The sequence below is a fragment of the Anopheles cruzii genome, chromosome 3 (genome assembly GCF_943734635.1).
Source record: "Anopheles cruzii chromosome 3, idAnoCruzAS_RS32_06, whole genome shotgun sequence".
In the NCBI taxonomy this organism is placed as follows: Eukaryota; Metazoa; Arthropoda; class Insecta; order Diptera; family Culicidae; genus Anopheles; species Anopheles cruzii.
Window position 1 is genome coordinate 7405988 of NC_069145.1, and position 70533 is coordinate 7476520.

The 70533-nt window shown below is 50.8% G+C and overlaps 4 protein-coding genes and 2 non-coding genes across 6 annotated transcripts; 2 read left to right on the forward strand and 4 right to left on the reverse strand.

Moving 5' to 3' along the window:
• Positions 1-12487: 12487 nt before the first annotated feature.
• On the reverse strand, positions 12488-15271 carry LOC128272182 (putative sodium-coupled neutral amino acid transporter 10). The gene is made up of 4 exons (XM_053009936.1): positions 15061-15271; positions 14879-14996; positions 14418-14820; positions 12488-14352 (listed from the first exon to the last, which is right to left on the reverse strand). Exons 1-4 carry the CDS (start codon positions 15145-15147, stop codon positions 12522-12524), a joined length of 2439 nt encoding a protein of 812 aa, XP_052865896.1. The 5' UTR covers positions 15148-15271; the 3' UTR covers positions 12488-12521.
• A 2684-nt stretch (positions 15272-17955) lies between these two features.
• On the forward strand, positions 17956-18027 carry Trnad-guc (transfer RNA aspartic acid (anticodon GUC)). The gene has a single exon. It is a non-coding gene; the product is annotated as a tRNA-Asp (tRNA).
• A 390-nt stretch (positions 18028-18417) lies between these two features.
• Trnad-guc (transfer RNA aspartic acid (anticodon GUC)) lies at positions 18418-18489 on the forward strand. Its single transcript has one exon. It is a non-coding gene; the product is annotated as a tRNA-Asp (tRNA).
• A 1068-nt stretch (positions 18490-19557) lies between these two features.
• On the reverse strand, positions 19558-21424 carry LOC128271813 (protein disulfide-isomerase A6 homolog). The gene has a single exon (XM_053009466.1). The coding sequence runs from the start codon at positions 21146-21148 to the stop codon at positions 19829-19831; it is 1320 nt and encodes a 439-aa protein (XP_052865426.1). The 5' UTR covers positions 21149-21424; the 3' UTR covers positions 19558-19828.
• Positions 21425-22159: 735 nt separating this feature from the next.
• On the reverse strand, positions 22160-23917 carry LOC128272663 (microfibrillar-associated protein 1). The gene is made up of 4 exons (XM_053010523.1): positions 23782-23917; positions 23551-23704; positions 22719-23474; positions 22160-22647 (listed from the first exon to the last, which is right to left on the reverse strand). The coding sequence occupies exons 1-4, from the start codon at positions 23849-23851 to the stop codon at positions 22209-22211; spliced, it is 1419 nt and encodes a 472-aa protein (XP_052866483.1). The 5' UTR covers positions 23852-23917; the 3' UTR covers positions 22160-22208.
• A 2553-nt stretch (positions 23918-26470) lies between these two features.
• On the reverse strand, positions 26471-33913 carry LOC128269747 (interference hedgehog-like). The gene is made up of 7 exons (XM_053007149.1): positions 33242-33913; positions 32829-33178; positions 31923-32749; positions 29514-30326; positions 29293-29450; positions 27163-27445; positions 26471-26976 (listed from the first exon to the last, which is right to left on the reverse strand). The coding sequence occupies exons 1-7, from the start codon at positions 33911-33913 to the stop codon at positions 26537-26539; spliced, it is 3543 nt and encodes a 1180-aa protein (XP_052863109.1). The 3' UTR covers positions 26471-26536.
• Between the last annotated feature and the right edge of the window lie 36620 nt (positions 33914-70533).

Sequence of the window (70533 nt, forward strand, 5' to 3'; positions counted from 1 at the left end):
CCTTGGGGCAAGGAAGTGCCTGCAACAGCGGTTGCATACATACGGGCGTTTCGGAGACATCCGATAGGGATTAATAAAATTATTGTTACGTGTTACTCTGTTTGCTTATGTTTTCTTTCTGTTTTGTCGATTTTTATCGATATACTGCTAGTTTTAGATTCGACGCTTTTGTTTCATAATTTGTTTCCTACTCCGGATTGTGCACTTGCTAACACCTGACAGGCCCGAAAAGGATTATGATTATGCACATGACTCCAATGTGAGGATTATGCTGCAACACTACCTGTTTGTCGGCGAAAATGAGTCGGGGTCAGCCAAATTCCACCGTATGCTCATCCCTCGCTGCAATTAGCAGCACCATACATCGGTTCGTTACATCGTTTGGCCGCGCTTCACCGAATGTGTAAGGCCTAAAAAAGCGGCACAGCGAACCTCCGAGGTCCTCGTGCGTGTTCCCTGTGTAAAATATGTATTACAGCCGTGCTAGAGGGACGAAAAGTCTTCCATATGAAGGAGACCCTGCCCGTTAAGGAGGCAAAAAAGGTGTATACGAGCCAAAAACCCATCAATTCGTGGCATTAATGCAACCGCCGCCCCTAAGCCGACCGCGTGTGGTCGTAAAAATATTATTTATTTCAACACGGAAACGGATGTGCGGTGGCAAACGATCAGCCACCACCTCTTTGGTTTACGATTTATTATTATGATGTCTTTTTTTTTTGCTTTCGTTCACCCACAATCCGATTGGCCACTTGAGGCGGCGCTCCGTGGCCCCCGGGTTGCGGCTCACAATGGCTGCGGAAGTGGCAAATCAACGAAATGAATTACCTTGTTCACCTCACATTTCATTGAGTATTACACATGCCCCCCCTCCACGCATGTGAGGCCACGCGGTGGTTTCCTATTTAGAAGTGCGGCCATCGTGGGCTGAATTCGAAAGAAACTCCAAGCAAAAAAAAAAACGGAAACACAAAAAGGAGGAAGGACCTCGGGGTCGCAATAAATGAAACTTTTTACGTTTACGCCAATCGATTAGCGGGCGCTGATGGCACAGAGGATGTGGTCCATTGCCGTGTCAATCGTTAAATTGGCCTCAATTAGTGTTGTTGAGCCCGGTGAAATATCCACACCGTGCAGCGTGGCGCCCACCACCCATAAAACCGCGGACCATAAATAAAACCCCAAATCAGTGCTCTTGTTGTGGTTATTCTGTTTGGTTTTATGACGTAGTTAACACCCATTACGCGGAACGGATTGATTTACGCGCGCCGACGGATGAGCAGGCGAATGTAAACGACGCCACTGGGAATGGAAAGCCCGGAAAAACACCTGCCAACGCATCGATGATTTTCGGAGCAGGACGAAACTGTCAGCCAACAAAAATGCGAACGAATCGTTAATTAGCAACTGATCACTTCTTTTCCCAGGGCCCACGGGCGTCAGCAGAAGTCAGCATTGATTAGCAGCCACTCTCTCTCTCTCCCTCTACGGCTGGAGACCTCTTCACATCTCGTTGCGCTTCAAACGGGAGTGTAGCCAAAAACGAGGCCGGAAAAACTCAGACCAAACATCAAAAACCTGCGCGTCCCATGGCAGCAAACAACGAAATCCCTCAACTAATTATAGAGAGTACGACAACATGAGCAGCAGCAGCAGCAGCAGTAAATTGGTACCGCATAAAAGTTTCCTTTCCCACCACTTTCTTCTTGTGCTCCAACTTTTCCTTGGAATGAAAAAAGCAGAACAAAACAAAACCCCGGTAACCCTTTGGGGAGGGTCCCATCGCTAAAGCCCTTCCGGGAATGCCAAGACTTTGGCCGGAACCGGAAACTTTTTCCCGCCAAAAGGCGTTGGCAGTGCGCGAGCGCGCGCGCGCCTAATGGGTCCCTAAGATGTATCTTAAGGTGCTCCACGACCTGCCCCGAGGCCTTCCGACGCGGTGTAATTTTCGCTAAAGTGCCCCGGGAAAAGTTGAGCCCATGTTCTGGGTGTTGAGGACGTCGAATGCATCGAACGATGATGGTGCGGTGTTGGCTGTTCCCGGACCGCCGTGAGCCTATTATTAACTTATCACCTCACCCGCTGCTAATGAACTCGGGTCGCAAAAAGTGAAGACCACGACCACCCTCGGCCAGAGGGGTGGTTAATTAGTTTTTCGTGGTGGACATTCTCCGCGAAATTTTTAGCAAGATGTTATTGAATTTGATCACGCAGCATGTGGCTCGTGTACTTGGGTGGGCCCAAATCGTCGCCGAGTGGTTCGTCAATTTGTGAACGATAATTACGGGAGGTCTATTTTGCCAGGAAGTCATGGACACTTGTCGACCGGTTTTCCATATAAAAACTCTTGAAAGCGTGTTGTGAATGAACAAATGTTTATCGGTTTCGTGCAGTTCTTTTTCGGTTGTGGTATGGTTGCTGAATTTTGGAAGAGAACATTGAAATGATGAATTTTGAATTTTGGAGAGAACGCTTCGTTAAAACAGAATTATAAATGCGGCGTACTGCAGGAACCACCATCAGTGTCAATAGAGCTATTTTACCACACTGTTCACTGTTCCCGCCAACAGGCAGACTAACATTTCATTGATTATCGCGATCGAAATTCCAATTTAACGAGCCGCAGAACCAAAACGGGGCTTCATTAAAACGGGCGCCAAATATTCCACAAGGCTCCAATACTTTACGACAAATGCGAAAGCAATCTTTTTTAATCATCTCACTAAGAGGGGCCTTCAAAACCGAACCGACCGCGACTTTACTGTGCTCCGTGCGAGGGGAGTCACACTGCGACACGTTTTAGGCGCGGCAGTGATAAATTTAAATTCCCAAAATCAACTGTAAAACCATTTTTACAGATTGTTAGTTATGCGCGCGGCGCCACAAACACCTTTTCCTTGGGCGCAACCCGCACCGTGGGTCGGTTTCCATTTTTCCCCATTTATCCTTTCCTTCATTTTGGATCGCTCATGGGAGATACGGCTCCGGCGAGGAACCCCTCCCCGGTTATGCTTTTCGCGGAACCACCGTTTCCGTTTCGATACCACCGAGCGGCATTCAATTTCTTGCAGCCGGCGAGGGGATGGAATATAACTTTTCATTGCAACATAATTCGCATCATTTATCGCGCAAATTGCTGCTCCTTCATCATAATGTTTTCCTGCTACTTGAAGTTCAGGCAACGTAGAAGGCCTTCTCCGTCGAACGCTTTAAGAAAATTTGTGATATCTTCAGCACACTGCCGTGTGACAAATGTCTCAAACAAATATCAAAAGATCAGGGGACTACTGATGGCGTCAAATCCCGGCCCAGTTAGCCTAACTCCATGTCACATTACCAACCCATTAAACATTGTCTCCTGCGCCGAGTGTTCCGGGACCGGAGCGAGTGATCCAAGCCTGTGCACGTGGGTCGAGCTGCACGTTCCCCCTGCACAGAGCGACTCGTAAAAGCACTTCACCGGGCCCGCAGACGCAGACAGCACAAAGATCTGCACCAACTCGGCCAAGCCCTACGGGACACGGTGGGCGTTCCCCCGGGGGGACGTACAATTTGATTGTCGTAAAATTTTACAACACTATGCTCCCGTGAGGTTTCGATGATAACCTGATTATGATGCCGTTCTCGAAGCGGCCCATCTCTGGAGCGCGCCATCTTATCGGGCGGTATGCAGATTTCGGAGGGTAACCATTACAGGAACACTTATTGTAACGAAAGCACAAACCTTCTGTTCCTCCCGATGGCATGGCTTCTGGAGCCGTGGCTTTACAAAACTGCATTCTAAGGATCGGCATCGATAGGAGAGACGAACAGTTTGTTCGGAGGAAATCTCATACCGCTCTGCTTCCAAATGCGATAAGTGCACGATCTCTCGATACACTTCCATTGTCGGTCGTCGGGGTCAATTCTGTCAGTAGTCTGTAGTGATTCCATAAAAGCACCCGTTACAAGGCAACAATGTAATGGAGGCCGCCGGTTGGCAAGTCTATTGATTTGCAAACCGTCTGTGGTCCGGACGCGCGCCGGTGGGAATATAAAAGATGGTTACTGCTAGCTCAAAAACATCGACGTGTAGCCCTGTCCGACCTAACAAGTGCCTCGTAACATCGAGAGCGCGCCCCGGAAACACTGTGCCCGGGCTTTGGTAGCCCGTGCGCAAAGTAGGCTGTGCCTTGGCAATCCACATTCGGCGATTCGCGTCACGTATCGGTGATCGATTTTTATTGACCAAGGTATTATTTTACAACGCTCCGGCTGGCTGCGACGCGCCCGGTTCCGGTGGGATTAATCAAGGCCCCGAGGAGACTCACGCTCATGTGGACCCTATCCGAAAGGCGGTAAACGGCGGTTTTATTGCCTTAAAATGGCTCTACTTTACGGTGCCCGTTTTGCCAACGCGTTGCCAACGAACAGACAGAGTCGCCGTTTCGCATCCAAAATGTTACCGACTGTCGGTGAAACGGTAGTTTAAGATATTGTGAATTATGACAAAAGTTTTGTTCCATTTTCAGATACCACACACTGCAGCGGTGCAAGCAACAAGTCATCTCAGCGAAGAATCGAGTCCGTTCATCGTTGTGGTAGGAGCGGCCAATGGCTTCGCTGCAAGACGGTAAGTTACAAAGGGTAAACTTTGAGCCGACACCTCCAGGACCTCCGGACTAATGTTGTGCTTCACAAAGTTGTCGGAAGAGGCATCACTATTCGGCGCGGCACAAGATGTATCTGCTTCACGTTGCAGCACGGTTCGTTGACCACGGCCACCAGCACCCACGTAAACTCTGCCGCTCGACAACGGCACTTCTCACCTGAGTTCTCGGTGCAACCGGCCCGAATAAACGTGCAGAATTTGTGAATATCCTCCTTTGATCCCGGCTAACGGAGACACCGCCCGAAGCGAGCGCAGGTGGGTCGTGGGTCTTGCAGGCCACGAATCGAGCCAGCCAGCGAAGCATAACACAGCCTGCTCTGTTGCTCGTTGTTGTCCAAACACCCTCCGGTATCGACCACTGGGTTCTCATACACCACCACCGAGGCAGGCTACTTTAAGACGATAACAGTTATTGTGAAGTTGCCCCAGCGCACATAGTTTATCTTCTCACGCCGGTTCCACTTGAATGGTGTTCGTCTTTGGCGCCGTAATTGGCACGTGGGCGAGTTCGAAAAGCTCCACCGGCGTTCGCGAAAGACGAGCTTTTCCACTTGGCAGCCCACTCCCGGAGTGGTGCCGGAGAGAAGAAAGAATGTGCCCGGCTGTGGGAAATAGGCACGTGACACGCACGGACGTTGATGGAACGTTCCTCCGTTTGGCTTCGCTTTTTTTTCAATTCGCTTCATTAAGCCACCACGTAAGAGCGTGCCGGGCCACTCGGGACCTTGGTTCGTTATTTTATTGTAGCAAAATCGCCTGCAGCCGTCAGATAGTGATGTGTCCTGAAGCGCTCTTTGAGGCGCCGAAAGTGCCACCCTGTTGCGGGTGGTTTAATCTTGGAAACCCAAATCTGGCCACACGGATCGCAAAAGGTGATGCAATAAGCAGCAAATGACACGATGGAGCTTAACAATCAATTAACTAAAGTTTCACTGTTCTAATCGGCCGGTCCGTGTGAATTGCTGGCGTGATTATGGCGTACGTGCTCAGTGAAAACTCCGACAGCATTCCGGTCTTTATTTTTAATGTCTTTTGCTACTAATGCATTAAACTTTGCCCGAGCGTCTGGATGGTCCGGGGAGTAAATTGAGCATGAGTGACCCGGATCCGTTCCGTAAATTGCCGTCGTTGCCGAAACAGTAATCAATCTTCCAGCAGCTTCTTGTTCCAACTTTCACCTAGAGTTAGCTACCCAACCCGGGGCGAAACCAACTCGTAGGTCCCAACACCAAAGAAGAAACTCCAACATTTTTTTTCATCTCATATAATTGAGTTAATATTTTTGTGTCAAAAAAAAGGAAGATGGACTTAAAAAGGGAACTCGCACACTCTCGACGTGCGGTGTAAAACTGCTAACATATTAAAGTTCGCATCCTTTTTTTTTAAAACTCGTCCTGCAAACAGTGTTGCTCCGGTGTCCCGTTCCGGATCCATCTCATACGGAGTGCATCCTGCACGATTGGGTTTCTCTTCAGCGGCTAGGCTCCTCGCTAGACACTTTCGGGCCGCGAGCCAGCCAGACCAGCAAAAGCACGGCCCATGATTTATGGCGCCAGATGTCCGCGAACATTGTGCAACGCGGGCGGCGGCCCAGGTCCGGACCAGACGATTTTGACCCGCGGTCCGTCCCGGCAAATTTCTGGGCCAGCAGACGAAGGATGAAATATCTCCAAATCCTTCCGGACCTGCTCCAACTCGGAGTCTAACCGGCGGTGCCATAACACGATCCGCGATCTCTGCTCGTTGGTCTAGCTCTAGCATCAGCTCGCGCCGAGCCATTATTCTCTTTTTTCCCCAAAATATATTTTGCCATTATGATTAACAGCGGTCCCGACGGCATTTCAGTGTATCCTGTCTCTCGCTCTCGCTCGGCCACGTGGTCCGAGTTTCAGCAAACTCCACAGCAGCAGCAGCAGCACCGGAAGTACATTAAGCGGGGATCATTATAATTATCGTCATAACTGATATTACTGTCACTTGGCTACCGGGGTCAGCCACACGGTGCACTTCCCGGTTCGTCCGCTTCAGCGATCGATACGTAACGACCAGGCGGTCGGGTTCGGTGTGTAATGAAGCTTATTTATTACAAGCGCACACACACACACACCGGCCGGCCTCGAAACAGTGGAGCTGTAATTGTAGTAGCGGTGGTAGGATTAGTGTGGCAGTAGGAATCTAGTTACACACCAGGAAGGAAGTCAGGACGTACGTAAACATGTGTGTTGCATTTCTGGCTCTGGATGATTGAGTTTTATTAGCACTCGCATGTTATTTGCGTAAGCCAAATACCATAAACGGAGCTGCGCTGCTCGATGCGACGAATAGCAGCGTCTTAAAGAGGATGTCCTCGGACCAACGTTTTGACGCAGCGCACCAAATGGTGGGCCACAATACAATGGTATTTAAATGGGATCTGTTAGTTCGGCAGGAAAAGATGTCCTTCTATGCTGCAAATCTCAGAATTATGTTTCAATATGGATACCGGAGCAAGTAACCTGATCCTGAGTTACCATATAATTGTCAGATGCATGTCATCGAATATTGATGCTTTTCAGGTAATTCAAGTAGACTTTGTTAACAGCTTTCCTAATATGTCGATGAGAATAAGATGAGATTACTTGAATAAGAAGGCACATAACTTAATGACTAACCGCTTTATAACCCAAACATGATTTTTGTTCCGATTGTTATAATTTCTGTTTCAATTTCAATTTCTGTACTGCGAAAACCCGTGACCGCAAAGTCGTGTGGGAACTTGAACTGAATCAATTTGAAGGTTTTTAAATGTTTATGAGACAAAAACTCATTTGCCTTGGAGATTATGTGGACTAAACCCACACCCCAAGATAACATTCACCTACTGCCGTAAGACTGTTTAATGACCACCTAACGGAGGAGCCACGCAGGAGCTCTATTGAAATGAGTTTTTTTAACGTTCCCCAAAAAGAGTCACCGCACTGGAGTTCAATAGAGGGTGAAAATTGTCTTCTGCCTTGCAATAAAACTGTTTCCGAAGCGTTCCTTCTACACACCTTTCACCGTATCGTGTTACTGTCCAGCTCGGCGAGCCTTTAAGTGTAGCCATTAAACCGTCAGGGCTTGGGCTTGCTGTTTTCTCTGCGGAACATTAAAGTTGATCCTTCCGATCCCGGCCCGGGCCTGATTTCCATATTCTGCAAATGGGCTGTGAACCTGTAAACGTGCGGCTAACATGCTACACACTAGCAGGTAGCTCGTCCTACTTTTTTTCTATCCGACCCGGCATTTTAATACTTTCTCGGTAATGCTTCTGTACTATTCTGGCTGAGTCAACCTATCCCGGGGCCAGCTTGGTAGCTCGCGTACGGTCGCACCGGGTACGAAAATGAGAAGCAGTGCGAGTTAATGATTTATGTGCCAACAAACCGCGGATAACACCACCGACCGGAATAGGAACAATCCACTCACACTAACTAGCGTCGCCCCATCTGACCATGAATCCTTTCGAAAGTTCCGAAGGACCTTCGTGATTTTTTTCCCCGTTTCTCACATTGTTTGCTCACTTGCTGGCCAGCGTTAAAGCGCCCCAAGAAGGAGTGTTCAAAGAAAAGAACACTTCCTCTCAATGACCCCATCAGCCAGCCCCAGGACGCTCCTAGGGGGTCCTTGAGACCTAAGTTCAAGGCGGCAAGCAGGGCGGAAAAAATCAAAAAAGAAACCAAACCACAAACACTAACCCACGGAGCGTTCCTCGGTTGGTGGCCCGGTTGGGGCCCGCAATAAATTTCACCGAACCAGCCACCGGAGCCGGAAGGTCCGAGCTATTCGTGGTCGTACGCCGGAAGCCTGGTGCGTGACCGCGAAAATGATCTCACATTAGGGCCCCCCCCTGGAAGCCAGCGGACTGCGTGGAGACTGTAGTTAACAGCCGTTCTCGGTCGGCTTCGGTTGCATAATGTTTAACGGTACGGTGTCGGTTCCACGTCAGGAGACGCCCAAATGAGCACCTTTCGGCGAAAGGTGCGCACCTATCAATCTCCGCCTTAATATAGGTCGTTTCTGCCTTCGACGGCCTGTTGACTCACCGCAAACACACACGCAGGCCCAAGAGGCTTTAAATGAGGAAATATAGATGCACGGCCCGTAGCATCCCGGTGGGCCATTAGCGTGAAGATGGATGGCACTAATTCACTGCTAGCAGTGCACTTACTAACTTCAGTGTTTTTTTTGCCCCAAATTTTGTGGTCGGTTCCAAGGTGCCGTCCGGAGATTCAAATCCAACCTGATTGTAAAGAACCATTATAATTTCCCACCTTGCCAAAAGCAGTCGGCCACTTTATTAAATTCATATTATTATTTGCACCATGAAATCGTACTTTGATTCACTTCGTAGCGCAGCGCTTCATCTTCGGCAATGGTCGGCCGAGTTTTGTCGATTCCATTTTTTGCTCATTTACATTCATTACTAAGATTTATCTCACGCAATCTAACAAAGCTCGCGGGTACTTCGTACGGCCACTAAGAATGAATCCGACGCCGGCCGGCACCCGGCGCTTGATAGCGGTCAGTCAGCACCAATGGCAATAATGCCGCTTGCCTCTTTCTCGGCAGCTACAGAATCGAACCATGAGAGGAAATGTCCTGACGGAAGCTCTACTAGCGTCTTCCACAACACGAAAACGGCGTAGCGTCAGCTCATTACCCGTGGCCTGACGTAGAAAATGAAAGTAACAAAAAAGGAATTAATTGCAATTTGTATTCATCACCCGAACGCGCCGGCATGGCGTGTGACCAAGCGCCGCGAGATTCACTCGTGACGATTGCAGAAGTTGTACTCCGTCTATCTTCGCTGTGATTTCGTCATTCCAAGGAACTCCCAAGCTGCCACAATCTCTCTTGCTCCCTTTGTTCACGTCATCACAACCGCGCCTTGGAAAAGGACTGTCCTGCTCCGCTTGCGATGCGTGGCTGATTTCTCCGAAGGCCCGAAGCCTTCGTTTTGGGCCTATTTTGGGTGTACTTAATCCGCTTAGACGCGGTTAATCAAATTCGATTCTCCGAACAACGGTAGAAAAAGATTTCACACTGACGTCTTTACGCTGTTCGGTAAAAATTTGCTAATCGGCCCCAAGATGGCACCCGCGCGATAGGTTCCAATTGCCAGAAGATTAACGGACACGGTCCACGGGAATGGGAACCTAATGGGCCTGTAGCGGAGCGTGAAGTGTTTTAATTGTCAGCTAAGGGCATATCATCCCAGATAATCCGAACAACATCATCGGGAGGTCCACGGGGACGAAGGAGGACCATTCGCTAAGGTCCCCGGAGGGGAAACACAGTATCGTGCGACAAATAGGCTGATGGGCTCCCGAGACTGCCGGCTGCGATCCAATGCCCCAAACTCCCGAGAGAGAGAGGTTGCGGCACCGGCCTGGCTCCGAAATTCAATTTTCCGATCGAACTACGATGATAAGAGGCAAAAGTTTTGCTCGCTTTCTCGGGGTTTGCCAAAAAACTTTCCCCTTTCCAAGCGTGCCATCATCATTTGGCCCCGTTCGGGATTTTCGGTCTCATCAAGGCGCCTCGCCGTGCAGTGGTGGCAGTGGCAGTGGTTTTTCTTCCACTCTGGAACCCTGGCCCTGTTTTTGGCCTCTTTTCCTATTTTTCGCCACTTTCCGAAGACACTTCCGGAAGTGGCCGGATGTGTGGCATGATGCTGTGCTTCGGTAGCCAAAAACTTCTTCGCAACACGTTCCACGCTCGGGTTGCGGCTTTTGCAAAATCGGGCCAGAATTGTGGATTGCGGCGGTTGGGATGAATGGAATTAAAATAAATTACAGGCCGAGTTTTGTGCGTAAACACCCGACTTTCCCTTAAATTAACCCTTGTGGACCAAACATGACCTGTGCGGCTTCAGATAATGAGCGGAGCAAATCGTGGACATCGAGTACGAAAAGTTGTATCAAAACACCAGGCGCCTCCATTAGCATTGTGCCACAGCGGCGCCATGTTTTAGCCGATAATATTGGCCGAAAGCACAAGCTTTTTTATGAATTTAAATGAATAATCTAGCAAACCCCTTCATATTTACGATGGCCATTCTCTGTCCAACCTTTCGGTGTGATGAGATCGATAAGATATTCAACGCTCTCACTAACACCCTGCTAGGGACTGCAAAAACAATGACGAGAAAGATCCACGAAACCAGACGGAGGCAAAATTGTGTCCAGCTGCCGAAAATCAAATCCAATGCCGACCGATCGATTCATAAATGTAGCACACCGGATGTTCCCCTTTCTCGGGTGGGATTTAAGACAAACGCACGGCTGGCAACAGCCTACAGCGAGCGCCCAAATTTCATTTGCATTATTTGACCCTACACCATCGTTTTATAAAATATGCATAGTTCAGCTTTTTTTAAGCGAAAAGTCCCAAACATACACCCTTAGGCAGCACACGAGGCCAGCCTATCGTGTGCTGGATCAGGGGGCAGTGGGAAATGGAATCGAACTGATAATCAGATCGGTATGAAATTGTGATGGCAAAGTTATTCCTTCCGTTTTATGCTAAATGTGCTGCTTTAGCGACCGGTCAGTATTGTTAGGCTGAAAATTGGCGGCACCGGCCTGAATATGCTTCTCATCAGCAGTTCTCGGGTCGGGGCATACTGTAAAGTGGCCAATATTGAACAGATGATAGAACATTAAATCGAAAAATACTAAATAAGTGTATTATTATAATAATGCGCCAAAAGTAATGTACAGTTATTGCGTTAACAACCAAGGTATACGAAGCAAAAAGATACAGGATTCTGTCAAACACAAGCACCAGTTGGATTGGGCGATTTCGGAACCCCGATTAGTTTTGTCTAGTTTTTGCAGAAAAATGCAACAAAGAACCATTCGCTTCGTAAGCGCTAACTCCATGATGAGCATTATGCTTAATTGATCCTATTTCACGACAAGCGACAACAGTTCATTTGCATCATGCCTTCGCACCGACGTGGAGAGACAGTTGGATTGCCAACAATCTACATTAAATTTGGAACAATTTACTATTCGCGACGACACGATTTACATAATTCAAACGTTTCGCTAGCTTTACGCATTTCGAAATACGCAACTCGACTTTGAAGCCTGCCATTCCGCACCAACGGAACCTAATAGTTGACTGAAAACACTTTTAAGGGTGCAACAAATTGTGCCACCGAGTTTTAAATTTTGTTTTCTTTTTTTATAAATATTACTTTTTGAGGAATTTTGATTTTTTTTAATAGGAAGAACGATCTTCTTATTGCATGTTTACGAAATTATTTATGCTGTCACACTAGCTCTGTTGCAAACTTCAATTCTTTCACTCTTTTTGTCCTATTACCATCAGACTTGGTTGCAATTCAGTGAAAATTACCCCAAACAAGACCGGAAACCGAGTAAGGGCTGTTATACGTGCAATTTCTGTTCTTGAATGTCACTGTACTGAGCATAACACGAAATGAAAACGAACACGGACACGGCGCTCCACCGGACGGGTTGGTCTATATGGTAATCAATCCTGTTTCGAAGCAAAGCAAAAACCACGCACCACAGGAGTACAATGAAATCAACTTTGATTGCACCCGGCGGCCATCTCATGTGCGCCACGAAAAAACACTAATTCGTTGATGATGTGATAATTCCGAAGTGGGGAAAAACATGAAAATGCTGCCAATCGCCAACTATTGGATTGGTGGAACTGGCGGAATCGGTTCTCGTTCTCATCGATCGAACACGCGGCGAATGGTGTATTATGAATATTCTTTCCAATGTTCAATTAGACTTTTTTCCAACAATTTATGAAAATGGAGATTTCAAACCCATCAACCAAAAAGTCCCCTTTATTCAGCCTGCAAACTCTATCGAAAGCCATCTTTTTCGACTGAAAGATCATCATCCTGGGCGACCGCACCCTCCGGAACGCTGGGTTTCGGACAGTTGTCGGGATCCGTTGCACTCAGATTCTCCGCTTCGCGCTTTAAACGCATTGCCAATAAATCACGCTTGCCTGCAGCCACATCTTCGCCGTCTTTTGATTTGCGCTCTTCCGTTGCTTCTACCTTACGCTCGACTGGCACCTCCTCTACCGGTAACGGTGGCAAAGGAACACTTTCCTTTGACTGTTTCTTCTCCGTGTGTTGCGCTTTGGTCTGGGGCACCGGGACCTGTTGAACACCGTCCATAGCCTGTGATGGAGCAAATTTCTTGGGAAACTCAACGTTCCCTGATTGAGCTCCATCTTTGTGCTGTTCCTCTTTCCATAGCGCCTTGGATTCGTTGTCCGTCTGTTTTACCGCTTGCTCTGTCGGTAGCTCGCCTCCGCCGGCTCCTTCTGCGGGCAGTCGATCTACATCATTCAAGGGACCCTGGTCAGGCCGATGCTGATCAGATGGTTGCTCCAAGGAATTCGTGCCATTTTTCATGGATAGATTCACCTCGACAGCCGCAGGAACTGTTTTATTGCTACCGCCGGCAGTGAGAAGTTTGACGATTGGATCGCTCGGACCTTTCGCAGGATCACGCTTCGATGGTGACGCTGGTTTGGCCTGCTCCTCAACCGCTTCCGGGTTCTCTTCACGCGACGCCTTGCCGGCGCTCTGCTCAGCAATTTTCTCCACAATCTCATCAAGCTTCTTCAGCACCAGTTGCTCTGTTTCCTTGTTCTTCTTGACCAGCTCCTCCTTAATGTTTTCCACCTCTGCCTCGAGCACCTTCTTCGCGTTCTGCAGCTCAGTGATCTCCTTGACGATCTTTTCCTTCTCCTCGGCCGCTATTTCGCGATCCTCCTTCAGTATTGCTTCGTTATTGATCGCCACCCGTGGTGCTTCCGTTGGCAACGGTACGAGTTGCACTTCCGGAGAGGGATCCTTTCCGGACAAAGGCTTCGATTCCATCGCCGTTGCTGTCGTCTGCTCTGGAACCTCCACAACAGGATTCATCTTTGGTATGATCTTCGTATCGCCCACACGCAACTTTTCCACCGGCAGCTTATCCGGTGCTGGAGGTAGTTTAAAACTCTCGACCGCTCGCAGTGTATCATCGGGTGGATTTACGGCTAGTTTATCCAAAATAACCGCCAACGTAGTGGTGGTAGATTCGTACTTCTTCTCCGGTGTGCTGTCAATCGCCTGCAGATTGGCGTACGTACCGAGCACCATGGTGAAGAACCCAAACACAATCATTACCTGTGCCAACTGTTTCTCACTGATGTTAGTTTTGCATATCGTCATGTAGCAGGCAGCCGGAATGATCAAACAAATAGCCACTCCGATCGTCGATCCCACCAATCCTATCACAACCTCGATCGATGGTATCAGCAGGCCAACGATCAGTGCCACCAGCACAATGGCCACCGTCAAGGGCCGAAACTTAGACTCGGGAATGTAGAAGTGTGCATCCGAAGTGCGCTTGTACAGCAGTGAGTAGAGACTAACTCGGCAGGGAAAGATGGCCAGCGGAAAGCTGAACGCCACCGACAGAACGAACCCCATCTTGATAATGTCGCTGGCGAAGGAGGGAGAAAAGTCCACCAAAATATTGCCCGAAAACCGGTGACCATTGAAGGCGACGTAACCGAAGAAGCCGATCGCTACGTAAATCATGGTGCAGATGTTTGTCGACTGGCGGATGACGCGACTCATTTTGTCCAGTGAGGTGGTGGGCATTGTTGCGTATACTTCGAATATTTGCCTAGCGAAAAGAGAATTGTGACATTAATCCATTGATTGATCTATTCTTTATAGCGTTCCCCTTACATCTGACAAGAGAGGGCCATTGTAAAGATTGGCATGCACTGCAAAATGCCGCTCCATTTCCACAGATCGAGTCGATCGAACCAATCGGTTTGCTGAAACTTTACACTCGCCTCCGATACCACCTTCAGCACCATGCAAAGGTAGAAGCCTAGCGAAGCGGAACACACTGACGCCAGGCTGTCCACGTTCCGCAACATTCCGAGCGGAATGATACACACGATCGTAACCACAATCATTACCCATGATCGTAGCGAGTAGCTCTCGTCCAGCGATAGGATTTTGGCCGTAATTTGTGGCCCAAGGTCACCGACCACGACGAAATAGGCGACGCACGTCCCCAACAGGTATCCAACGACGCACAACTCTACCAGCAGCTTACCTCCGGATCCGAAGGCATAGAATGCTACAAAAAACAGGAAGTTTTAATTCAAATCACTCCGTCGAACTAAGCCCTAACTTACCAATTTGTTCAAAATTTTTTCTTCGGGAAATTATAGCCGATTTGACCATGTAACTGCAGACCAACCGGGTAACATAGCTGCTGACCAGTAGCAGGACAATGGAAAGCACAATACCGCACTGGAAAGATAAACAAAACCCTTACTGTTGATCGACCGTTTAACTTTTGTTGATCAGGTTTTACCTTTTGAAAGCAAAACGGCATAGACAAAATTCCCACACCGATGATGCTGTTCGTTAGTGTTACCGTTTGCACGGTGTTCGTTTCCATCACGCACGACAGCAGCCGCCGGCCGGGAGCATCGTGAACAAAACGGTTTCTATGCTGTGGAACACGATTTCACCGGAAAAACCTTGTGTACGCGTCGATTTTTTGCTACGGCATTGAAACACGTACGCCGTGTTTGTTTTGAATGGGAATCAGAAACGTCACTCGCACGGATCCAAGGTTACCACATGACGAGGTATACACTCGTATTGAAAGCTAACGGAGCCAAGGTGATGACAGAAGAAAAATTAACCGAAAGCCGCTATTGTCTGTTGCACGAAGCACTTTCTTTCTCTAGAAAATCATGTTTTAGCTGTAATACATAAGCTGTGGCTGTGGATAAGAAGAATTACAAAACATGTTCAAGAAGCAGCATCTTTGTCCCCAATTTATGCCCAGTGCGGTGCAACAGTATTCTGCAAATTCAAATCCCCATTGGAAGAAAAAACCGCCAACGGTTTGTGGTTGATTTGACAGCTACCAGGTATGCTGCGCCATTGGGGCGCCTCTGTATCGGTCGCGCAGTTAGTACCGAGAAGTGGATTCCAAGTGTATTCCATATTTTACTTTGTTTAATTACCTGTTTTTGCTACAATGCACATCGTTGGGGTAAGCTAGAATCGAAAATGTTCTTAAAAGTTGGTTGCTCACTCACGCAGTTCCATGGTTCCACCAAAGATATCATTTTGTTCCGGAGACGGGAACGACTGCACGATTCTACTGCGCAATCCGACGAGTGTGTTCGGTCCAACTGTTCGAAATGCTTTGGCATGGTTCTTCTATCATGCGCCCGAGGAACTTCAAGAGGCTCCGCTTCCTGTAGTTCCTCGTTTTTCGATTCGCATCAAAACCGAATGCGATCCTTTCCATGTTGAGCGCGTTCAAAAAATGCCTCGCTTCGACGGAAAAGGGCTGACGCTCGAGCGTCAATTTGAAGCACCATCTTACATTCGCGTGGATTGCGCCTTCAGTGTTCCGGTGGATCAATTCATGATTATCTGTCGCGGTCTCTACTACGCCACCGCGAATGATGGCCGCCTGAATGTGCTGCTGTGGCCGCAACCCCTCTTCCAGCTCGTTGCCAACCCCGAACAGTTGTGGCAGGTTATGTACGATTGTATGGGCTGCAAAGCTTTCAGCGAATTGCGCGACGGCGACGCCGAGTTTAAGCGGATCGCGAGAAATAAGGTTTTAACAGTGCGCGCTCACAACTGTTTGATAGTGCTAGAAGAGCTGCAGGACCGATTAACCGGCTCGGCCATACGGAAGGAATTGGATAAGCATCTGCACAAAATTATGAATAAAGTTCATGCACTGGAAGCCGCCCAGATCGCTTGCGAAATTGATCGCTCAAAAGTTCTGCTGCAGGAAGTCTCGCGCAGTAAAGCGCTACTGTGCCAGTCCAGAGAACGGTGTGCACAGCAAGTGGATTTGGCGTCGATTAACGACATCGGCACCGAGATGATAGCTCTGCTAAAGAATGATCTCCTGTGCATGTTGAATGTTTGCGGTGAGAACCGACAATGTGCCCAGGAAGAAATGGACATGTTGTCCACCAACGAGACCTTCCAGCATGATGTGCTAGCAATGTTGGCCGACATCCAAAGAGCAGTCAAAAATATGACAAACATGGAGTCGACTACGTATGAAGTGGAAAAAGCAGCCAGTGCCATTGATAACAACCTATCACTGAGGTTGTGCCAAGCGGTCAACCAGAGTTCCTGCGTAACCGGTTTCGTCGTGTAAGTAAATAAACGTGGTTACAGTGAACTCCAATTTGTACTAAACCTTCGGGTGTACCTCGTGTTTTGCAGAGAACTTCTAGAAAACAAAAACAATTTAATAAAGAACATGCGTTCCGCAACAGTGGCTTGGAATGCAAAAAAGGCCAAAGTTGCTACGGCGCTGAGAAAATTGAATAAATTCGAGGAACTACTCTTAAACAGCAACTCTACAGCGAGCAGATTCTCCGTATTGGAAGCCATTCTTAGCCGTATGCATGAAAAGCTGGCCAGCTTCTGCGAAGCAACCGTCGAAACAGGCAAACTTGAAGGCATCGTTCTCGATCGCGAAAAGGACGCCTGGTTGAAGCATCTGGATATATATTCACTTTCGTACGAAGAACTTCGGTGCATTGCCGCGGTTCGAGCTGCAGTTGAAGAATCGGGTACGGATGTACAGGAAGACTTCCAGGGATTTCTTTACGAGTGGGCCGTAAACCATGGTTCCCAGCTGGAGTGGACAGAAAACGTTTCTTTCGTAGCAATTTTTCAGACACCAGCCATGGCAGCTGCGGTTGGCGAAGTAGTGAAAGAGCTAAACGTACGAAACTTCCAGTACGTTGTCGTTCAAAACGTCAACCAAATGACATCGACTTTGCAGAATCTGTTCGAGACTGGACTGCCGATTAGGCGTGGAAGGCAGGAGCGTTCCGATCTCCAGAGACAATACGGAGACATGTTGGAAAAGGTAAATGAAGTGGTCGAATGTCTGGTCGAGATGTTTCAAGCCAGAGGCAACATCAAAACCCTACGGGCATCGATGCAGCGTTTGAGCAGCAGCTTCGAAAGCTCGTTGGAGGAACTGAACAATTGGTGCCGGAATCATGAGAAGCATTTAATGAGGTAAGTTCTTCACTTCACTGCTGACAGAGAATGAGACTGCTGAGAATAATTTGACTTACCAACTTTGACTTTGATGCGAATTATTTTACCAATTTAGAGGCTAATCTTGCCTTGCTTATCGTGTGGAGTCGGGCTTCAGAGGAAGACGTAGAATTCAAAACGTGCGTGAACCCGAGGTGAACGTAAGTCCTCGATAGTATAGTGGTCAGTATCCCCGCCTGTCACGCGGGAGACCGGGGTTCGATTCCCCGTCGGGGAGAGCTCAAAAGCCCTTTTTTGCTACACAAACCAATTGTTTTATGTAGTATAATAGTAATGCATGTAAATTTCAGAGCCAACATTATAAACTGTCACTTACTTGGAACGGCGGTTGCAGCAAGATGGCCAATGTGTGAGTTCTATTCACAGCCATTCGTTCAAATCGTAAACTTTTTAGTCGGATGAACTTACTTATCCGGCTCGAATCGAATCGAAAACATGATGCAATTTCTATAAACTTTTGCAAACGATATAAGGCAGAAGCATTATTAGAACAATGAACTGAATCACGTACGTCGAATATTTTGTATTGATGGGATTACACTTTATTCTAAAGCAACTGCTAACAATGCTGCATTGTTGTAATGCACCAGACGCCAATTGAATCAAGTCCTCGATAGTATAGTGGTCAGTATCCCCGCCTGTCACGCGGGAGACCGGGGTTCGATTCCCCGTCGGGGAGGGAGACTTTTTCCTTGTTATATTTTTTGCCCTGTTTTTTCATGTGTTACTTTTCCATTTTTGCACTTCTAGCTTCACACCCGACCAGTGCAACTTTGGCGTCCTTCCGATGGCCTTGGAACAAGCCAACATCGCAACCCAGCGACGGTCACGGTTGCAGGCGCGCATCGACACATTGACCGCGCTGATTGAACTCATCGAGCGTGGGTCGCTGCCGTCAATTGCGGAACTCGAGGCGGAAGGCAAGCAGTTGCCCCTAACGGTAGCCCGCGTTCGCGCGGGGTTCACTGAAAAGCGGCAACAGTACTGTGTCGATATGGCCAAGTTGGCCGAATCTTGCGATGACCTCGAATTCACACTGAAACGCTTCCAAAGCCAGCATCTAGCGTCGAAAATGCACCTACCAGCAGACACCTACCGCATGCTGATCGATCACTGGACAGCGTGTACCGCTTCCATCAACCGAGCAGTGTCCGGTCTTGAAATGGTCACTGCCAACATTACTTCACTGTCCACGGACGAGCTGGACGTGTACACCGACCCGCTGTTCGCGCTCGAATTGCAGGAGATGTCCATCTCGACCCGAATCGCGGACCTGCAGCGCACCCTGGAAGAGTACGAGCGTGAGCATCCGTCCGTTGCGCGCGGTGCCGTTAGCGGTAGCTCCCAGGAAGCAATGGCAAGTGAGACGGCACAGCTACTGCAATCGATCACTGCCCTTCAACGTGAGTTACCAGAGCATCATCTTGCGCTGAATCGCACCGAAACGACACGCCTGCAGCACGAAATTCAGTTGCTACAGCAGCTGGAGCGGGACTCGTTCCGGGAACTGTACCTCAACAATATGATCTTGCCCACCGTCGACACCCTGCACGTGCAACGGTTACGCGAAATGACCCAGCTCTTGACCGCCGTGTCCAAGGATCAGTCCGATCTCCTGGGAGGTGCAGTCGAACTGTCCTTCTACTACGGCGACGGTGATGATGGAGATCGCCCCCGGAACAGAGGCTCGCTTGGCAGGGTGAGTATCATCCAGTACAACGCTCGGATTTAAGGTATCAGTTCTGCTTTTATTGGCATTTTTAACTTAATGCTACTTTTACTGGACTGAATCGCGGGGAGGGTTAACGGATGTTAAATGCATCGACCGTGACTCCGCCGACCCCATTAGTATTCCTTCTTATGCAACTAAACACCCCCCCAAAAACCGGACGACCGCTCGGAATGAATCGCTTTCGTTGTGCCAAACTTTGGGCTGGATTTGCTGTCCTCCCCATTGCTTTCGTTTTGTGACCGCGGCCGGGCGCGGGTTTGGCAGTGTTTGCCGCTTCTCGCTTCTTTTACAGCTCATCCTTCTCGTCCAGATCGACGTCGGACAGATCGATCTCCTCCTCCTCCGGCAGCTGACCATCCTTGCCGTCCCACGGGTCGACCGTGTGGATCTTCGGCAGCTCGGCACCCTTGACCGGCGCGGTGTGACCCCGGCCATACGACAGGTCGCGCAAAAACTCGTTGATGCCGTCCTCGGAGAACGAACCGCGCAGCAGGGAGTACTTCATCTTCTTCAGATTAACGACGGCCATCGCCGGGTAACCGAAGCCGCCGATGTCGAGCGTGCCCTCCAGCTCTAGCTGGGCACCGCCCTCCGTCCACAGCCAGCCCCACAGCTTCTTCTTGTACTTCTCGCCCATCGCGCGCAGTATGCCGAGGTACCGGTTGCGGCACGCCGCGTCACAGTCGAGAATGTGCGGCAACACGGCCACGACGCACAGCGGCTTATCCAAGCACGTACCGCGGGCCACCTTTTCCGACGTGAGCTGCACCAGTTCCGGTGCCGGGATGTTGTCGCTGTACTTTTCCAGCGCCCAGTTGACGATGTCGGACGATGTGCGGCCTCCGTCGTAGTCTTCGGCCGCATTGCGATCCTTGACACCGCCCGGGAAGTACTTGATCGTCGGGTAGCCCTGCACTCCGAACTGGGACGCCTTCACCTGGTGGACGGTGGCATCGAGCGCTCCGAGTTTCACCTTGCCCTTCAGCTCGGTCGCGGCCTTCGTCCAGTGCGGCGCAAGGTTCTTGCAGTGGCCACACCACGGCGCAAAGAACTCCACCAACCACGTATCCTCGCTCTGCAGCACCAGCTTATCGAAGTTGGCATCGGTCAGCTCGATCACGTCGTCATCGGAACCACCACCGCCGCTGCTGCCGCTGCTGCTGCTGCTGCCACCATCGCTGCCACCGCCCAGCACGCTCTTAATTTTCTTCTTGGCCTCGGCTAGGGCCGACTCTGCGATGTCTTTCGCCGTTCGCTGACCGTTGTAGTCGACCGGCGAGCGTTTGTTTTGGCCGAAAATCTTGATCGACGGGTAGCCCCGCACACCGTGCTGACCGCACAGCGACTGCTCCGTCTCACAGTTCACGCCGCCCACCTGGATGACGCCCTTCAGTGCGGTGGCCGCCTTACGGTACTCCGGCACCAGACTGCGGCAGTGGCCGCAGAACGGGGCGTAAAACTCCACCACCCAAACGTGGTCGCTCTTGAGGACGTTCTTTTCGAAGTTGGCCGCCGTCAGCTCAACGACATCGTCCGTCGATGAGTACAGTGCCAGAGCGCCGCCACTGGCACACAGCACCGCCAGCACAAGGGCCCGGACAATCATATTTCCAGGGGTTGTCCGATGCACTACCGCTCTGATGGTTTCTTCCCCGAACGGACCACGTATGCGCCTTTACGCACTGCTTGAGCACCAAAGTTGGCTGTGTTTCGTGTGTGGCGACCGACGACGGTGCTTCTCAATGGCAACTAAATCGCAGCAGTCCGTCGCACGGGATCTTTACGAATATTGCACCACGGAGGCAATCTTATCGTAAACAACAAACGAGGCCGCCCTGCCTGTCTCGCCTACTATGTACCGGCAAGCCACCGTCCGCCGTGGATGATGTCGTTCGGAATAGGAGGCTGATTTGGTCGCACGCTATTGGCTCTTTGCGTCCGTCAAGTTCTCCGATGAACATTTGCATTTTAACATCGCAGCAACACGCACACGAAAACGTTCGCGATGACGTTTTCAACCCGTTTCTAATTGAACGCGTTAGAGGGAGCTCTGGGCATAGAAGAGAACATTTTAACTGCCCCGTTTGCGTGACGTTCACTGAAAGATCTCTCTTAAAAATCCTTTCCCCACAGAATTCCTTCCACAAACGCAACATTTCCGGGGTCAACATTCAGATCGTGGACGAGCAGAGCAGCGAGCCAGTCGAGGCGCTGGCCGATAATCAGTTGCATCTGGCGTACTTCCTGACGTACGTTAGCTTTCTCTACGTCGACGGCTGCCGACTGCTCATCATGGACGATACGTTTAAGGTGAATTCAGTTGTTGGCCCGCAGTTGTTGAGCGCGTTTGTAACCGTACATTCAAACCTTCTTTTGCCGTAGAACCTGTTCGGAGGAATCGATCGTATGCTACCGGCACTGGAGACCCATTTCCCCCGGATGCAGTTCATCCGCGTGCGTGGCATCAGCGATGAGTGTTAAACCCGTTCCAACGTTCTCCAGTTGAATTTGGCAAATCATTTCATTTTCACGACTTTTTTATTCATTGACTTCATTTTTGGAATATTTTTTAACCATTAGAGGTAGTCTTAAAGTTAAACGATGCTAAAACCTATCACCTATCAGCAAAATACTTCGAACTTGCTGGCGAACTGAAATATACACGCCTACGCGTCCCGCTTTTTGCGGTACAGTGAGGGTTTGTCGAACACTTGCTTCATGCCGCCGGCCCGATCCGACAGGAACATGGTGTTGTTGGTCGTGTCGGCGGCGACCCAGGGCGAGTCGAACTTGGTCGTGTCCTGGTCGACCAGATGCGTGTACTTGGTGCGCCCACAGCGGCCAAAGTTCTTCACCTGCATCACCTTCGGCAGGATCGTCTTGTCGAAGTGATCCTCCAGCGTGGGCGCCGAGAAGTCCTGCTTGTACACGTCGTCCTCCTGGTCGAGATAGAACGCGCCCCGGTGGTAGTACTTCTGCAGGAACTTGTACTTGCCCTTCGCGTTCTTGTTGGTGATCTGTTTCGGGTTGTTGCGCTGCTCCTGGCGCCGTTCCTCCTCCGTCAGGTTGCGCAATCGCTCGACTTCCTGCTTTTCCTTGTCGACTCTGTGCGGGGAAGAAAAAGAAAACGATTAGCGGCCGTGTCACGAGAGCCTCGAGCGCGGTGGTCCACTTACTGTTCCTTCTCTTCCCGGTCCCGCTTGATGCGCTTCAGTTCCCGCAGTTTCCACGCTTCGTACTCGACCTCGTCGTTCTCGTCGTCCGTGTTTACGTCGTTGAGCGACGGTTCGTTTTCCACCTTGGCCTTTTCCAGTTCCTTCTTGATCGTGTCCTCCACCAGCCGCAACGTTTGCTTCCGCCGTTCCTTGGCCGCCTTCTTCGACTCGTACTCGAGCTGCTTCTGGCGGTTGGCTTCCCGTTCCTTCTCTATGACGGTGGTGCGGTCCTTCTTCCGCACGAACAGTGGCTTCAGACGGGGCTCGTTCTCCTCGTCGCTTTCCGTTTCCTCCTCGTACTCGGAACTTTCCGACTCTTCCGAGTCGGTCAGGCCCTCCTCTTCCTGTTTCTGTAGCAGTTCCTCCTCTTCGCGCTGCTTCTGTTGGAGCATTTTCGCCTTCAGCATGTTGCGCCGCCGCTCGATCTCCGAATCACTCAGCTCAGCCTCCGACTCCGACTCGGAACCCAACGAGATGCGTCTGCCGCGGGCAATCCTCTCGTTGTCCTGCTCGGCACCACTCTCGACCATTCGGTCATCGTCATCATCCGCGTCGTGGTCATTTGCCTCGTCTTCGGATTGTACCAGCTCCGGCTCGTGGATGAACCGGTGACGCTCGCGACGCTCCTGATCGAGCTCCTCTTGGTTCTCGGCCCGTATTGCCTGCAACCGTCGAATACGCGGATCGTCGACATCATCCGGCAGGTCATTGTTATCACTAAAAACGGAGGAAAACAAGGAACATTAGGCCTCAAAAGGAAGAAATGACCCGCCACCAACACCCCACCACTTACGAATCTTCCCGCTGCTGGTGCTCTTCGTTCGTCCGGCGCGCTTCCATAAAATCATCATCATCCGACTCCTCTTCGCTGCTCGCGTACTGGGCGTACTCAGGTCGCTTGCCGGATACGTAGCGATGCACTTTCACCTTTTGCATCGATATTTCTCCTAAAGCGGGGAAGCGCGTTAGGCGGATTTCCACGGGCATCCGTTGAGGGCCACACAGTGGACCGCGCGTATCTTACCTTTTGTGTTTTTGACCGGAATCGCACCGGCGGTACTCTGAATACCGTACTGCGTTGTTGGAGGACTCATTTTGTCGCTTTTCTGCTAAATAACGCACAATAAAGGCCACCGTATGATGAGAATATAGTGCTCGAGAGGCGATTAGGCCGAAGAACGTAAACAAACAGCGAATAAACCAGGCACAAAACATTTGACAGCTGCTGCGAGGTTGCTAGAAGCGAAGGCAGCCAGTCCAATTTCTACAGGGTGTGCCCAAGGCATGCTGTTTTTGTATATCGAAGATTAGAACACTTTGGAAACTCTTGTTTGCCAGGAAACTTTATTTACGCTCTGATAGAAAATAGGGAAACGAAATAAAGTAAAACTTAAAAATTTAATTTTTCGTACATCACGTTTTATTTACCATATTTTTTATGCATTCGAACCACCCTGTAACTTCATCAACACACCGGACCGGTTTGTTTACATGCGACATGCGACCCTGTTACAATCTGGAGATTTTGTGACCCGTTCAAATTAACCCGTTAAGATTTTTAGCAAAATTACGGTTTTGGAAGATTTCGGGCGTAAGCGACGAAAAATTACCAGGGTCGCATGATCTAACCGGGGTTAAACCGGTTATAATCAATTTTGGCGCTTCGTGAAATATTTCTTTTGAAGTTCCCGAACTATCGGACCAGTTTGTGCTACCCGTAATAGCAAGATGGGTCATGCTCCCCTAGTAATATTTGCGGTTTTCGGAAGAACACAAAAGAAGCGATTCGAGCGAGCGAGCGACTGGCGCTGGGTGGACTTGAACTACTAAAATGGGGAGCCTCAGCGAGCGGATCTGATGCATGGTATTAAATCTTAGTGACAGTGTACTACGCTTTAGTTCTATTGTTCCAAATACTAGAACGCAGTGTACTAAAATTTATAACACATTTTTTGTAGCTAAAAACGGAGCACGGAGCCAATTTAACACAATGAGAACAACAATACTGTGATTTAACTTCTGTTTCGCTATTTCGTCTTTATTTTGTCTCCAATACAATAACGATTGTTTGCCCCGCGAACGGCGAACGACGCCAGGGACTTACGCACGCACACGGGCACACACACAAGCATGCAAGAAGCCCAAGCAGACGCACTATGCAACGCGTGTGCTGCTGCCTCTCGTCGATATGTGGTGCGGACGGGGTGCGGATTGATTGTAACAAACGGCCTACACAGCAGAATACGCGCGCTCTAGGATTATTTTTGCTGCCCATTATGAATATGTGCACTTTTCGTTCGATCCCTAATCTGTTTGCGCATGTTTTTTGTTTTTCTTTTCTCTAATTTTGTACAACGACCGTGACCCACTGTGGTCCGCGAGCTCTTGCTCGGAAAATGCGCGGTGTGTAAGACCATCGCGGACTCCTTCGCGTGTTAGTGAAAATATCTCTGAACTACGGATGACCCGCTTACGCGCTTTCCTATTAGCTACCATCTTTTGAACGATATAAGAATTCTTGTTTAATATTATTTCTCCTGTCTCGATTGCGTGTGCTGCCTATCGTTTTCTGCCGGGTTAATAATACTATATGTACAAGGTTTCGAACGTTTCATCTTCCCTTTTCCGGGGTCAATTTGTATCCAGAAAAAATTCCCAACCAAGCAACGGCATTACTGAGCGCTTGTGGCGCTGTTTCGAACGGTTCCAATCGATCGAATCTTCGTAAAATTCGATTTTCGGATATTCGAGCACAGTGTTGCGTTCGCTTCTAACCAAATACCTTTTACTCTGCAGTAGCTACACAGAATTAGGGAGGAAAATAGTTTGAATTCTTCTGTTTTTTTTTAAATAAATAATTTACAAACATTGTTCGCGCATGTTAATCATAGCAACTTTCTCCTGCGTCGCTCTCTCACTCTATTATGTTCTCCTTTTCCATATACACTCTCGCCTTCCCAGTCGCTCTCTTTCGCTCTCCTCTACTAGTCCTATAAACTATCGTTAATCAGTGCGATTGGATCATCAGTCAGTAAGTAGAAGAAAGAAGGAAAAAAATCAAAGTTAGCATTGCGCGGAACCTAAAGACACTAAAGTTTCGTCCCTAGCGCAGTCGTAAGTGAAGCGGGAGTTTCCGGTTCGCCCGGAGCCAGGGTCATCCCCGTCGCTGTCTTTTAAAATTCTATTCCACTATTTACACCCTTTCTCCCTGTCTCTCTCCAACGCTCTTGCTCTCTCCGCCGCTGTGCCAATTGTCGGATCGGATGGAATTATAACACAACTCAACTATATCACTAACGCACGAAACCTAGGAATTAAGTACAACCGGAGCCCCACCTTCCACCAGCCTTCCCCTCGAACGATCCAGACGCCAGACGAAGTCACGCCAGACGCCACGCAACCACATCGTGCACGATCGCGAGCAGTAGTTCGAGGGGCGACGCCGGCACTCAGGAGATGAGCCGGTAGCCGTTGGCCCGCTCGTACAGGGCCTGCTTCCGGGAGTGGTGCTCCCGTTCGTGCCGCGTCCGGTGCTCCCCACTGGGGGCAGGTAGCATCGGCTGCTGCTGCGGCTTACGATGGCGGTTTCGCCGCAGAAGATACATCCGGAAAAAGCGACGTTTGCGCTTCCGGCTCGACGACGACGGTATCACATTCGATCGGCATTCGTCCTCCTCCGCCGGGGGCACGGCAGGGGCCAGGGTGGAGCAGGGGGGAGCGCAGGGTTCGTCCTCGTCCGGCCACCGCCAGGGCGGCCGGCCGGTGACGGGAGGTCATTCTCATACCTCAATACTGTTCAGGCTGCCCGAGGACATGTTCTCGGCCCGGCCCAACCGGGCGGCGGCCGCGCCCCGCTTCACACCGGCGGCGGCTCGCATCGGCATCGGGGACCGGGTCACCGTAACGCTCCCTCCTCCCTGTTGCTGGTGCAGTAGCTCCGAACTGGGACCGCGCCCGATCCGGGGGCTTCCCGGGACGGACCCGGAACCGCGCCGTGCCCGGCGGATGGAGGAATTGCGTGCCGGGGGACCGCCGCCGCCTTCCGCCTCGAGCATCATCTTCTGGTCGTACTGTGTCCCGCCGTTCGCCATCGTCCGGACGCCCCGCTCGAGGGTGCGGCGGTGCGGCAGCGACATCAGCATCAAGTGCTCCGGCGGCGGATGTGGCTGCTGCTGACCGAGCACCATCGGAACGCCGCAGCTGTTCATCGCCGCCGTCGCTGCGGCCGTCGTCGGGACCGCCGCCGCCGCCGTCGGTGGCGGCTGCGGCGGGTGCAGTGGCAACGGCATCGGCAGCGACGAGGCCGGAATGTGATGATGGTGGTGGTGCTGGTGCTGTTGGTTGAGGGAAATCGGTGGTTGGTGGTTGTTGTTATTAGTGACGGCCGCTTGGACCACCAGATTGCCCGCGGTGGCATCGTTGTCGTCGTCGTTGTTGTCATGGTCATCGCCGTGCCCGTCGCCGGCGACGGTCGCTTCGACGGCCGGGCCGCCATCGGTACGCTCCGGTTCCGCTTCCGGTTCGGCTGGCTCAGGTGGTGGTGACTGCGGCGAGCTGGCGGCGGCAGCGGCAGCGGCGGCCTTCTTGCGCCGCCACCCACCGGCCCCGCCGGGCAGGGACGCGCCGCGGTCGTGGTCGGCCTCGACCAGCGTGTTGGGCAGAAAGCGCAGCTCCATCACGGTGCGATTCTAGAACAGTCACGCTGATTTCTAAGCTAGAATAAAACGTCTTCGCAAACCGATCTACGCAGCAAGAACGGGGATGGTGGCTACGGGTATGGTTGGTGGTGGTGGTGGTTGGATGGCCAGAGGGGGATCGGGAATCGGTGATGGGGACGGTACGACCCGGTGACGGTGATCTCCGGGTTTCGAAAACCCTAACCAAGTGACAGGACATGACGCGCGCGCACGAAGAAAGGCGGTGGCAGCGAGTAACAGAACGTGAAGAAGGTCTAGAAGAGGTACCCAGAACGGGGACTCGCGATCGCGATCGGAAACGTGTGTCCTTAAAGTGATCACCGATCACTGTCTTCGGCCATGTTGCTACCGAAACGGAAGTCGGGGCGCCAAAGAAAGAAACGGAGAAGCAACGATCGAAGAAGAAGAGAGAAAACAGAAGAAACCAGTAGCAACATAGAGTAGAAAAACAGAGAAAGAGAGAGAAGAGAGAGAGAGAGAGAAAAAAACAGTTTCGGTACGTGTGATCGTTTCGGAATCGGTGGTGGCGGACACAAACGGGGTGTAGCGGCGGCTGCTGTTACTTTCGCGGGTCAGCAGAGATCGGTGGGGGAGGGTGGTTAAAAACTTCAATGGCCACGCCGATCGCCGACCGATCGGGCGGAAGAGATCATGTGAAAAGCGGTAGCGCGGGTTTTAGGTTGGATTTTTTTAATGCTGGATGATGTGATGATGTGGTTCCTGGTGGGAGGAAGTTTTCGAGGTGGTGGGTTATGGGGACGGATCGGGGCGGGTACAGAAAGGAAGAAGTAAGCATAGTCTGAGGCCTAAACCCTCACGGCGATCGTAGCGACGGGCGACGGGCGGTGCGACAACAACAACAACAACAACGACGACGGCGGCGGTCTCTTGGTGGGTTCTGAAATTTTGACTCTTGTTTTTCTTTTTTTTCGTTTTGTTTAATTGTTTGTTTGTAGATTGTTCTGCGGCTAGGTTTGCAGCGGGGGCCAAGGGGGCAATCTAAATCGATCACTATCGGATAAAGCGGAAGGAAACACTAGATACGGTACACGGAAGGTGGGATCGACTGAACAGCGATCGACTATAGCGCATGCATGCGGTTTGCGTTGAAACTTGCAGATTGCAAAAATTATTACACAAAACTCGAACAAAGTAAAAGAAAGAAAAGCTATGACAACGAAACTCTCTAACAAAACGTATACAGAACAAAATGAAAAGCATTGCAAAAGTAAAAAAAAATGTGAACACCTAAAAACAGATAAGTGAACTAAAACATGTCGCAAAAAATGAATGGAATGGATAGAAATTGTAAAAGAAAGTAACACAAAGCAACAATCAGCAAACTAGTTAATCGACATCGTTTGATCGGAAGCTAACAAGAAACGAATCAAAACAGAACGAGAAACAGGATAACGAACAATCTGACAAAACAAACAAAATAACTTTTTCTATTTTTCTGTGCCAAAAAAAGGGTGTAAAACAGAGCATGTGAAGCCAAAACGGGTGTGTCTGTGAGTGTGTGTGCGGAATGAGCCCTCATGCGGCCCTCGGTAAACCGATCACCGATCGCTTGTCCGTGAAGGAGTCGGAACCAGTCGGAGCAGTGAGCAGAGTGTGTCAGGCAGGCGGCAGCGTACAGGGGACGGAGGTCACATGCACTACGGAAAGCGGGTGAGCTGGTTGTTAGCTACTATAGATGGTAGTTACACTATAGGGTCCACTACTAGCGCGGAAGGTCCGGGTTAGTAGAGGCATAACACTAACGGTGTGGCGGGGACGGGTTAGACGGAGGCCAGCGCTACTCTGTTGCGGCTCTAGTGGCAAACGGCGGCCGTTACCTTGTCGCCGTCCTGGGCCAGCGGATTGGGCGTGATGTTCATGCGGCCGTTCATGCCGTTGGCGCGCGTTTTATGATGGACCCGGGCGCCCCCGTTGCTGACCGGGCCCGCGAACCCGTTCTGATCGACCGGGATGTGCACCTTGGCGTCGGTTTCATCTAAAAAAAGGCAAGAGGAGCGTTAGCGAGGGTCGAATACCTGATCGAGCACCGTTTGAATACCTGCTCCGTGGCCACGTTTCTTCCGCCGGCCAATGCAACAGCACAGCAGCAGCACGATCAGACCGGTGACGATCAGCAGACAGGCGACGACGAGCATGTAGTTCGGCACTTCCTGTCGGCCGTCGGCGCCCTCGGACGCGGCAATGACCGTCGGCACGGTCGGTGGCGGTGTGGGTGGCTTCAGGGTGCGGCCCGTCAGGATGGCACTGAAATCGGACGCAGCCGCAGCGGTAAACGATTGCAGTTTGAACTCGTACGCCGTGCCCGGCTCGAGGTGGTCGATCTTGAAGTGGCGCGCGGTGCTGCTGTCAACCGTGGCCTTCGAGTACTCGCCGGCCGTCGTGGCGGCTCGATAGTACGCGTAGAACCCGTCGATCGGGTGCGGCAGGTGCAGCGGGAACTGCCAGTGCAGGACGACCGCTTGCTGCGAGACGGGCTCGATGCGGGTCAGCGTGGGCGCGAGCAGATGGCTCTTGGTCAGCCCAAGCTGCGAGCCGCGCTGCAGGTGGAACTTGCCCGAGGCGGCCCCTTCCTTGTTGTCGTTGTTGGAGTACACGGCCACGATCCGGAACCGGTACAGGTGGTCCGATTTCAGGTTGTTCACCTCGTACGAGCGCGTGTACGGCGGAATGTCCTCGTTCTCCGTCATCCACTGGGTGCGTGCGACGTTCTTCGCCGGGTCACCCAGCATCCGGTACTGCACCTTGAAGAACTGGATCGGCAGCCCGTCGCTGGAGGGGACGGACCAGCGCACCATCACCGACTCGTCCGAGAGGCGCGTGATGTTCGGCCGCGATGGCGGTATCATCACGACTGTTTGGGGTTGGGAGAGTACCAAAAGAATTGAGAATCGTTAGTGATGCACACTTAAGTAAGTTGTTCTTCACAACTATAACGTCTAAAAACTGGAGAAAACTATTATAAAATCGCATCAAATGCTTGTCGAAGCTCGCGCTGCTATCATGCTTTGGGAAAATCGTAATTTCCCAACAAAGAACGTCGGAGGACTCCAAAAAAAAAAATTACACGCAAATCAATCAGCTGAATGTGTCCTTATACGCCATATCACTACGTTTGAAGGCCTTCGAAGATCCAGAAGATTGGAAAATGGGTGAAAAACCGAAAAACTTTGCGTGAAATTCTGCTCGTCAGGTACAAAAGGAAGTCTTTTTTCCATCAGATCGTGATTGAGGATGGAAAGTGGATTCATTTTGATCCTAAAAAAATCCTAAAAAGAAAACATCACGGATCAGTTCGCAGAAACCATCCACTTCGACTGCAAATCTAGAACGATTTGACAAAAAGACAATGCTGTGGGGCTGATGGAACCAGAAAGGTGTGGTGTATCACAAGCTCCTAAAACTTGATGAAATCATTAATTCAGATCGCTACTGATAACAAATGATCTATTTGAACTATGCATTGATCGAAAAATGAGCAGAGTGGACCAAAAGGCACGATAAGGTAACTTGGCTCCATGACAATGCGCCTGGACACGAAGCAAAAATGGTTCAGGATACAATCAAAGCACTTGGCTGTGAGATGCTTTCCCCCTGCTGTATTTACCAGACTTCGCTCCTTCCGATCATCATTGATTTTCATCGACTGGATGACTAATTGGTTTGCTTCAAAAGACGAAGAATTCGGCGTGGCAGAGAGATGGTAGAAATGTGTAGGAATGGCACATACTTTGAATAAAATAGAGTTTTTCATTTCAAGGCAATAAACATGTGATTTCTTTGAAAAAAAATATCCTTTCTTAGTTTTAAACACCAACTTTGATTATTTGATTGCCATCGCAGTAGGCTTGGTAAAGCCAAACCTGCACCAAACCGTAGTACACTCTACGGTTTAGTGCAGAATTTTTGCATGTAAGTAGCGGACAAAAAGTTACATAAAGCAACGTACTGCATTATATTACAAAATTAATCCCCTGCCCCCCGTTTTAGTGCCCATTCGACATGTCTAAATCGAAGAAGCCCAAAGGAGCAAAGGCGAAAAAGAAAGCGGTCAACCCGAACGACGTCTACTGCGATGACGAGCACTTCGACGAAACGCTTGCCATCGTACGCATCGAGCACTGTCTGCACTGTCCCATCTACCGGACGATGGCCGAAAGGGTATTCGAGCACATCTGCCAAACCGTTCCCGGCACCAAATTCAAGCTGATCCTCAACGAGTTCGATCGATTGGAACCACGCGACGGAAGCTTCGAGATATCGATCGCACGGCACTGCCGGGCGCCGGCCCGGCCCATCTGGAGTGGACTCGACCGAGGTCCACCACGACGTGAAAAGTTCCCCCCGCTCGACCCGCAGCTAACGGCCACGGTACGCATCGAAATAGAATCTATTAAACCCTTCGGAGCCGGCTTTGGAGTCGCGCGGCTCTAGTTCGCGGCACACTTACGGTGTTTGTGTTTTTTTCCTCCCTTCCGCTTCGGCGAATGCTCTCCGCCCACCTTCGCCCCGGACGGGACGGACCCGAGCGGGGCCGTCCCAAGGCCGCCTGGAATCTGCTTCGGGTTGACCTGCAGCAGGTTACCCTCGCTCGCCTCGCCGACCGCGTTGCGAGCGAAACACTGCACGATTCCGGCGTGCCGCTTCTCGACCGACTGGATTACCATCCGGGACCCGTTCGATCGGATCAGTGCGTCCCACTTCGTGTAGTCCCCGTTGATCATCCAGTAGATCTCGGGCCGCGGTGATCCCCGAGCCACACACTCCAGCTCCAGGCTGTCACTCTCGTTCGTCAGCGTCGACCGGGGCGGCGCGATGATCTTCGGTGGTTCCAGCACCGTCAACCGGACCGCGTGCGTGAGGGCGGGCTCGATGCCGTTCTGCAGCCGGCACAGGTACACCCCGTCGTCCTCCGGGTGGACGTTCGACAGCTGCAGCCCGTAGTCCTGGATGCGGGCCCGCGCATTCAGCGGGATTCCGTTCGCTCGGGTCCAGCTCGGCACCGGGACGGGGTTACCGATCCCGGGGCACTCGAGCAGGGCCGTGTCGCCCGGCAGGGCGGACACGTTCACCGGGCGACTGATGGCGCGCGGTTCCGAGCGGGCCACGTAGTCCACTTGGACGGTAGTTTTCTGCGGCAGGATCACCTCGTTGCCGGTGATGGAGTTAAGGGCCGAGCACCAGTACGTGCCGGAGTCCCGCTGCGTCAGCGCGGCCAGTATGAGCCGCCGGCCCGGCTGCAGCTGCGTCACGTTCGGGTAGATCGTGATGCCGTCCCTGAAAGCGATACGAATCGAATCGGATCGGATTAGTGACCGGAGCTAAAGATTATCACCGTGCGCCACTCGTAACGCACTTGTAGTAGCTCCAGATTGGCGGCGGGTTCGAGACAATTTCGCCACAATCGACGATAATACTGTTGCCGGGGTACACCTTGAAGTGTTGCTGCGGAATTGTCGGCAGCACGCGCCGCATCATCGTCGGCGAGCGCGGATCCGGATACCGGCCGCCACCCGTGGCGACCGACATCATGTCCGCTTGGTCCGCCACCGGTCCGATCGTGGCGAGAGTTAACCGGGCCGGTATCGAAGCGATCGCCGACGCACCAAACCACGCCACACACTGGTACTCTCCGATCGTCCCATCGCTGACTGATACCCGCAGCTTGAAGCGCCCGTCGACGGTGCTGACGTTGTAGCCGGATTGCTAAAAAAACGAAAGAAGGCAGTTCGTTACTAAGGAGCGTACTGCGGCGGACCAAGTGCTTACGTTTTTGCCGATGTACACGTAATCCTTCCGGTTACCGGGCGTCCCTTGGGCCCGAAACCGCCACTCGAGCCGCTCGGGCACCAGGTTGAGTTCGCACTCGAACAGCACCTCATCGTCGGCCGGGGCGATCGTCGACTCGGGCGAGCGGATCATGTACACCCCGATGCCACTGCTGCTGCTGCTGCTGCCACCGGGCCCGCCGCCGTTGTTGGACCTAGACTGCGATGACCCCGGCGCCGAGGATCCCGAGTGGTGATGGTGGTGGTTGTGCGGATGCTCATCCCCCGACGCCGCCGCTCCCTGGTTCCGCGCTTGATGGTGATGCTGCTGCTGCTGGGCGTGATGATGTGTGTGATGGGTTGTGGCGGACGACGACGGTGGGTATGACTGGGCCGGAGACCCCAGCGTCACCCAGAGTCGATCGCTAAGCGCTAGGCAGAGTAGAAGCACCACCGACAGACCACCCGGCCACCCGTGTGCTATCCGTCGGAAGTGTGCCGTGCGGCTGGTGCGGTGCCGGGGTGTCCGGATTGTTGTGGCTTCCTCTACCGGTAGCGCTGCCCTGGGAGCTATTCGAGACGACGTCGGTTGGTTGGTTCGTTGGCTGGTGGACGGGCAGTGATGGCTGGTGACGCCGTCACCGAAACGATCGTCGTGGACAGCGGAACACATATCGAAGTTTTCCTCCCGCAGACCGGCAGCCTAACACATGTCACCTGGAACGGAAAAATGGGGCGGCAATGTTGAAAGGTTTCATTAGCGGTGTGTGTGTGTGGTTTTGAGGTTACGGGAAAATCGGGTTCAATCGAGCAGTGGCGGTGTCCCCAAAGAGACCGGAAGAGATCGGAATCGCATCGGAGTGGTCGGAGCGCCCTCGGTACCGAGTACCGGGAGTGGTTGTGTGTAACTTCAAACCACGCTTCCGTGTGGCTCCGGCGGTCTGGCAATCGGATACTGCGAACCGTAAGTTCGGCATCATATTTCTTCGATTAATCGACGAAAGTCTGCAACGCAGTCACTGTTTAACAGGCCGTTACGCAACTCAAAACGTCCCTCTCTGAGTCTTGGTCTGAGAAGTCTTGGTCGCCGCGGCCAAAAGCAATCTCATAAACAGTAAAATAACATTAAGACACTCTAGGGCTCCGTAAATCCTCAGAACTACGACTAAACTATTTCGGGGCCCAACGGGCCCTGAGTTTCGAGTCGAATGCAATCTCGCCAACCAACGAGGAGCCGGACCGCGGGACCCAAACAAGTTCTAACCTTTTCGGGTTTATATCATCCTTCTCGTCTAGGTATGTGTTTTGTGAGAGGGACTCCATCTTGGCGTGAGCTCCACGAGTGATTGATGATGGATTAATCACATCGTCACGGGATTCTCGGACCAGAGTCAGCGCAACGGAGCGTGGCGTTGTGATGAACTGTTACACTTTATACCAGGCGCCGTGCCCGGCGCGTGTGTCGATGGACCTCGATGGGCAATTAATCTTTCCCCAAATCGGAGAACCTTCTTTATTTGTTTTCGATCGGACCGCAGAAAGGATGATCGACGGTGGGACGGTGGGTGGGATTCGTGGAATAGAACCTCGGGGAGTATCCGTTTGGAGGAACCCTAAACAAATAGGCCTCTGCGATAAGCAGTGGCCCAGGTTCTTGGTTACAGACTATTCCCCGAAAAGTGTTGCCCTATCGTTGAAGTCACTTCAGGCGGGTTCCTAGTTTCGAGTTGATGCAATTTATCTTCCCGGTGCAGTCGCCGATGGGAGAAGATCACCGTAGAAGCATATCGTAAACAGCATGGAGCAGCGCGGGGGTCTTCCTTCCGGACCGGGATCGTGAGAATGTAAGCAAATCACCGCACCAGCCGAGCCAGCACTCATCGCCTGCAGTTTGTGTTTGTTTTGAATTACCGGCCGGCCCCGTGATTAGTCAGCCCGGAAAGTAAACACAGTCCAAGCGCAGGCCGAATGTTTATCACCCGACGACCCGATGGAGCATTGATTTGATTATACCGAACCTCCCCGGGGACGCTATGCAGTCGGCGTAATCGATGGTGATCGATGAGTGATTGATCGACTCGAGTCGTAAGGGCAGCGTAAGGAAGCCCACATAGCAGCCGTCGCGCGACGATAATTACCGTTCGCGATTGCGCGAAGATCGATCGTGGAGCACCTTGTGCGGGTTGATTGATGAATTAATGAGCCCTCTGTTACGCTACAGAACAGGTGATCGAAGTCTTCCGGGGGGGCTACCAACCATCAAGCCACAGTTTGGGGTTGATTGAAAAGATAAGGCACTGGTTGATAATGGACACCTCCCCGTCAATCAACCTGCTGATGGGGCGTGCAATCAAAATTCAAATCAAACCTTCCACAAACATAATTCGTCTATCAAATTAGACCATGGCCGATGGAAATTTGAGCCAATCGGAGTATAAAACTGAGGACCTACTTTCTGTGACTGGTCGGACGTCGGCAGAAATAAGAAAGCGAACACCGCACCGCATAACTTTACGACCCTGATTTGATAGCCATAAAGCACTGATGCGATCGAGAATTCACGGACGACCGGTCGGACGGACGGCTAGCCCGCCGCTACCTCCTGATATTGGTGGAGATTATTTTAATTTTAGATTAACGATCGGCTTCGTCGACGTGAGCCCAGACTGGCACACACTCTAGCGTCCCTTGGACCCTTTTCTGGACGAAACCCTTCGCAAAAGCGCGATGACAGTCCGGTGTCAGAGAAGTGTCCGCCATGGCCGACGCGTCACGTAGGAAGTCATAAAATTAGTCCGCATTTACGCGCCCGGGGCCGATGAAACCTAGAAGGGGTTCCGGAATGCCGATCGCTCGCTTGGATCGCTGACGAGCAGGTGAGCAGCACAAGGAACGCGCGGGCAGGACAATCGGGGAGCGATACATAAATTATGCGGCCGCCGTTAAAATGTCCGTAAGACGATTGTCGATGCTCGGGCGACATGCGCTCAACAGGTGGACTCTGGTGGACATGTGGCGAAGACAGGGTCGGTGTCTAGGATTAATATTTTATCGATAGTTCAAACAGTGAAAGACCAGCTTTCGATTTCCGTGCTATGGCAATGCGGAGAAGGAAGTTCATCGAATTATTCAGGGAACGTTTAATTATTTTGCTATCCTTCGACGGATGGCGTCTTGGTTAGGGTCTGTGTCTCTAGGGAGTTCTTAAGGCGATTTCTCAATAAGTTAAATTATAATCTTAGAAGGGAAGTTAGCAGTTTGTTAATGTTCTCCAAAAACTCCATGACTTGATGGAATGATGTGCTTTAATGGGAAATATTTGATGAAACTTATGGGACTTTTCAAAGGATTATTGAACCTCCCTGGAAAATGCCAATTACAAGATAAACTTGAGTTAAAACATTGTCTAAATAAAATAGATTAAAAACTTGTCTTGAATAATCTTTGTTGAGTAAAATTGTTTTGAACAATTTAATTTATTGTTGAGTTTTATGTCAATAATCTGTTTAACGCTCGCTGTTATTGTCCCTGTTGCTTTAGATAAGGGTTTCAAAAGGACAATATTTTGACTAAGAAAACTATTTAGACTATATAAACAAATATCGAATTACTTTTTGTTCACATGAAATGTGAACATAACCGACTATCGAGGTAATAAAAGTGGCGTGAGAATTCTTCTTGAAAAATTCAGCTCCACTACTTATTGACCCGGTACGAGGTTCCAGTTCGAGTCTACATTCAACAAGTGGGTACCCAGGCCCCAATTCTCAACACCACAACCGGACAACCACGACCACACCACGCCGTCCAGAGTCCGGCGTACTCGACGTACTTCCTCCTCTCTTCGCCCAAATCGAGCATCACGACCGAGACGCGGCGCGGCGCGAGAGGTTAATACGGGGCTAAAGCTAATGACATAAATCAATCAAACCACCGGTCCTTCTCCAGCTAGCCAAAGCCTGCGCGCGCGCTTATGACGAGCATCGACGAGCGATTGCCAATTCCCCCCAAAACGGAACGGAACGGGAACTGATCCCCGACCGAGCTCACTCCGGAGGTCGAGGTCGCCCGAGAGCCTAATCAATCTTGATGATGAAAAAGGGTGTGCGCGCGGGCGCGAAGCGAACCGAACCGAACCGAACCGTATCGAACGCTTAATTACTGCACATTTGAACCTCCTTTAAATTTATCATCCTCCCCACCGGGAGCAGCGGTCTTCTGGGAGCGCTTCATCGCCTTTAGACCACGCTCCGAAGTGCGACAATTCGAGTTCGTTCCGTGTGCTGGTGGCGTGGTGTGGCCATTCCGGGACAGTCCAACGTGACCAGTCGCGGCCAACTGGGCCATTCGAAAGATCACATTGGATACGAATCATTAGAGAGAGTCTCCTAAACCGGACCTCGGGCAAGGGGCGAATGATTCATCTTTCTACCGCCGCCGCCATCAGCTGGAGTCGGCCGCCTTTCGGGTGATGCCGCCACCTTTCGGTCTTGAACGGGGCGGCTCGGCGGTGCAAAAAAGGGGTGTGCGATGAGAAATTGTTACTAACGGTTCCACCTTTTTATGCGCCGCCGTACATAACCTCACGTCTCTCGTTCTGTGCTGGCGGCTTCCTTTTTTGCCCGGTTGGTTATGCCTCGGGCTGCCCAGATGCGGCGCAATCATTGTGGTTCGGATCGAGGGTCAAGATCCTGTTGAGCGCACAGATTCCGGGAGGCATTCAGGAGTTCCGCTACCAGACACTGGCGACTCGGTCGGTTCTGCTCGTTTTTGTCCAGTCTCCCAGGGGTTGTAAATTGCGGAAATGATGACAAATCTACTCCTGCTCATGGTGTCTCGTTTGGCCGTGAAGTAGCGTTAATTATGTTCGACTAATCGCAGGGCGTACCCTTCTCAATGCCGTCACAGCTAGGGTGATGTGGCAACATTTTGGAGCTCACTGTGGGAACCATCTCTTATAAGCAACCACACTTTAAAGTTTACTGACCAAAGATGCAGCGTGCGTCATGTTCCGAAGGTTATAAAATGGACGTCTTGGCTGGTGATGGCTCGAACATCAGTATTCGACCGTTCTTTAGGTGAATCCTTTTCGTTAAAGTCTTGGACCTGAAATTGCAGCAATATTGTCTCAGAAGTTTCAAAAAATATAGGACAATGCCACAAAATCTATTTAAAGCCGTTGCCATTCCGTTGAGACCATCCGGACGGTGACGCAGACCCTTTTACCTATCTCCAGCAGTAAGACTATTAATCGCATCGTTAAGATTTCATCCAGATTGGAGGTCTTTCAAGTCGGTTTCTTTAAATGTTTAGCCAGAATGACATATGCCCGAGGCCCTGCGCGAGAGCCGTCCACCAGACAACAAGTAGCGACGATAGCAATGGGCTTTAACCTACCCGACTATCGTCTCTTCAAGATCTTCAGGGCGCTTCTCGTTGCGGAACTCGCGCAAATTAATCATCCCGCGCCAAAGTCCAATCTAATCCACTGGCCGTTCCAATGTGTTTTTGCAGCTCTTCTGACGCCTTCGCCGTGGTGTTGTGGCCGGTTAATACTCGTTCTCTCGCTCTCTCTCCTGCTCGCGAGTGTCAGTAGTTTAATCAACTGGAGCCACCGGGAAACCGGCAGGCAGGTGATGTCAGACGACTCCGCGCCCCGGGTCACAGCTTCCCAAACGAAAAAAAAGAAACAAAACAGAAAGCCCGACCAGATCGCCCGACGGCGCTAGATCAGGCGCTGTGGGACACACAGACTGGAGTTGATGGACGAAACTCGACAGGGGAAAAAAAATCGACATTAACCCGAAAGTTAGATTGGACCCCACTTGGATCCCTCCGCCTGCCACCCGATGCTTCCTGGGCCGACCCGAACAATCATAAAAACATAAACCCCCTGGTACAGGCTCCCGCCATCATTAGCAGCAATTCATTGGCATTCTCACGGAATGTTAATTGATTTTGGCTGTTGCTGCGGTGCGCGCCTCAGGACAACTTCTTCGGGAACTCGGGACGCCTTCTTCGGGCAACGGCCCCCCGCCAGGTGATGGCGGGCTGCCCCATCCGACCATTTGGCGCAGTGGGCTTTCAGAACATATTCTTCCAACCCAGGCCGGCGGGTCTCGGAGTACAAAAAATCACCAACAAGGATACGCTCATTGATCTCACCGTTAGAGGGTGGAAGCCGTAAAACGAGAGCCTCGATCATGCATCGATGATCAGACTGAGCCACCTCAAAAATGGGAACGACGAAACGAATAAATATCGATTGGGTGATTGGGAATGATAAACAAGAAAAAAAAGGAACCGAAACGACCTGATCATCAAACGAGCACAAGATGGCGAACGAGAGCGAACGAGAGCGATCATCGATCGTTTAAAGGCGCGCTGGCAGGCGCGCTCCAAAGTATGTAACGTCAAGAAGCGCACATAAGGCGCCCAAAGCGCTCAGTCCAATCAATGTCGACCACAAAACGATGGAAAACGAAACCCGAGCCACGGCGGCCGAATCCGAAGACGCAGCGCAGCCTCGAATTCGCCACTCGAATTTCCGACCCGGGCATCCTTCGGGCCGGCGGCAAGTGGGCAAGATGTCGCGCTCGCTACGGGCGCACACCACGAGATCGTTAGCCGATCGCGGGCAGGAATTCGCATCAACGCGCCATCAATGGCCGCCATGCCCGGGCTCGCGCGGCTTCCTGTGTGTGACTAATCGGGTGTTTCAGGTGGCCTTTTTTCACTTCGCGCGCCACGATTAGACGGCGAGCTGCTCGAGGTGGCCGAAAACCACAAAAAAATTACACCGAAACAGCAACAACGAAAAGGCAAACCAAGGAGTCGCACCAAAACAAGCGGATCGATCGGAACAAAAAGAAGAAAAACTGCCGGCCGGCCGGCCGGTTGGACACTAAAATCTTCAAAACACCACGGGTCCACGAGGGTGGTAGAGCACCGGGGCCGGGGCGGGAATAATAAATTGATGAAATTTAAATTACAATATTTATTTATGCAAATCGATTGGACCGACATTTTTTCACCCTTCAACCTGTCCGCCGCGCGAGGCTTTTGGGGGGGGTGCGTCCACTTTCCGAGAGCGCACAGCAACCTGTTGCGCTAGCCCGGAATGTTGCTGTGCTGCTGGCTCGGGAAAGAAGCGAGGTGGTGAGCCCGAAGTAGCTCCGGCACCACTTGAGTCTCCGCCGCTGCCGCAAGAGGTCGCTAGTATTTTACGATCATCCACCCGGCCGCCGTCCGATTAATGTGTGGGGCTCCCGGGGAGCTGGACAAGAGTGCCGGGCGGCGGCCGCTAAATGACGGGCGAATAATAAAGGAGCGAAGAAATCAAATTAACAACGCGACCAACTTCGGGACGGACGTCGCCGAACGCCCGTCGGAAATGATTGAGAACCTCTCTCTCTCTGCCTCTGCCACGGCTTCTCGCACGGGTGACGCAGGTGACGATGGATGGGACTGGCTAAGGAACTTCGCGAACCGACCGATACGGAGAAGGATCTGGGAAAGAAAAACGCTCAAACCGGGAGGGAGAGTGAGCGAGAGAGAGAGTGTCTATGATGCGAGCCAAAGTTTTTCGCCGAAGACCGACCATTTGTCGCCCACAGGATCGGAACGGACAGTCGGCGAAAGTTATGGAGCGCACTCCACTCAGTGTGTGTGTGTGTCTCGAGAAGCAAAAAAGGACGTGAAAATAATTGGCCCCCCCGAAACCCAGAATGCGGGAGGGGAGGCAGGCAGACGTTTGCCGGCGCCAGGGTGGCCAGCGCTCGCCTCGCCTCGCCTCGGTCCTGCCGTGTGCGCTTGGCAAAGACAAATCGCGAGAAAAATGCGCGAATTTCCAACATTCCACGGCCCGCATTTTATTGTCGGGACACATATTTCTCTCGCCGGCATCGTCCCCGTGCAAAACTACGGTCAGCAGCGTCTGGTCCAGCTTGCCGGGGGAATGGGGGAATCGTTTTACGATCAACGAATGGTGGCACGACGGTTAAACGCTGGGACGGAATTATGGATCGCCATCGGTGCATTTATCGGAGCGCGCATGAGAGGTCGCACCGGGCCACGGCTATTTACCTTTCGAGAATAAAGTGCATTTAATGCACTCCGTCTTCCGTTGGTGTGAGTCCCGCGTGAGTCGTCATTTGGGCGCAAAACATTATTGATTATTTTTGTCCACTTTTGTCCCCTTCGATAACTTGGATTCCGGAAGGAGATGGTTTTTATGTGAAACGGCTTCGGAACTGCAAACATGGGAAAACTGGGAAAAGGGATGCTTGGGCAACAGAGTGCTATCAAAAGATTATTGTGAACCGCGTACGAGAAAGTTTTCACGTTAATTTAATAAAGTTAATGCATTCACCAACGCTCTAAGAATGAATTTCAATCGAATGTTTACCATACGACACCTGTTGGGAATTTAAATTGGTGGTGGATTCAACTATTGGTGGTGGATTTAAGTACTCAATGTAAATTAGTAAACGTAACGGGCCGGATGAACACGAAATGAAAAAGTAGAAGTGAACCTGAAGTGATCAAGTAATACGAAATAAAGGGAGACGATTTTCAACCATCAAGGGAATCGGTTCAGTTTTAATCTCATCATACATACGATATTCAGTGGAACAATATCCCACAACACCTTAGTTGAGAATGGGTCTTAAGTACTGATAATATTAACGGCAATAAGATCGACATTTTGGGTATGGTTGGATTGGATGGCAGTGGTCCATCATGAGATGTTCCCTATCCGGATCATCGCTTGATTCACAGCATACAGCGATTAATATTGACAAAAGCAGACTTGACTGAGCGATTGGGCTTAGCATTTTGTAGAGCCTTGCATGTGGGAAAACAATGAACAACAACAGGAGCAGTTGTCTGAAATAACCCACGACATTCAAGAAACAACGATAAAGTTATACAATTGTCCATAGAATTGCCAACAACGTGGCCTTATTACAAAAATATATTGTAGTGAAGTTATGTCTTCGGAGAGCTTTAATCAATCTACTAATAATAGAAGGCATCTAAATGCGATTTGGACGACTGATGTCAAAAGTTATAGAACTATCTTCCATGTTTAGAAAACAAAAAAACTTTGTAGACATTGTACATAAAATTAAGGCCTTCACGTAAAATTCTACGATTTAATCCTTTCAATGAAACGAACTGAAAATCTGATCCTCCTAATTGGCCTTAATTGGCATCGCTTAAGAGACAAACACGTCAAGACATCGAAGCAAAACCTCAAACTTCAACCTCAACCGGGGGACGGCTAAAGCCCGTCGAGAGAGAACTCAAAGTCAAAGCCTCAGTCAAAAACACGCTCAGCTCATCAGCCGCAGATCTGCAATGCCGTTCGCGTAACGGCGCCCAACGGCGCGCAATGCGACACCGCGCCGCGCTGTTTTGTTGCTCCGAAATCGACTCACCGAGAGGTTAACGTTTTAATTTCTACACGCCCCCCCTACACGTCCTATAAGAGGACCCGGGCCGGCCGAAGGGCGGTGAGATACGTTCCCTGTTTTTTTTCGTTCACTCGTTGAACCCACAAATCAAACAACGGCGTGGCGGCAGAGCACCCGCCGGCTGGCCGGCGTAAGGTGAGTCATGCCGATGTCGCCAGGACCACGTTTTATGCTGCGGCCCATTTTGCGCGCTCCTGTGTTTGCTTTCAGCTTCAGCTTTGTTTGGTTCTTTGCACCGTCTCCACGCCGCGAATCGCTGCAGATAAATCCGGTTCACTCGTCGATGGGAGAGCTGGTTGCGCATAGACGCTAACTGGCGAGAGTTGGGCAAACACGGCGACGACAGCAGGGACCTCCTGGCAGGGGTTCTGGCAGTGTAATGCAAAAATCCAACGCCGCCGCAGATAGTTGTAAGCCACGTTCTACCGTGGGACGCTAGATAATGGATTTCACCACAACTTCACACACACCGAATCCCCGGATCATGCTGGCCACAGCAAAGCTTCAGCGGTCGATGCGTGGGGCGGTGACGATGCTGCCCACCACACGACCCTACAACTTCGGCACCATAACTCGGACACCTCGGGTGCAAAAATGTTCGCGACTTTTATGTTCCCCGAGTCCCCGGCAATATTCAGGTGAAAACTGCTGACGGTACGGTGGGCCGTGGGCCGCGATGGCTCGTCTGCACCAGATTTATGCCTTCGCATGACTTCGCGCGAGCTTCGAGACCGTGTGTGTGTGTGTGCAACGGGGTCAGTTACGGCCTAGCAACCGAAACGAGGTGAAGGGCTCGCGTCCACGCCTCGAGTGGCCCCCCAAGTGCCACTTCCTTCAGCTGCGGGGTGCAGCAGATTGAATTACCGCATTTCTGAGCCCGGCGGGTCTCCATCGTTAGACCACATCCGGCCACATATGCATACCAAAGTGCCTGCCCCACGGGGATTAGGTGTATGAAGGCCACGGATGATAGCCCCGGCATGTGCCCCCCCCAAAAGTTGGACCAATTTTCCCATTCATCTTCATTACCAAGATGGCGAAGTGGGCAAAGACACTGGCGAGAACCAGCGAAAGAAGTACGTCGTCCCTCGGGAAGACGTCCCGAGAGTTGCTTCTTATCAAATTTCATTGGCTCAAGTGTCACCCTCCCGTTGACCATCGGAGGAACGGACAAAAATGCTGTATGTGTCCACAGGATGTGTAGCACAAAATGAATTATCGTTCAGTCACGCGAACGGGGGATAATATGGCGCGGCGTGGCTTGGTCGTTGCGCTCGGTACTTTCAAATAAATCTTGGCCCTTTCAAATCCTCCACCGGGCGGAGAGGACGGTCCCGGGTCCCGGGTTCCGGGTCCCATGGTACACATTCCCACGGACCTCGACGGCCGGCAGCGGAGTTTAATTTAATTTCGATAGCCAGCCTCCGGCGGCCAGCGACCTTCGGAAGGATCCACGGCACCACGAGCAAAATCTCGCAGGACCCGCTCGCCACGGACCACGCGGCCAAAGTTGGCGAAAGTTAACGACGGAAGATTTATCTCGCAATTCTCGGACCGGACCGGGGTGAGCACCCGAGAGAGAGAGAGAGAGAGAGAGAGGGAGGTCCTGCCAGCGAGCCAGCCAGCAACGCGCTCTGGGGACGCTTCTTAATTTCGTGATAAATCAAAATAAATTGACAGCCACTCGCCGGGCCACTCGCCCCGCGTCCGCGTTTGACGGGTGACGTCTCCCCGACGGACTTGAAGGAGTTGAAGGACCACCAGAATTATTAACGAAATTAAATACAAATTTGGCTCCGATGGACTGGAGTCCGGGCTAATACCGGGTTCAGTGAAAGATGTCCAATTGCTGCCAACAACAACAACAGGGTCACCGATTCGGGCCGGGATCGGGCCGAGTGTCTCAGTGACAAGATCGGATTTCTTTGCGGAGTCAGTTCGGGAAGGTTTGGATTAATTCTCGGCCCTCTTGGCCGATTCCTTGACTGTGAAGAAGTGAAGTGGTGGTGAATGCAAATGGTATCTTGCTACACGAAGCCACTGGGAGAAGAAAGATCCCGAGCGGAGTCACCTTGAAAGAATGTCAACCGAATGGGTTCGATCCGGGTGAGGCGTTGCACCGACTGGGGCGGACATTCGGGCGGGGGCTATCGCTGCGGTCAGATCAATCCGATTCCAATCCGCTCGACCCAAGAGACAGACAGAGAGAGAGGAATCTCGAGGTACTAAGAGCCGGCGCAAACAATTCGTAGTGATTACTGCAACCGGTTTGCTGGCGCGCCGACCGTCGGGCCGGGTCCAGATGGAATGGATGTCGTGGTGGATGTCGTATGAAACCAGAGACGGGCGCTGTGGCGAAAAAAAAACCGTCAAATCCTGGCGGGTGAACACTGAGCGAAGCGAAAAAAAGGCCCCAACAACGTCTCTGCCAAAAAGAACCACCAGCCACAAGCCGTTTATCATTTCGATCGCTTTCACGGTGCCCACTGCAACCTGTTAGCAGCCCGCGAACGCGCACACACACGCAAAACGACAACACAAACAGAGCAACAACGCAAATGCAGCGTGTGCGCGACTGCATTTCGCTTTATCGGCGTGATTTATCCGTTCGCAGACCAGCGCGCGCTGACCTTACCTTGCACCGGAGCCGAAGCCGACGAGAGCCACACGGATTCGTCCTTCGCCAAGACGAATAGCTTTCAGATGTTGGCAAGCTGATAGGCGCGCGCGCACCCTCGCTTACCCGGCTCTTCCTCGGGTCGTGCCATGGACAAAGGACACCAACAGCAAAAAAAAAACCCCTGGCGGGTTTTGACCGTGGGAGCGACATTTTTGTAAACGTAAAGCTGTGTTCTGCTGCGATTTTTGTTACATTTTGCGCGAGAAAAGTCGGAGTTGGATGTCGGAGAGCGGGAATCGGACCATTTTGCACATGGGATATTGTTTTAAACACTATTGTAAAATGTTAAGAGCTACGGAACAGATTATCGTGAAAGTGACAGACGATACCATCCAAGAGAGATCAGAAAGATCGAGAGACCGAAAGCTCTAGCAAATTAAGCGGAATCGCATGGTTTTGCCAAACTAATATGGCTTCCTTATCTCAAACAATACTATGGAGACATTGATTTAGAAGATTGAAGTGATTTGGTAAAGCTTTTCTTAATCATAATTCTTAAAAGAATACTTGTTAAGACTGGCCATGCTGTCAATTTCAAAAACCCTTATCTTCCTCTAATCCTTAATCGCTTAAAATCTGCCAGTGCTCCAATATTCTAGCCCTTCTTTTCAATATTCCAGCAAATAAAGAAGAAGCTTAAATAAAATCGCCGACTACAGACCAAGAAGATCGGTTTCCATGACCAAACGGGAGTGGCCAAATATCGGTCAAAGAAAGCCCTTTAAGATTACACAAGAGCTGGCCAGTAAAGCTCACAATCCATATCTACTTCTCTGATCGCCAACTCATTCAAAAAAAGGGATTGACAACTCTATTATCGCCTACCCTTTTGACTGCAAATTGATTGCAAATCGGAGCACGTCATGCCCGTTACATCAAATAATCGCCACCTCAGCCCCACATGTCAGCACAACCGACCGGCCGTCCGACCGAGCGATTGGCAATCGGAAATCGCCCAAAACGATTACCGTCAATTTTGATATCGCAAAATTGAATTATGAAATGTGCACAGCTGGGCGAAACGCACCCCAAACCCCGGTACCTCGCCTCGCCAAAGGAAGCGCTCGACTTTTCCGCTCGAATCCGCAGCCGGTTGCAGTTTGATTGACAGCTCCACCACCCGGTGGGTGGTGGTGGGCCACAAGGCAGGGTCTTCTAGGGGCCTGGTTTGTCTAATGCACGTCTCCGACCAGTGGTCGGCACGTGTGCATGATGCACAATGCCCCGATGCCCACTGTCCGGATGTCTCGGTGAGCCCCAACGGTTTGCCAATCGAAGACACACGCGCACCATAAGCGACAGCCCCTCAGAGTGACACAAGTGTCACCCCACTTTGCCGCCGTCATAGACCTTTTGAGTGGGTTTATGAAAAAGGGCGTATACTAAAACGTTCCACCGGCTGCGGGCCGGATGTGGTGAGCGAAGTCGTGCCGAGCCGTGCCTTCAGCTATGTTCCTTGGCCGGCTCGGGGTCTGGGCGATAAAACCCCATGCACCGCTTTTGATCGATATCGGCGCGTGATGCGCTGCCGGGCCGGGATCTCGTTGATAAATAGCTCAAATTGCTGCCACGGGCAGAGCCAGCTATTGTGTCGTGTGCCGAGACCTCCGCACTCTAGGCAAGATCCCTCTCAAGAACGCCACGACACTTCGATTAAAACCGACTTCTACGAACCCCCGGAGATTCCACCGGCGGACCGTGCCACGGGCCCAAATAAATAACACAACGTAATCAATTTACGCACTGCACTCGATCGCACAGAATCCTTGGGTGCGCGCCCATGTTCGAAGGTCTTTCCGCGATCGTGCTTATCGCCGCGTAAGATCGCGCGCACCACCGAGCACCGAGCGATCCTGTGCAGGCCGCAGCAGTAATCTCGGTGCCGGGGCGGTTCGCGAAAGGTACGGACGATCGATCGATCGTTGCCGCTGCTCGCGGGACTCGCACTTAAAAAACGCCATTACGGCGCGGTGCACCTTCACGGGATCGCCCTGTTCGCGTCCCACTTGAAAGATATGGAACTGGGAAGTGGAACGATCGCCCCGGAACGCTGCCTGAGACCGGCGAAGCGAAAGGCAGCCCCTCAGGACCGCATGAAAAGTCTCAAGTCAAGAGACTACCAGTTTTGGGATTAAGTCGTAAAGGTTGCCATAAACTTACGTTCCGTAAGCCACCTCCATTTTCTATCAAAAGTCACCGTTTGATTATTCAACTTTAACTGGTTGGCCGTAATTTGACAGTTCGGAGCTGTCAGTGGTACTTGGAGAGCCACGTGTAAACCTGAGGGTGGAATGTTCAGCAAGAACCCGTTTTTCTCCCTCCTGATGGCATCGGGGCACTGCGCATCGATTGCGCATCGATCTCGTGGCCGGTGGTCGACATTCCCCGCACAACGGAGGCCAAGACGAGGCGCACAAAATGAGGATAATTTTTATTATTATTTTATGTTTACTTTTCTTCTTCTCCGCGAGCCGCCCGTGTCCGTGTCTTTCTTGTGCAGTGCAGGCCGTATAATCCTTTAAGTTGACGCAAATTCCTTTCCCGGTTCGCGATGCTCGGGGTTTTATAGGATTCACCGGTCTGCCCAAGTGCGCGACCATAAATACCAGTCCCCCACATGATGCCGTTGTTGCATGCTCACTTACCTTCTTTTTTTACGACGATCGAGCTGGTAGTTGCGAGCTTGCAGCAGGCAGGCTGGCAGGTAATAATATTGGCCTCCTCTCTCTGGTCAATGTGTTCCTTCCTCCGCTATTCAGTTACAGCAGCACATCCTGGAATGGGACCACAAAACGACGAACGGCTTGAGTCGATTATTGCTTTCGTTTATGGGCCCGGGTGTTAAAGTATTCGTACGGGAAATGAATGGCCAAACACGTGCGTCTAAGCAAGGCCCTAAGCTCCGCGTTGCCGATGATGACGATAGAAGTACATTTGAAATTCAATCCAATAGGAAAGCGGCGAACTGTGAAGTGAAGAAAGGCGAACGGGCAAAAAAAAACGGACGGTCCCAACTCCGAAGGCGTATGAATGGATGATGATTTTAATATTGCACATTGAGAAACTCCACTCCAGGAAAACCGAACCCGGTCGTCCCGGTCCCGGTGCCCGGGTGCCGGTGGTGATTAAAAATGTATAGCCTTTTCCCGATTCTTCGCAAAAGCAATTAAAGCGCACTCGAAGCCGTCCCGACGAAGGATGCGCGCCTCGTCGAGGGCTCTTACTCTGCCTCTTACAGCGCTGCCACTGCCGCCGATCATGCAAATGTTGATCTTCGGAGTGCCGGCAATCCTTGCAAAGCAAACACACGGAATCGGATCGGATGAGAGAGAAAAGAAAAAACCGAACGAAACGGCAACGACATGCTGGCTATGCTGCTGCTGCTGCTGGTGCATTGTTAATTGAGAATGGCTGCGGAAAATGAAATACTACACTTCAGGTCTGCTCGACGGCCACGGAGTGTGGAGCTCCAAATCCGAGCTCCAGCTCTGAGCGGGCGCGCCCTCGTTAACGAATCCGATCCACTTTTGCCTTTTCCTGCGCTTGCCGTGGCCCGTGTGGTGCAAGGAATCGATTAAAATCCCATCCAATCTCAGCCACCCATCACCTGTGCTGTGTGTGTGTGCTTCCTTTTCCGGCTTCCTGAAGCCCGGGTGTCTGCGATGGACACCTTCCATCGCTGGCTAGACGGGAATGAATGTCTCGGGAGTGCTGTCCGCTGTCCGTTGAAAAGCCATTCCGCGCGCTGCCAGGACGCGTTTTCATCAACCCTCGGACACGTAGTCCAATTTTGGTCCATGAGGCGATGTATGAAGTTGCGCACGTGTGTCGTAACGTTCGAAGAAGAAAAAAAACACGAAAGTCAACCTGCGTGTCCAGCGGCCCACCGATCCGGCCCCGAAGTCGATTTGGCGTGTGCTGGCCGCACCAGGCGACCCTCGCAACCACCGCCCATCATCCCGCTCGCCGACCCACGCGATGCTCATAAATCCGCACCGCACCGTCGGCGGAATGGGGTCCACATCCCACTCGGTCGCGCCGGTTCCAATGCAAACGATGGGTTTGTTGAGTGGTCGTGAAAATAAGCATAAAATGACTTTTGCTGCATTTCAAGACGCGTCGCCGTGCCCCACGATTTTCTTGTTCCGCCCAGCGCTCGGTTGGGCAAGAGAAGTGAACGTGTGTGAGCTGACCGCACAGCCGGACGGCCGGAAACGGGAAGTAACCGGTGGGTGGCCGCGACCGCGGGGTTCGTTTAGCCGATTCAGCAAACCAGGTCTCCGCTTTGGCTTTGCTGATCCGTTCCGAGAGATTCCGAACTCGGACTCGGACCACGGTGGCCACCTGTTGGGAGGAAGTTCGATTTTGGGGTGCATTACTCAGCATTCAATTCGGATGCTGAACAAGAGACCGAAAGTTGGAGCGTCTGGCATTTAATTAATTTGCATTGCAATGCTTTTGGGAGTTTCTGGAATAGTTTTTGCGACTGGATATCGGTTCTAGCATCCATCGATATTCGACGCGTTGATTTTACCGGCTTCTATTCCGGCCTTTTGAGTGTAAGCTAAACACTTTTGGCATCTGAAAGTTATTGATCAACCTTTTACCAATGAGCGCTTTTCTTGTAAAGGGTTCACGTAGGCACCAAGTTTTTGCAAAATCTGTCGAAAAGTTATGTGAGCTTAGTACAATATTTGTAAATCAGATTTAAAATCGCGTGTGGCATGCGAAAGTAACAAAGAAATTGTTAAATGTTCATCTAATCATATCGACAACGTTTAGTTAACTTTTCTAAGATATCTCGTCTTTTTAGCGTATTTAATTTATCAAGTTATTTATTTTATTTAATGAGCCGTATTAAGCCGTAAGCCAAGACGCACCAACTCAAAGTTTTTTACTCAAGTTGATACACTACCCGGAACTCGAACAGACTTTTTTTCCGTTCCGTTCTAAAAATAATAAGTAAATAAAATAGTGACTCTTTGGCGTACTTCGTAATAAAACCCGGATCAATGAAGACTGATAGTATGGTAGCTTCGGTTTCAGGACTAACAAATTTGCTTGTTTAGTAAGTTTACCCATCTCCTTCTATTACTTACAACTTTAGTCTCCATTGGAGCTAAATAGTGTAACGGCATAATCAGCTAGTATTTCTCAATAACTGCCCCGTTACGATGAAATGACGAAACGTGATCGAAAAATTGCATCAATCGCGTAGTTTCAATTAGGAAATGGCATCGCCACTGGCCGAACAGTAATGCAATCGCACATCCGGTAATGGAATTTGGTTTAGTGACCATTGCTCGGGTGCGCCCCCAAAAACCCAAAAAGATCACCAACTTTCAAGTCTTGGCCAACATATTCCCCTCGTTTTTGCTCTGTTCGCTGGCCGGCCGGCCGGGCGCGTTTCGGGAGCGCGTTTCGCAAAATGTATATTTTTATCGTCTTCTGATCGGTCTTTTTTCCAACGAGCCGTAAAACGTTTTGAAACTCTTTCGTCGACCGCCGAACTGTTATTGCCAATCCTACTCAGGTTACTCGGTGGGTTTGTGTTATGGTGGGTCTCCGTTTTTTGTACATTTTTCACCATCCCCTTTCCTGGATTGGGCCGGGGCAAAACGAGAAACGCCCGCTTTCAGATTGGCGCGACGCGAGTAATTCGTCACATTCTTCCGAGTCTTCCGTTTACAGCGTGTTAACATGTTACGGCGTGAGAAATGTTTCAAAAAATACATTTAAAACGCCGCATAAATGCTCGCCGTGTCACATTTGGCCAGTCACAACAAAACCTGGCACCGACCGACCGAATCCCGTTGCCAAATTATTGTCTCGTTAGCTCGTTTCAAGGGTGTTTTCCGCCTAGCGAAATGTGTTTACAGGGCCGTTAAGAGCACACAAAAAAATGAGCCCGGTTCACGCGAGTCGAGTCGCCGAAATGATATGCGACTGTGTCCACCGGGACGGACCTTCTTCCTTACTACCCGGTGTCGGTGTCCGTGTCCGCGGTTGGTTTCCGTTTAAAAATGGATCCCATTTCTCGGCAAATAAACGGCGGTTCTGTTGTTTTTGTTTTGTTTTTTTAAATTTTAAATTAAAAGAAGGCCAACAAAAGGGCACCACAAAATAGTAGTTGGAACCTTTGTGGTCAGTTTGTTTTGTAAACACGCCGTTACGGGATGCGCCGTTTGGATGGAACTTTGGGCATTTTCAAAATCCTATAGACTCTTTACATTTTTTATGAGTCCGCGTCGCGTCGAGGTGACTAACGGGCAAGTAGCGCCTGAAGTAGGTTTCGTTCAAGGTCCTGCCCGTCGTCGTAAGGGCTGCGAAGGAAAGTTCGTGGTGTCCGCCGGTCAGTTCTAGGCGCTGTCCTCTTCGCCGAGACGCCGGCGAGTTGCGCTCTTCATTCACGCGACGAAGCGCGAGCGGAAGAACTATTTTTAAAGCAGACACCTTACACACTGACCGACCGACCGACCGGGTCGTGTGCGAGAATTGTTCCGTGAAATTTCGTTACACGGTCCCGACGCGGTCACTCTGATGCAACCGCACAACGGCGGGAAGTAGGCGAAGTGTATCGACAACGCATCGCTACGTACTTCTTAATTTCGGATGTATTAATAACTGACTCGAAACCTCGTCACTCCGACGACGACGACGACGACAGTTGCTGGCCGCTGCCCAATAGAAATTAGTCAGCTCAAGGGCGCGGCGGATCCGGTGTGATCAGCGATAGCGCTGGCCACCTTGAAGTACCTCGCGAAAGCGATAGTTTCCAGTAGTTAAAATCCTAGCTACCAGAAAGTGTCCCTCCAGAGAACCCCAGAAGTCGATGTCGGGTTAGGACCACTTGTCAAATCCTAATAGCGTTCAGATTGGTTCCGCAAATTCTTCAAGTGGAAACCACTTCCCGCAGACCGCAGGTCCAGGATCCCAGGTTCCGTGTGACCGCTCCATCCCCGGTCCCTAAAGGCGGACTAGAATCGCACCCAGCGCAGACCTTCCCATCGCACGACGGTAACTATAATTAGTTCATAACGCCTGTGCACTGCAACCCGACGGGGGTTCTCCCGTGACACCGACGATGGCCTAGTTCTAGTCGCTACCTCCCCCTCGCTCGCTCGCTCTCTCTCTCTCTCGGTGGTTGTCACGCCTGGTGACGGGATCTGCCATCGGGCGGGATGTGTCCGTTTGAATTAAAACGTTTATTTTGTGACTGGCTGGGGCTGGGGCGAAGTGTGTTTTTGATATTTTCGGCCGACGTAGGCGACCCGCGAGGAGGACGATTGAACTACTTTCAGCGTCTCCAGGCCCGGGGCCGGTCCGTGTCGGTGAGTGCTCGGATCTCTGGTCTTAATGGTCGGCAGCTCTTAGCTTTTACTAGAGTTGAATCGGGTGTGAGGATCATAAAAGTATAAGACGCTCTCGTATGCGGATACGTGTCCACTCATCTCTGACACTGGCGAATGGCCCAAAGCAATCTGCATACGGCAAACGAACTGCCCAGAGCGCGCGCGGTACGTACAAAGCGATCTCGTGCACAGACAGATGAACATGTCATTACTGGTAACTGGAATGCGTCCAGCTCGCCACGGTCCACGGTCGTAAAATGCCAGCCATCATAATTCAAGACACCGACCACCACTTTACCGGACGTCACTTTACCCCGCAGCCGCTGGCTGACTGCTGACGACCGCACGATGACCAATGTTAATAATTTTGCACATCCACAACAATTGGAACCCGCGCCGTTCTGTGGACAGGACAGGAAGTTAATCAACGCAATCCTCAACACAAATCTGTTGGGCCGATGAAATTGTAGCCACGTCAGACGCCTTAAGGTCAATCAATATACCCGCGGCCCATGCCAAGAGTTCCAATTTATGAGGACCTCCCATTCGGCATTAGCCGATGGAGTGTAGTCGGTTCTCCGGGTGCAATTATGGACCGAACTCTGCTCGATCCGTCAATAAAACTGGCGATCGTTTCGGCGATTCCAATTTTCAGCGCAACTTCAAAGACTTTCCTTACCCGGAGTCCGTGCACGCCGGAGTGACTCCACCCAAGCCCGCGGTCCAACCGAGGCCTCCCCCCCCGGGGGGGAAGATTTGGAAGTATGCTGATTTTCTACCGCGCGTCACCATCAACCGGTGGCCACGGCCGGTGGATTCGTATCAAATCTCCAATCCTCCTGGTCGGAGGCAATTTTGAAGTCCGCCCGAAGCAGAGATAAGTTGGAGGTCATAAAAAGGCACGCCGGGTCTCGATCATCGGCGGGGTTCTCGATCGTAAAACACCGGACCGGGCGGGGACCACCGCTCGTCGTGGCACGCCGCGTTCCACGTTGTGAATTATTATCGACGGAATGGTGGATTGATGTTTTGTGTCGTTTCGGGTTACGAGAACCCCGCGGACGGATTCGCGTGGCCGTGGCGGTATGCGAGCCCCCGGTTTTTATTGCCCTTCATTATGCGTCCAGTCCGCGGTGGGGACGCCATTCCTTGTGACCCCAATGGGCAATTGCACGCAAAATTGCGGCGCGTCGGAGAGGAAGCGTTTGCACTCCCTGGGAAGAGCGGGCGGGAAGGCTTCAACTATGTCCGCGTCCAATTTATGCAAAACGATGGACCTCTGCACACAGGTGAAGGCGGCCCCAGCAATCATTCCGATCCATTATGCTACACGATCACCACCTGAGCAAGCAGGAACCCGAGAAAACACGCGACGCCAAAGCATCTGAGTCACTCAGGGCAGGAAAAGAAGGCAGAAATGAGAAAAGAAACGGCAAAAATGTAGAAGCAAAACAGTAAACATAGAAACATAGACGCCATCGTTGCAAAGTGTAGAAGTAATGCTTCGAAACAGTTGAATCAAAACTTAACTAAAACAAAAATCACCTAATAATAGAACATACAAAAATAAGTAATAAGGATCAAAATTGCAAACAAAACAAGCAAAAAATAGAGAACTTTGACCACTTAAAAACACTAAAATGAATAAAACAAACGTAGAAGATGTAAGAAAACAACACAACGGCAAAGAAAGAGACAAGTGAATAGAAGCATGGGCCTCTTCGCTGGTCAAGCAAAACACAAATTACCATAAAACGGCTAGTTAACCAAAAGAGTCCCTTCCGCCAGCTGTAACACGAAACCACGTTCCGAAAAAAGATGTTCAAATTAAAGATGCTAATAGCTAAACTCTAGCCAGAAGCAACGAAACGAAACAAGTGGCCCCCTCTCTGGCTGGCACGCGTGCCACAGCAGAACGTCCGAACGAACGAACGACGCCCAACCCGGAGATAGGGAGTGCAGCGCCACTGGTTCACTATTATTTTTCCGTACCACCCCACAACGCTCCGGGCCTACGCCAGCCGGCCAGCCTGCCAGCCAGCGGGCCGGTGCATAGGTCATTGCACCGGAATCGCAATTTATGCAAAACTGTCCGTGGCCGCCGAGAGCGAGGAGCGCAGTGCAATCGTCTTCTGCGGCAATTGCGAAACGATTGCGACCGTCGGTTGGTTCCTCCTGCTCGGCAACCACATCGGCGACCCCGGGATCCATCCGCCCCCCCGCGGCGGGGGATGTATTTAAGTTGTTGTTCGACGGAAACAATTCTTCTGTCGGTCCCCTGCCCTGCCCTGCCCTGCCTGGCTGCCTAGGCCAACGATAGCCACCCGAGACGACGGGCGACCGAAGGGCTGTGCCGCTCCCTCCGCAAAGGTTTCAACAATTGCAAATGCATTTATGATGACTACGATGATCATTGTCGTACACTCCGGTGGCTGGCCCGGGGCCCGGACCCGTTTTTCTCCCGGACCCCATTGGGGGCCTTTGGCGCCGTCGCCGCCGGCGGAAACACACCGACACGGACCGGTGACAGTCCGGGAAGAAAATTGAAGCCACAGGCCCGCGTTAAGAAGAGACAGTTGGGGAGGGCCGCCACCGCCGCCCCGGGGGAGTTGTGGATTTGCTGCAACGGTGCAACGGTGGCGATTGAGAAAGCGGAGGGACCTGCGGAAAAGGTGAGCCAGTGAGAAAACAATGCCCGGTGTCCTCTATCAGCGCTGCGCGTCTGCGGACTGGATTTGAGAAATATTTCAAAGAAAACGCCATCTGACCAGTTGGAGACGCTTTAAATTAGGTTCCGCAATCGGATAGCCTAGCCGGGGGCCTAGCTACGACGGTGGCAACCAATTCCATCCGTTTACCGTCATAAATCTTCCGCCTGGAGCGGGAAAGAGACAGCGAAGCACTGAAGCTTCGCTGATGAACCAACCGGACGATGGCATCCGAGTTGGAGATTGACAGTTATGAGCCCTTTTGCGAGTGCCGTGGGACAGGTATCGCGCCGTGGCGCTTCCCAGTGGAGAGAGTCCCAAGAGTCCAAGCCGGAAGGTGGGCCCCGACCGCTGGGGGGACGACGCTAGTTAAGCAGATTATTATTGATTTTAAATCCGTCCGTAGCTCTCGAGAGTCCATTTCCCCAGATACAACCAGAGCCGCGGCGGCGTGTGTAGTAACCGCCGCTACCGCCGGTTGAGCTGGTCAGAAATTTATGAGTGCTTCCTTCTTAACGTCTCCCGAGCCACTGAGCCGAGCTACTGAGCATGCCGCTCGGCGACAGCCAAGTGGTTGATCGATTCGAAGCGCGTTTGATGCGCAACAAGACGCGACGCATAAATCTTTCCGGCCCGGCGAAACGGGGTGGGCCGGGCCGGCTCCCGAGGAGCGGAGACATAACCATATGGTTATTTTTGAGTCCCCTTCTCGGTGTTCTCTTTTTTTACACACACGCATTCTGCCCATAACTCTACCGGACCGTTGCGTCACAGAGGGCTCTTAAGCGTGGTAGCTGCTTCTCGTTCGCTACTTCTTTCTTCGACATTGTTTCAGCGCTTTGACGTGATAAAATAAATCCGGAAATAAACAAATGTTCGGACTAGGGAGGAATTCCTCGGGGCGAGGAATGAAAAATGTTCCCCGATCCGGCATCGGTGACCCGGGGTAGGTTTTGATGGATCGGCACTGACGTGCGATACTTACATGCCATCTGATTAGGGGAGGAATGCAGAATCGGTCAAACGAAAAGACCAACGTCTAGACAAGTCACTAACTAATCGTCGGAACTTGGACATAACTTAAAACAGGGAGTAGATGAAGTAATTTGGTTGAATAATTAAATGGAAAAATCAAGCTAAACTATCATTAAACAAACACAAAAACCTTTTCAAAAATAAAAGTACCAAAAACTATGAGAAAGTGAAGATTGGGCACCGAAAACAATTAACATCTTTACACAAATCTAGGCTCAGTTTACAAAACACACCTAACACCGTGTAAAACAAGCCGAAGATCAACTTAAAGGACTTTCGTAAATTACCATTCCAAAATAGTGTCTTCATATCAAATTCATACAAATTCATGAAAAAGACAGTTTACAAAAGGCGTCTGAGGAAACACTGAGCAGTGAACACTAATTCGGTTCCAATCTGCATTATCTGCACTCTGCCGGCTGTTCAGTGAAACATCCTGGGGGGCCGGAGGTAGAGGTCGTGCATTCCGGCTGCTACCCACCCGCGGCGCACGCAGCCATCATACATCCTCCGATATCGTTCGACCATCGACCGGCACGGTCGAAACAGGCCCAAATGACCCCAACCGTAAACCAACCGTAACCGGGAGGGGAGACATCCTCCGCACGCCGAGTGAGGCCGTGGTGAAGTGTGTCGACATTGCCGGTGACACCCACAGACTTCCGGCCTGGCGACTCCGGCTCGGGTTGATCGATAAGTTGCCTCACCAGAGGTTGCCATTAGGTGGTTTGCCACTTTTCGCGGACCGCAACGCAACGATCCGCCTTCTCGGCGAGACACCAACGCAGGGCCCGTGTCAGTCTAAGACGCGAAACGCTCGATCGAAAAATGTGCTCCGATACCAGCAGGTGGCAAGTAGGTCCCGCTCCCTGAGCCGGTGCCAAGAGACACCAACCAACACACTGAATGCAACATTGTATTACTGAAGGCACTGAAAGGGCAATCATCAAAAAACGGCTGTAAGATGCCGATACAGAAATTGGACTTCGGAACTCAACGACCGAAGGACCAAAATTGGGAGTCGAGCATTTTATCTGAATTCATTTACTCCTGCGCTCCTGCGCTGTTGGAACTCAAGCGCCTGGCCCCAAGACCGGAAAGTACCGTTCGTCTATATAAATAGCCCCGCTGCTCCGCGTTGCCACGGGCTTGGAATGCGCTCTCGGCCCAGATACCTCTCGCCGGAGTCTTCGGAGCCACCGAACATGGGTGTTGTTTGCGTCTGCGATCCAGTAACCGCTTTTTGCTCCCGAATTTCCATGTACGGCGAACGCGCGCGCGAACATTTAGTGGCCAGTCTTCTGGCCACTGGAACCTGCTCGGAAAACCTGCACCAGCGGGGCCCTCGCATCGCGGTCATCATCACCCTCGGAAAAGGATCCCTCTCGGAGCGAACGGACGGACGGACCGGTCAACGACGATCCCTTTTATGGGCCGTCGATCATTTCGATACGCGGAAGTCCCGTTGGAACCTGCTCCAGTATCACCTCGAGAGTGACGCCGTGACAGGGCCGCCCGATAGCGTCCGTCCAGGCGGTGGCACGGACACGCACGCGGACCTCCAGAGCTCCAACAGAGTTTCGTGACCGGCGGCCAAATATCACCACGAAGCAACAAGTGGGTCACACGGGGGCAGTGGCGGTGGTATTGGAAATCAAAATGGGGTAATAATACACACGTCGGACGTGTGGCAACGAGGGAACCACAGATTAGAAGCAGAAAGTGCCGATCGGATCGGGCGGGAAAGAAAGATCATTATCGAGAACATAATCGCCGATCGCCGCCGTACATCTCGGGACGCCACCGAGGTCGAAGATCAGCCATCGAAGATCGGTCGGGAAAGTTCCCCCTGGGACCCACGTTTACGTGAGTCCGCGCGCGTGAGTTGTGGCCCAGCAAAACGGCCCGAGGAGAGAATGAAAGGGCGAGCGATAGCGAGAGAGAGAGATAGGGAGAGATAATGACCAACCGGCATCAAATATTCGGACGGTTCAGGCGCAGCAATCAATATCGGCGGCTGTGAAGAACAACTCTCCAACATGTTCCAAGCTGACCAGGGCAGCGCCACCGCGCCGCGCTGGTGGCGGCCACACGGCAGAAGAGAAAGGATGTGTGTACGGACGATAAAACGAACCCACCGATAGGATCCCGTTAAATTGGGGTTCGGGAAGATTTATCAATAAATAATGCATGGACGTTCCGTGGACCATCAGGTTCCAGTGGTTGGTTGGTGACTTGGAAATCTGGTCAGGAATGGCCGCTGGCAGCCATGGAGTCCTGGAGTGCCGTAAAAGCTGGTGTACTGTAAGGAACTGTTCCTTGTTTTATTGATACGTTGGACCTCTATTCCAGCGCGTCGTAAAAAACCGACTTCAGGAACAGATCAGGACGACCCCCTGGTGGCTCCGAAAAATCGATACGAAGAGCATTCGAGACCATGACCGGGCGTCCACAAGTATTGGAAAAAGGGATTTAACAGTTAAGCCAAAGAACCAAAGATCCAAGACCGACATGTTCGAAATACCTAGCAAAACCCAGATCATGCTCCCGATATCGGCCAAATATTCTGCAAGTTCACGCCGAGAGCTTGCCAGCGCTTGGTCTACTTATCTGACTTCCGATCCGGCTCCGGCAGCGTCCGGTTGTCAGGCTTCCTCCGAGAGCTAGATAAACAGGAAACACGGATTATGACGCCCCCCCGGAGTAAGCCTTCCTGAAGACCTGAATTGGCATCCCAAAATACCCATCAAGTCACGGGGGGTGTGTGCCGGGGGCAATGACTGGTCAATTCTGTAAATAAACCCTAACATACTTATCTCGCACCACACGCGTGCTTATCATATCTTCCGGCAGCACGGTTTCCGGTGTCTGCTGCCACCGACCGGACAATAAACGGAAAGTCTGGACTTTGGGCCACCTGCTGAGCTGCATTTGCATTCCGTGAGGGGTACGCAATAAAAATGGCCACGAACCGACGGACCGCCGATGCGATTTGACCGATTTCGATTCTCATCGCCGCAACAAGGCTCAAGACGCTCTCGGTGGCGTCTTGGCGACCCGAAGGTGTCACCGGTGTGGGGCGATAAAATACCACAAGCTTTGGCCACCACGACCACACGGGAAACACGCGGAAAATTGAATCGCTACGATCGTAACGTTTTATCACATCCATAAAAAGCGTATTAATGAAGAAGATTACCGCCACCGGCACTTCTTTATCCGACGACTCCGCCTCCTCGGGACGAACACTCCTGGGGCCCACTGCACCTTCGAGGGGAACTGGCGCTGTTTTGCGACTCCAAGAATCCCTTGGCTCCCTGGACCGGACACCGCGACCGGATCGGAGTCGCGATGACCCGCCAAAGGACGATTAGCGTCAATTTGATGAACGTAAATGCACACTAAAAGCCATCTCCCGGCCGGCCGGTTGCGGTGGCAGTAAAGCCCCCGGCGGCGGCAGAAAGGATTATAATCGAATCATTTGGAAAATGAAACTTTCCGCTCCTGGCGGTCGCACGGCGCACGGCAAACAAAACCTGGACGCGGCTAGACCTCTTCCTGGCTTCGGGGGTCCTGGGGTTGATAAATGAAATAAATTGAAAACGGCGAGCAACGGCAAGCAACTCGGTGGCCTGTGGCCCGCACTCGAACGCTGCTAATGCGGCGACGAGCACTAAGCGTCTGCTTAATTCAATCCGAAGCGATACGAAACACTCTACACGCCGATTCTCCCCCGGTAGCCGGCTTCGGTTCTCGGTTTCAGGTACATTAGCATGATGATGGCACAGCACACCGGAAGATCATAACCGTAACGGCCATTCAGTGGCCGAAGAGGGCCCCCCCTGTAGGAGGAGTGGGAACATCGGGCCCCGATAGACATGGGAAAAAGTGAGCGGACAAAAAAGCGGGAGGCCACAGCACACTTCGGACGCGGACACCGGGAGGCATAGAGCATTGAATCTGTTGGTCGGATGTTGTCCGAGGTTTGCCCCCCTCTCTACCTCTCTACCTTTCTGATCTCTGCCTAATGCTCCACCGAAATGGCTACGGCATTCTGCATAATGCCCGACGCTTTTCGGGGCCAAAGAAAGCCACATCCCACACACACACACACACGCCTTCGACAACACGGACACCGTTTGGCTATTTATCTCCGGGACCATTACCTCCCCCCGTTTGGTCAGTTCCAGTGAGTTCCCGGGGGGAGGGGATGCGCCACAAAAGGGCAACACTAATGATGGTTAGTATTTCTGTAATCAACATTAATTTTACTTCCCACAGAAAGTAGCCCATCATCGGCACTGACTGACGGAGTGACTAAAGCTCGGGACACCTCCGTCTATGAAGCAGCGGCAGGGTTGGAACTCCCATCCCGGGCGGGGGGACCTTTTGCCTTTTGCCGCAAAAACGGCCAGCACAACACGAGCCTTTTCATGGGTCGTTAAAAATGGCGTTTCAATAAAGTGAGCCTCACAGATCCAGACCTCTTCAGGCACACCGCGGCCTCTGGGACGGCCTCCGAATGAAACATCTCTCAAACGACATCATGGCGTCAGCGGCCAGAAGAAGAGAAAAAACACGAGACGTGCAAAAGCTTTCACAACCCATCATTAAACGTCAAACTTTGGGCCACCATTCGCTACCGCAAAAAAAAATACAGAAGAACCAGGAAAGCCTGTCCCGAAACCCGTGACCCGCAATGCGACGTACGGGGCGCGCGTCCCCCAGAGTGAGCACTCTAATGAATGGAGACACTCTTCGCAACCGGGGAACCCGGTGGCCGGCGTGGCTTATCCTGCCGGCATCGAGTCGAGTCCAGAAACGAATGAGAGTAACGTGTGCAGTGCGCGCGCCACGAAAAGGAAGAATTGGTGGCCATCAAAGTTGGTGAAGGGTCAACGCTGAAGTTTCGCTTCATGTCAGCAAATAATCGCCCATCCGGGTGGGATCATCATCGCTCCAGTTACCGTGAACGCCGGTGCCCCAAATTTGAGTCCTCCCCGGTGTTACTTCAATCTCGCGCGTCCCCATCTAATTAACACGTCAAAACTAAATCCCCCAAATACCCTCCGGGAGTCTCTTCGGGCATGTATTACGCTAACGGTGGCCTTCACATCATGAGCTGAGAGATCGAGTTCTACCATAAATTTTTCGGATTTCCTCGTTCAACCCGACCAACCCGGGTGTTGGCCACAAATCAACTCGCCAAGCCGCGGGAGAACCCGCCCGTTGATTCGCGGCGCGTGGTGCTAATTTTTGTCGAAAATGTCAACAAATGTTCTCGCGACTGGTGGTCGCGGGTCTGTCTCGGGTATCGCTTCAACATGTGGTCGCGCCACTTCTTCGGGCCGTCCTCCAGCAGAACAGGACGGAGGTGACGGACACGTGCCGTGCAGGAAGGAAAGACCGTTGCTGACGCAACTCATCGGACCCAGCAGCGCCGCTCAGCTGATCGTTAATATGATTTATGCTGCACGTTTACTATCTGGTGCGAGGGCGAAGCGAAGGCGGACAACCGAACGTTGTTTCTTTATTTTGGGCGATTTATTTTCTCCCGGATGCTTTCGAAGGGGTCGGAATAATAGGCAATTTGTCGGAAGACGCTGTCAAAATATTTCGGCAAAATCGTCCACTGTCAACCAGTGGGAGTGTTTGTCGTCCGGATGTCAGGTACCTTCAGGTGCCTTCAACTTGTAGAAGAAAAAAGAACGAGCTTCAACTCAGGAATTCTGGCCGGTCGAAGAACTCTCTGGGTCCCAATCGGAACCGAACCCCGACGCCAATGGGAAATTAGCACCACTTGTTGCCCTGATCAGCGTGTTTGATGCGGAATTTCGGTGGCCGTGAACCGGTGTCGGATCGTGAAGATCTTCATTGGAAGCCACCGGAAGCGAAGCGGAAGAAACCGGAGGCCCCACATCTCGATACCGTGAAAATGCCACGGGCCGTAACGTTAGCGTCGTGACGCGCGACGTGCTGTAAGCGAATTAGCGCGGTCGGAACTGGGGGAAAAAACTAAACCACGAACCAGGGCTCCAGGATGAGGAAACGTCGATTAGTGATAAATCAAATTAAATTATCCACCCTCCTCCGGTCACCGTAGGTGCTGATGTCCGAGATCAATCCACCGATCGGTCCACCCCACAAAAAACGGCCATTAGAAACAGATTTAGGGACGGATAAGGTATTTTATTCGAGGCACGAGAATCGATCTTCTGCTACGAATTGAGTTTGACGAAAAACTTGGGCCAAGACCGCCCACGAATCGGAAGTCGCGGAACTGGAAACGACTGTTGGTGTGTCTATTAAATTGAGTGAGAAGATGGTTCCGGCTACACTTTAGGTACGATGTGAACGGGAATAACTATAGAAATTCACACAAATTGATGTTTGAGATAGCAATTTTATGGAATTTCTTACATGGCTAATTTTTAGTTTTAAATGTTTAAAGCATTACTTACGAATAAAGTATTTATAGACATCGCACACCGAAAGAATCCTACTATCCACTTTTCCATCAGTTCCAAGTTCCAGCAGAATTTTTGAGAACTACTCTTTAAGTTATTCTATAAACTGCAGTATAAAAAAGAGGCAAAACATGGACATTATTATAAAGACGACAGTTACACTAACTAAATTCTCATTCTGACAGCTTTGAAAGTTTCAGATCAATATCTTCTGACATTGACACCTTTTGTCGTCCATAGTTACGAAGGCAAAGGTTGCTATGAAATGAACGGGCTTTGTTGCTAACGCAAGTTTTACGCAGGACACATTTTCATTGGGCTGTCGAATAAAACTCTTCAGCATCACCCTTCGGTACTTACTTTAATTGGCTCCTAGTTTCAAATAAATAGAATCAATAGAATGAGAACCGTTGCTTGACAAATGCTCAGTAAAAACGCCGAAGTATGATGCACCCTCGAGCATTGCAGTGACTAACCGGTAAATAAATAGCAAATGAAAGTGTCCCAAGTAAAAGGAAAACGAACCTACTTTCAATTTGTAACCAATTTATAAATAGTCCCTGTTCCCGCTCCGATTGAGGCACTCTGAAAAAGTAATCTCGAACGCTAAATAATCCCGGTGAGTCAAGCTGGCGGAAAATGGACCATATCTAGTCACTCTGAGAGCATGTGTGCCGGAGCTCACTCCTTTTATGCTCCGCCCGACGAAGGCCCCGAGTCTTCACGAATGCGGTGGACGGATTGGGAAAACTTGGCTCCGAAAACCGCAAGTAGTTCTGGATTCCGCCTGAAAGGAACCAACGATAAGACGACATCGACGCCCAGCGCCTTACAGCAACGGCGGCAGCTGTCGCACGGAAGGAACCACCAGCAGGAAGCGGTTGCGGTAAGGACAAAATGCGGACTACGGTTTTCCATTTTATACGCCCCAGTTTCGGCTTGCCCTACCCGTCCGGACCGAACCCCCCTGGGGGAACGTTCCTCGGATCGCAAACAACAGGTAAACAGACATTTACAATGGCGCCCCACCACTGCCGTCGGGGGGACCGAGAAATGCAATTTCACCGAAAGCTGCATCGCTGCCGGGAAAAAGGGTGCCCCAGAACACGGCACACGAGATATATCGGGGCCATCCCGGGGGAGGGGTTTGGGGCGGAACGTGCAGTTCTATTTACATTGCGTTTTCCCTTTTATTCCCTGGCTCCAGGGCGGGCCAGGCCAGGCCAGTTCCGGAGGAAAGTGAAGTCCCCGAAGTTCGGTTGCATTGACACGGCGACCCAACACAACATTCGTCAGCGGAACGGAATGTCATATTTTGTAAACCTTTTCAGGGACGTGCGGAAGAGGGAGTGGTGCAGTGGAGCGGACCACTGGAGGTAAATAAAGGCCGGTGCCGGCAGTCCTGCCGAGGTCCTGCAGCGCTGCAGTAATCCATTCTTGCCGACCTCGTTATTGGGAGCGAGCAAATAGAAAAAGCGAGAGTCTACGGAACCGAAAGGACTCGGGGGTTTTGTTCGGCGTCAACCTCCGGGAGGGGCGGGGGCCGGGCGACGAAGGACGACTCATCGACACAAATTCCTACCGGTGAGGCCCCGTTGCACCTAATGCTGCTGCTTCTTTTTCCAGTCATGCTGCGCTGACTTTTTGTGCTGCTGCGCCGGGCGCTGAATTGGAAAATGGAAATGAAAATCCGGTCCGGAAGGTGCAACTCATTTTCGTTGGCAGTGTCATCGGTGGTGGTGGCGGCTAGGGATGAGGCCACTAGTCCGACATGAATAGCGTGCACAGAACATATGTCCTCACACAAGAGCACACACACAAACACGTTTGCAGCGGTGAAACGGGAATTATGTCGCAAAAGCAGGGACGCACCGGCACACAGGTTGTGACTTGGAACTTCGAATGCATGAGGTGCATTTTTCATTGCAGTCAGTTGGACCGCCCACCACCACCACTATCACTGTCTCTCCCTCCGCTTGGTCCCCCGGTTGGTGGGTGGAAAATGATTAGGAAGGTGAGCATGGGCAGACAAAATCCCACCGTCGCAGGCAGCATGATGATGTTGGGTCAGACCGAAAGTAGCGTCATAACTTTATTACGCGCACTGATTGATTTGCACCCATTTGGAACGTGTTCCTTAACAGTATTTGTGACAGAGTCAGCAAATTTCAATTATGTTTTAACAAAAAAAGTCGGAAAGATGCTTTACAAACTCACAGACCAAACGTATTTGGTGATTTATTTATTTATTTATTTATTAGCAAAAACTTGACAATGGGCAATTGAGCCTAGTTGACAAAAGGAAAAAAAAAATCTAGCAACCTAAACAAAGCCCTAGCTAGCCTAACTCTGCGACTGGCGAAGACGAAGACAAAAAACCGGTAACCAGACATTAAAAGGACGCGAGGTCAAGGACACTACGACACTGACGAATAGACATGTTATAATCCACAATGGACGAACAGAGATTATACGTACGACACATAGACAATACAGGATCATTGTGTCCCGCAACAGTAATTCGTGGAGCAGTTCTTATCTCCATGTCAGTTCTTCGTCTAAGGTAACGAGAAGGAGCACAGAGGTCTAGCTTGGCTAGTAGTTGTGGTGCGTCAATAGCACCGCACAACAGTTTAAAGACAAACATAGCCTGAGCTGACCGTCTCCTATGTTCAAGCGACCTAAGCCCGAGCAGCAAACAACGAGTATTGTAGTTAGGCACATTGTCGTTGTCATACCAACCCAGCCTGTGCACGGCTGCTCTTGTAAACTTACGTTGTATGGACTCAATGCGGTCGCGCCAACACTGATGATAGGGGTGCCATACAATGCAAGCGTACTCGAGAATAGGACGAACAAGAGAACAGTATAGAACTTTAAGACAGGTCACTCCACGAAACTCGGAAGACATACGTATAACGAAGCCCAAAATGCGGTTGGCGCGACATATCAAATCGGCATAGTGAGCAGACAGACTTAACCTCACATCTAACGTAACACCTAAATCACGAATCACGTCAACTCGCGGAACAACTGCTGAGTCAATGGTATAGTTAAAAAAAACTGGGACAGAACGCTTAGTAAACGAGATGACATAACACTTGCCAACATTGAGGGACATACCGTTACAAACACACCAATATACGAGACGATCAAGCATAGCCTGCAGTACCTGACAATCAGACAGAGCACTAACGGGCAGGAACAATTTAAGATCGTCAGCATACATTAGATGACACTCTGGAGGAAGTTGAAAAGAAAGGTCATTAATAAATAATAAAAACAAGAGTGGTCCCAGATTACTACCTTGAGGAACTCCAGAGACATTGGTGAACACAGAAGACAAGGACCGTTCAACTCTAACACGAATGGCGCGATTAGATAGGTACGAATGGAACCAGCGCACAAGCAACGAGCACATCCCTAATTTGGCAAGCTTGGACGACACAATAATATGTGAGACTCTGTCAAATGCAGCCATGAAGTCAGTATAAATAGCATCCACCTGCAGACCTTTGTCAATATTAGAATAGCAACCATTCAAAAAATTGAGAAGGTTTGTCTGGACGGATCTACGCGGAACAAAGCCATGTTGCTGGTCAGAGATATACGATTTAGTGCAGGACTGCAGGTGCCTCGACACGACTATTTCGAACAGTTTGCTGCATGCACATAGAATGGATATGCCTCTATAATTTTCGACACATTCCTTTTTGCCCTTCTTGTGAATAGGGATCATCCACGATTCCTTCCACATCGATGGAAAAGTCCCAGTAGACAAAGATTGTGAAAATAAAATCAGTAGTGGGGCAGTCAGCGCCGAACCACACTCCTTGAAAATGACAGAGGGAATGTTATCCGGGCCCGGATTAAAAGAGAGTTTCAAATCGTTAATGGCATTTACAACAGCTAACTCCGAAACAGTCGGTAAAGGAACGTCAAGAGAATCAGCAGGCACAAGTGACAGAGCCTCAGACAATTGATCGTTGGAAACGATGGTACTGTCAAACTTACTCATAAACAAAGACGCAAATGCTTCACATTTGTCACTAGCTGACGTGAAATGACAAACACCAGAGTACATAGAAACAGGCAAACGGTTACACTTACGTTTAGAGTCTACGTAACGCCAGAAATATTTAGGGTTGGATGAAATAGAACTCTGAATGCGCGTTAAATACCTAGCGTACAATTTTTTGTTCAAAGCCTTAAAGCGCGTACTGTGTTTCAAAAAATTCAAACGATTAACTGATGAGCGCAGACGCCTAAAGCGTTTGTAATGCCTGGCCCTAATCTTCTTTAGATATACTAATCGTAATGTAGACCACGGTGGGTTCTGTCGGGGGCGCATTAACGGTACGGTATCATGGAAAAAGCCATTCATTGTGTCGCAGAACAACTTTACGTTCACATTGATATCAGATGAGCACAGAAGAAGACACCAGTCCGTGGCCATGATGAGGGAATGTAGTCGAGCGAAATCGGCCCGCCGAAAATCAAAGTAAGCCTGCAACGGTTCGGCTTCGAGACTTGCAGCTTGGCGGGGTAATTCGGGTAGCACAATACAGATCTCCAGCGCTGGATGGAACCGATCCACGGGCGTGAGGGCCTCTACCGACTCGTGAACCACTCTACGACTCGTGATAAATCTATGTAAATTGTAACAAAAGACTCTTGTTTTCTTCTCTCTCTCCTATCTTTTTCTATTTAGCCGGAATTTCACGCAACGGTTCCAAAAAACTTAATTTCACAACTTAATTACTTAATTTTTCAATTTATTTTAAATTATCTAAAATTTTGGTTAAAATTTCAATTTACTAGGTCTATGCGTTGCAAATCGGACTGCTTGTGGCCATGAGGGACTAGGCGTCTCCATTGAAAACCACTAGAATTGCTTTTTGGTCGATTTTCGATCAATGCATGGTTCAAATTGTTCAATGGTTCAATGCATGGTTCAATGCATGGACCATTTGTTATCAGTAGCGATCGGAATTAACGTTTCCATCAGGTTTTAGGAGCTTGTGAAACACCATACCTTTCTGTCCCATCAAAAAGTTCGTTTTTTGGAGTCCTTCGCTGCTTTTTTTTTGTTAAGTCAAAATCGCCATTTTGGAATTTTTTAAACAACTTAAAGCACTACGATCTTCCAAACACAAGTCCCGACAAGCATTTGGTGCGATTCCGAAGCAGTTTTCTTCAAAAGGAGCAGAAAAATAATAATCGCCGTAAAACGTCATTTTCAGGCACAAAAGTTGACATGGTCTAACCCTTTCAACGGCCGGTTTGCAAACTGATTAAATTTTTTTGTGACCTGGATTCATTTACCTGATGTCAAAACAAGGTAATGATGAATGAACCGCTAAACTGGGAAGTCCCAACCGGCAAGTACAGCCATCTTTTTAAAAGTCCGATTTGCTACGCATAGACCTAGTAAATTAAATTGTCAGTTTTAACGGTTGCAATTTAAACTGACAACCGAAATTGATAAGTACCGAATGAACACTATAAAATCTAAAACACTAAATCTAAAAAAAACTACAACACTTTCTGGCTCACCTAACCCCCGGGCAGCTGGGCAGAGTCGTCGATGGCGGCACAGGCGAGCAAAAGAAAATGTGGCCAGTGAAAAGCTAACCGGGTGCGGCCTGGTGGTGGGTTTGTTGCCGGTGTGTGGCGGAGACCCTCTCAGAGCCCGGCTCCGAACCAAAAAAGAAAACATTGGCACCACGTTCGTGTCTTCGTTAGCCACATTCGGTCGCCGCCGCCGCCATTCGTCATTCGCCGTGCACCGTCGCCGGACGCATCGAAGGGTTGCATGCAAAGGAAGATCCCCGGCTGCCGCGAGGAAACGCGAGACGGCGTTTCTGTTGGCTAACGAGCGCGGGCTTACCGGACGAGTGTTTGATGGCAAAGTGGTTGAGAATCAGAATGTTGTTGACGTTGCTGCCGTTGAGTGTTGATGCACCGACGACGAGGAGCACATTTCGGTCGGTTGCCCGCAGCCGACGATGGCGCGCGTGATGCACGAGTGCCTTTTTGGGGGATGCGAGTGATCCGCAAGAACCGCTTTTTCGCAAGGACAACAAATCGTCTTTGCGTTGCAACATCGTTGCAGCTGCCGAAAGGCAGGTTTGAAGCACGTCCACATCGTGTCGCTCCACCGAGCCGGAAGCGGGTCAAGCGGTTTATCAAACCCCACGGCCCCCCCCCGAGGTATTATGCACCGCCAGAACAACAATCTCTCCGCCGAGCCGGGTGGTGACGAAATATCATCTTCCGGTGGCCACATCGTGCGTGGGAAATGTCTCACCGGCGGCCGGACCGCAACGGGCGGTTCATAAACACCGCCACCAACGCATCCTATGCTGCGCGCTCAACATAACCGACTGACGCCTACCGACGCCCACAGATGCGGACGGATGGATGGATGGCGGTTCGGTGTGTGTTTTGAAAGCGTGTGTCAAAATGGGACAGTTCAATAAATTATATTTTTAGCGACCCCCAAACACACGGAGCGACTCAGAGATGCGCGCGGGCGCCCCAACGCGAAACACCGAATGAAAAGGTTTAAGAAAACGGCCGAGGGAAATACCGACCGACGCCTGGCCTCCCCGGCCATGTCACGTGGGGCTGCTTTCTTTTCTAAAACACTTTTATTCTGTTTAACAGACCGTGGGGACTTTTTAGGTGCAAAAGTCACGCTTGATTAGTGGTTCGGATTTTGGCCCTTAATTGGTTCGGACGTAATGCGGTGTCAGTCGGTGGGTCGAGATAAATTATTCTCGCGAATCACACACACCAAACAGCCAACAAGAGTGTCGTGTTTCATCGGGCACGACGGATCATCATGGTGGACGCTTCCGGTCACTTGATGCGCGGTAAGAAATTTTGGTTACTAATCGCGGTGTTTGAGAAGATGGAGTGTCCCCAATACAGTAGTGACCAGCGTCAGCAACTTGTGGCCAATTTTGTTGATCAGACGACTGAATTTGGGTCTTCATGGAAGTTTTAAGAATTAATTTGGTTGAATGGGTTGATGAATTTCTCTTGATAATTTACCCATCAAACGATGTTCAGTGCGCCATAAACCCACAGCACTTCTCGTCAGTACAACATTTGTAGACACTAATACATGGCAAATTTACCAATTTTCCCATTTTCCAATCCAATTCTGAGAAAAAGATTTTTACATTTAGATTTAGATGTTAGATTTTAAAGACTATGTTTTCTATATGTAGCGAACTCGTCGTAGCGATAACTTTTCGAACAGTCCGCGAATACGAATTCGAGCAGTCGAGCAGCACGCTCGAACAATCGTCAAGTATTCATTGAACTGTTTTCTCCGCACCTTCGAAGAGTAGTTAAAAACACTTTCTCTGTGACCGTGTTAATTGTTCTATCGATCCGAAAAATCCGGTTCTAGGCCTCGAAGGGTCTCCGTAATTTCATCCGAAGTTTCTCACCGTTTCTTCGCTTTACAATTTTGTGCAACGTTGGTTAATTGGTATTGGTTAACTATTGCAGTGTTAGAAGTTGGAACAAAAGAATTGGGATCCATGATGGTAGATTTAC

Excerpts from the sequence above, each read along its gene's own strand:
- LOC128272663 (XM_053010523.1), bottom strand. The coding sequence starts at position 23,851 with ATGAGTCCTCCAACAACGCAGTACGGTATTCAGAGTACCGCCGGTGCG. Across the intron at positions 23,705-23,781 it reads TCCGGTCAAAAACACAAAAG|GAGAAATATCGATGCAAAAG; the intron begins GTAAGATACGCG and ends TCCCCGCTTTAG. Across the intron at positions 23,475-23,550 it reads CACCAGCAGCGGGAAGATTC|TGATAACAATGACCTGCCGG; the intron begins GTAAGTGGTGGG and ends CTCCGTTTTTAG.
- LOC128271813 (XM_053009466.1), bottom strand. The coding sequence starts at position 21,148 with ATGATTGTCCGGGCCCTTGTGCTGGCGGTGCTGTGTGCCAGTGGCGGC.
- LOC128269747 (XM_053007149.1), bottom strand. The coding sequence starts at position 33,913 with ATGTGTTCCGCTGTCCACGACGATCGTTTCGGTGACGGCGTCACCAGC. Across the intron at positions 32,750-32,828 it reads CCAATCTGGAGCTACTACAA|GGACGGCATCACGATCTACC; the intron begins GTGCGTTACGAG and ends TATCGCTTTCAG. Across the intron at positions 26,977-27,162 it reads CGACAACGATGCCACCGCGG|CGACGGCGGCGATGAACAGC; the intron begins GCAATCTGGTGG and ends CGACGGCCGCAG.
- LOC128272182 (XM_053009936.1), bottom strand. The coding sequence starts at position 15,147 with ATGGAAACGAACACCGTGCAAACGGTAACACTAACGAACAGCATCATC. Across the intron at positions 14,997-15,060 it reads TGCCGTTTTGCTTTCAAAAG|TGCGGTATTGTGCTTTCCAT; the intron begins GTAAAACCTGAT and ends TTATCTTTCCAG. Across the intron at positions 14,353-14,417 it reads ATGGCCCTCTCTTGTCAGAT|GCAAATATTCGAAGTATACG; the intron begins GTAAGGGGAACG and ends TCTTTTCGCTAG.